This window comes from Podarcis filfolensis (genome assembly GCF_964270895.1).
Source record: "Podarcis filfolensis genome assembly, chromosome: 13".
Taxonomy (NCBI): Eukaryota; Metazoa; Chordata; class Lepidosauria; order Squamata; family Lacertidae; genus Podarcis; species Podarcis filfolensis.
The window spans coordinates 9,147,019-9,218,831 of NC_139615.1; the positions used below are offsets into that span (position 1 = coordinate 9,147,019).

The following is a 71,813-nucleotide window of genomic DNA, read 5'->3' on the forward strand; positions in this document are numbered from 1 at the left end:
AATGTGTTATGCATTCTCTGAGTATATGATGCTAGCAGTCCAGCAGCAGCAGCTCCACAGCATTCAAACCCTCCGTCTTTGTCCAGGCACTTGCCAAGGAAAACACATCTTAAGTTCCCCAAAGTGCTTCTCTGCCTCTCTCAGGTGGTTTAATTTACCTAGTGGGAATGGTTAGGACTGAAGTACTCTTTCCCATATATTTAAACTGTTCTTGTAAACCTGCACCAAAGAACTTCATTGTGCTCTACAGGAAGCAGAATGCAAAAAGATATATGCCTGAAGTATTTGTTCTTTTTCTCCTCATTTCTGTGCTCATCTGCGCATATACAGGCATCAGAGCAAGAGGCAGACAGTGTTATAGTTCGATAGCATATTTAGCTGCTATTAAGTATCATGCTCTATATTGCGTACATTGTTTTTCTCATTATTGTAAGTGCTTTGAAAATAGTGGATACTGTACAAATACTAGAATATGTGACAATGTTTTCCAGGAAACAAACAGAAAATGTTTACTCTGAGAACCAGTCAAGATGTGTAAAATTGTGAGTACCCTCTTTCTTTTTCAATCATATGATGATGTGTGGTTTATTTTTATACGTCAATGAAGTGCCATTTGTTATTGAACCAACAAGGTGGTTGCAGCACAGTGGGGTGGGTGACCCATATTTTCATTGATTGTACAAAGTTATTGGTCAACTGCAAAAGCTTTACTCAATTGATAGTCCTCTCATGCCACTTAAGGAACTGAGTGGCAATGTTCGAAAATCTTACAGCAGAAAACAAAAGGAATTAAGTATATGCTTTACTTCATCTCCATCGATTGCTGTAACTTTTATGTGTGAATGTTTTGAGGTTCTAAACAGCACCGTGTCTTCAGAGCCACAATCTCACACCTTCTTTAAAAATAATAATAATGAAGTATACACTTAATCCAGATCATTAAATGAATTTTTTTTTTTACAGAGCCATATAAGGTTTTCTGCCCAAATTGCAAAACTAAATCTGAAATGCAGTTTGCAATCTGGATTTGACCTTTTTTTTCTTGAGTCCAAATCTGACATTTTAAAAATTGATTTCAAAATCCCTAAAGTTCACTTTAAAGTGAAATCATATAGTTCAGTTATCTACATGTGTGGAGGTGTAAGGAATATATGGAGAATTATGAGTTTTGTTCTCCTTAGAAGGAAGGCTAAAGTGGTATAGCGAGACAGGGCTTATGATCATAGATTAATAAAATTGTAGTGTTGGAAGGAACCAGAAGGTTTATTAGTCCAGCACTCAGCAATGCAGGAACCCTGACTCTTTTCCAGAAAATGTAATTATTTCTTTGTGCTGTATATATGGATAGTTACAGAGGACAATTTTTCTTTGGAGACTAATAGCATGGGTGGATATTGCCATTGCATCTGCTTATGAGCATTTCTATTGGCCTTTAAGATCTGTGAATTGGGTATGTGCCAATAGATAGAATCTAGGGATAGGGAAGCAACCCAATTCAGTTCATGTTAAAATGCAAGCTTACTACACTTTCTGAAACAGTACGTGACCCAAAACACAGCCGTCCTTCATAATCTGTGCTTCTCCCAATTTAGCAATGCCATTCTCCAGTCAAGTAAAACATACAATAATGCATATAGTGGGGAGAAGTGAGCATGAAAATTTATATCTTTAAAAAGCATGCAAAATTGGTTTTGAAATGTGAAGAGGCTAGATAAATGAGAAACAGAGAGAACCAGAAATTGACAGATTCACCCATCCCTAATAGAATCACCTTCTAGATAGAGCATCTCTCTGACCCGGTTTTGTAACTCTTTCCTATGTTTTAATGCAGGTGATGATGGAAAACCAAACAGTTGTGGTCGAATTTATTTTACTGGGCTTCCCCAGCATCCAAAAGGTGCGAATTCTAGTGTTTGTGGGTGTCTTGGTGATCTACACCTTGACTGTCACTGGGAATATTGTCATCGTGGCCACTGTAGTCCATGACACCACTCTACATAAGCCAATGTACTTCTTCCTTGGAAACCTTTCATTCTTAGGAATCATCTATGTGACCGCGACCATACCCAAACTGCTGGCCAACTTACTTTCAATCAAGAAATCAATCAGCCTAGCTGGTTGCAAAGCTCAAGCATTCTCCCATTTTTTCCTGGGGGCCACCGAATTCTTCCTTCTCACCGCCATGGCGTATGATCGCTACATGGCTATTTGCCACCCTCTCCACTACCATGCCATCATGAGCAGTAAGGTTTGTGTTCAGCTGGCTTGTGGCTCTTGGCTTGGTGGCTTGATGACGGTCTTGGTGCAGACGATTCTAGTGTTCCGCCTGCCTTTCTGTGGCCCCAATATCATCAATCACTTCTACTGCGACGTTGGACCATTGCTGAAGCTGGCTTGCACCGACACTCGCCCCATAGAGTGGATCGTCTTCATCGTGGCCACCATTGTGGTCTTCTGCAATTCCCTGATGACGGTGGTTTCGTACATCTTCATCATCTCCACCGTGATGAGAATCCCGTCAGCCTCTGGGAGGCAGAAAGCTTTCTCCACTTGCATTGCTCACTTGATGGTTGTCATCATGCTGTATGGGGCAATCATCTTTATCTACGTCAGGCCAAGCGGACATGCCTCTTTGGGTTGGAACAAGCTGGTATCCCTCCTAAACACCCTAGTCACTCCACTGCTGAACCCTTTCATATATACACTCAGGAACAAGGAAGTGAAAGATGCCCTGAAAAAGGGATTCACCAGGAATAAAGTATTTGAGGACAACAAATGGTAAATGAAAGGAGGATTATGCACAATGTGGATGGGATTGGGTCTAGTGGAACTTTCCACTGGGAGATGTACAGAACTCAGAAATCACATCTGATCAACCCAGATACCTGTGCTATTTTCCCCAGGTATGGAGGTACCAGTTTATAATGGACAAGAAATGGATAATGAACATAATAATAATAATAATAATAATAATAATAATAATAATAATTTATTATTTATACCCTGCCCATCTGGCTGGGCCTCCCCAGCCACTCTGGGCGGCTTCCATAAAAACCAAAAATACAATAAAATATCACACGTTAAAAACTTCCCTGAACAGGGCTGCCTTAAGATGTCTTCTGAATGTCAGGTAGTTGTTTATCACTTTGACATCTGCTGGAAGGGCGTTCCACAGGGCGGGCGCCACTACCGAGAAGGCCCTCTGCCTGGTTCCCTGTAGCTTTGCTTCTCACAATGAGGGAACCGCCAGAAGGCCCTCGGCGCTGGACCTCAGCGTCCGGGCAGAATGATGGGGGTGGAGACGCTCCTTCAGGTATACTGGACCGAGGCCGTTTAGGGCTTTAAAGGTCAGCACCAACACTTTGAATTGTGCTCGGAAACGTACTGGGAGCCAATGTAGGTCTTTCAAGACCGGTGTTATATGGTCTCGGCGGCCGCCCCCAGTCACCAGGCTAGCTGCCGCATTCTGGATTAGTTGTAGTTTCCGAGTCACCTTCAAAGGTAGCCCCACGTAGAGTGCATTGCAGTAGTCCAAGCGGGAGATAACCAGAGCATGCACCACTCTGGCGAGACAGTCCGCAGGCAGATAGGGTCTCAGCCTACGTACCAGATGGAGCTGGTAAACAGCTGCCCTGGACACAGATTTGACCTGTGCCTCCATGGACAGCTGTGAGTCCAAAATGACTCCCAGGCTGCGCACCTGGTCCTTCAGGGGCACAGTTACCCCATTCAGGACCAGGGAATCCTCCACACCTGCCCGCCTCCTGTCCCCCAAAAACAGTACTTCTGTCTTGTCAGGATTCAACCTCAATCTGTTAGCCGCCATCCATCCTCCAACCGCTTCCAGACACTCACACAGGACCTTCACCGCCCTCACTGGTTCTGATTTAAAAGAGAGGTAGAGCTGGGTATCATCCGCATACTGATGAACACCCAGCCCAAACCTCCTGATGATCTCTCCCAGCGGCTGCATGTAAATGTTGAAAAGCATGGGGGAGAGGACAGAACCCTGAGGCACCCCACAAGTGAGAGCCCAGGGGTCTGAACACTCATCCCCCACCACCACTTTCTGAACACGGCCCAGGAGGAAGGAGCGGAACCACTGTATGACAGTGCCTCCAGCTCCCAGCCCCTGAAGACGGTCCAGAAGGATGTTATGGTCGATGGTATCAAACGCCGCTGAGAGATCCAGCAGAACTAAGAAACAGCTCTCACCTTTGTCCCTAGCCCGCCGGAGATCATCAACCAGTGCGACCAAGGCAGTTTCAGTCCCATGATGAGGCCTGAATCCCGACTGGAAGGGATCCAAATGGTCCGCTTCTTCCAGGCGTGCCTGGAGTTGTTCGGCAACCGCTCGCTCAATCACCTTGCCCAAGAATGGAAGATTTGAGACTGGGCGATAGTTGGCCATCGTGGCCGCATCTAAAGATGGTTTTTTAAGAAGCGGTTTAATAACCGCCTCTTTCAGCGGGTCTGGGAAGGCTCCCTCACGGAGGGAAGCATTCACCACCCCACGAAGCCCATCGCCCAGTCCTTCCCGGCTAGCTTTTATAAGCCAGGATGGGCAAGGATCCAGGAGACAGGTGGTTGGTTTCACTCGTCCAAGCAGCCTGTCCACATCTGAGGTTTAGGGAATATACTATTACTGGGGGGGGGGGGGAATACACATGTGCTATGCCTGAGAAATGGGACATTAGATCTTAGCACCTTCATATACATACCCACTGTGACTATGAACTCAGTTAGGTGGCATTGGGCAACTCATAGCTCAGCATGGTCCCTTTTCATGAAATGGGGACTTATAGAGATGTTTCGAAACTGGGTGAGAAATTAAAGATGTTGGGAGCTGACAAAATGTGGGCAGAATAAATTTGTGGCAGAAGCGTAAGGAATAGTTCGAATTTTCATGTACAGTTGGATATTTTTTTTAAAAAAAAGAAATCATCAAATTGTGTTGGATTGTCAAATTATTGTTGCATTCTTTGGAAGATGAATGGAAAGAATGGCCTACAAAGATCACATAAAGCATTTTTACTTCTTTATTGATAGATCATGTCACACACAAAGCATATATGACTGTGGGCAAATTCAACTTTGGCTTTCTTATTGTGAATGATTATTTACTTTTGTGCTATGGTTGTTTTCATGCATTTTTTACAACTTTTTTTTTAAAGTGAAATAAATAAAATAGAACATATTAGGTGGAATTCTTTTCCATAAAATGACATGAATAAGGGAAGATCTGTGTGACAGGAGATGCCTGGAAGTTGTCACCTCCTAAATCTTATCTAGAAGGAGAGGTATATATGCTTCCAGAGATGGATTGCTCTTTATCAAGGGAAAGACAACTGGAATGATCACCAACACCAGATGTAACATTAAGGACTATAACTTTAAGGAATTGTGCTTGAGCTAGATTCTCTCTCCTCCCTCCCCTTTCCTGTTTCCTTATGTGTCATGTCTTTTTAGTTTGTGAACCTAATGGAGGAACCATCTTAGAACTTACTCTGTAACCTGCTCTGAAAACATTTTTTAAAAACTAAAGGGTAGGGTGTAAATGCTGTAAATGAATAAAATAAAAAAATGAAAATCTTTTATAGAATGTTGCAGTTTTCCCCCTGCACTAAGGGTGTGCTTGTGTGAATGTGACAGTTGTAACATAGCCATAGGGTGGCCCTGGCAAGGCTTCAGTGTTCAGTCTAATGTGGTCATGGGATATTTGGGCAGGTTTGCCACAAGTCAATTCCAAAGTATTAAATGATGCTTCTCTAATTCATGATGTGTATATTGCAGCAAGAAAACTAGAAAATATGTGCATTTGTGTATTTCCTGATTAGTAGTAAAAGCCTACAAGATCAGATCAGAATTCACCAGGTGATTCCTAAAGCTAATAGCAATGAGGATGTCAGACAATTATATCAGAGGTGTTTGATGGTGCCGGCCTTAACTTACATTATAGGCCTTAACTTCACATTATGGGAACGTCTGAATGGGTTTTTAGTCCCCATTCTGTAAATAGAGCATATACGCAAAGATCAGCAAAAATTGGAAGCTAATGAGATTGCAAAGAAAGTCCTCTAATCCTCTAAAGTATTTTAGCTGCTTTGGGGTTTTTTCTTTTATGAAATAAATAAGGTAAAAAAATAAATCATCAAAAGAGTTAATTGTGTCTGGAGTACTTTGGATGAGTTTGTTTTCTTCTTCAAAAGAGTTGATCCTTCACAGATAACATGCCTTTGTTGATTAATTTCTGCATTAATTTTCTGCTTTGTGGAACAGAGAAAGTCTTCACTATATTTCCATCTTGAAGACTTATGCTATTGAAAAAGCTCTGAGAGCTAGAAATCTTCCACAAATTAGCCCCTTGATGATTATGAAAGCTCTTAAGGTTTTTAAATCTCTTGGGTTTGACAAAAATCTGAAATTGCCCTAAGATGCACTTGACAGTTCCAAAACCACTGAGAGTGGATGTTTGTGTCTGAATGGACAATTTGAAGAGAGAGAAGTGACTTAGACAAGAAAGCAACTCTTAAACTCAATATTTCGTAATTACTGACTAACTGGAGATAACTTATCCGTACTTCAAAAAAAAAAATAAAATCAAGATCCTTAGTTACTTTTAGGGTGGAGATTATTTGCATTGAAAGCTCTTGTCCCTCAAAGTTATCTGGATGTTTTGCTTCGGATTTAATTGATAGAGCCAACTACATCTAAGGCAACCTGGTATTACCTAATTATTTTATTTCTTAAAATTTATTTACCATTTGATTGTAAAACCAAAACCAAAAAATACTTCATATCTATTGTTTATGCCTCTGCTGTTCCAGCCTATTAGTATGTATTTATTTATCAATGCATTGATAACATGACTTTTAGCCATAATTTCTGAGGGGCTTCACAACCCTTTTTAAAAAAGCAGAAAAAAGCGATACAATATATAAATTAAATTCAAGTTAAATTAAGGAAGCATTTGAACATCCAGTTTTGAGCAGTATGGAAAATACCATTAAAAGGACACCTAGTTCCCATTAAATATTGGGGTGTGTGAGAGAAGTGTCTCCTTGAGTCACATGAGAGGGTCCAAAACAAATGCGAAAAAGGGGGTTTCGCTCCATTTAGAAATAGCAGCATTTAAAATATCTAACAAAGTGGAAGATGTTCATCTCTCTGCTTCCCTTTTTTCTCGATCCTTTTTCCATTTGTGAATCTATGGGACTCTAAGAAGCTTCTCTGAATCTTTTGTTAGCACCACTCATTTACTAGCAGTCATTATGACTTACTAGGTTTGAAGTTGATCACATCAATCAACAAGCCAAGGAGAGCCACGTCAGCTTAGTAGGATGTCAGTCAGTCCTACTAAGGTGAGTTGTTTTCTAAATAGTATTCAGTAAAAACTACCTGCTAACCAGAAGGTTGGTGGTTCGAGCCCATCCAGGAATGGCTGTGAGCAGGATTCCTGTATTACAGGGGCTTGGAGTAGATGACCACCAGAGTCCTTTCCGTCTCTATATTTCTATGATTCTATGAAAAGGCTAAACAGCCTTAGAAGACTAACAAAAAAAAAATTGTGCATGAGCATTCCTGGGGGCAACTACCTTTATCAGCTGTGTTCATCAAATGAAGGTCTTAAAATATATTTGCTAGAATAACATGTGGTTCTGATAATGCAGCAAGAGCTCAGCTTCAGTTTGTTGTTGTTTAAAAAGTATGTTCCATTGCAGAGGGCAAAGAATGGATCCAGAGACCAACAACCAGTCATCAGTGAAGGAATTTGTTTTCCTGTCTTTCCCAGCCCACCGTGAGGTTCAGATCTTCTCCTTTGTGGTCCTGCTTTTCACATACCTGCTCACCCTCATGGGAAACGTGGTCATCCTCTCCATTATATGGACTGACCTGCGACTCCACACTCCTATGTACTTCTTCCTCAGTAATTTGTCTTTTCTGGACATCCTATTCACTACCGTGATTGCCCCCAAAATGCTGTCCAGCCTCCTGGCTGAAAAGAAAACCATTTTGTTCACAGGCTGCATCACTCAGACATATTTTTATTTCTTCCTGGGAACGGTGGAGTTTATCCTCTTAGCAGTCATGTCCTTTGATCGGTACGTGGCCATATGTCATCCATTAAGGTACACCATCATTATGAATGAACATGTGTGCTTCCTTCTGGTTCTGGGCTGTTGGGTAGGGGCTTTCCTCTCAGTTCTTTGCCCTACAGTTGTTGTCTCCAGACTTCCATACTGCAGCCACAACATCAACCACTTCTTTTGCGACATTGCACCTCTGCTGGAAGTAGCCTGCGTGGACACTCACTTCATTGAGCTCCTTAACTTCTTTCTGTCTTCCTTGGTGGTCCTCAGCTCATTCGTGTTCACTGTGGTCTCTTACAGCTATATCATCTCCACCATCCTGAAAATCCCATCTGTCCAAGGGAGGCAAAAGGCCTTCTCCACCTGCGCCTCTCACATCACTGTGGTCACCATCACTTATGGGAGTTCCATCTTCATGTATGTCCGTCCAAATCAAAGCTACTCTCTAGCTTTTGATAAGGTTGCTGCCATCCTGACCACAGTGGTGACTCCTCTTTTGAACCCTTTCATATACAGCCTCAGGAATGAGAAGGTCAAAGAAGTTTTGAGGGAAGCCCTAAGCAGGACATTTTGCTCTAAGGAGGTGGTTTCCTGATTCAGGCTTGTGTGCCATTTCTTCCCAGGTAAGGAAGTTAAGGACTGGGAATACTCTTTTGGACTTTGGAGGTTAACACCTTTGGAGCATCAGTTTAAACACATTTACCTGGGAATATGTACAACTGATCTCAATTGAACTTATTTCACTGGACATGCATAGGACTGTACAGTTTGGGAGTTACAGTATACCATGAGATTTAAGATCATACAGGACTACCATACATTTAAAGCACATGACTTCCATTAAAGTGTTACACCTCACAGAGCTATAATTCCCAGAACCCTTAACAAACTGCAGTTCTCAGGATTTTGAGGAGAGATGCCATGTGCTTTAAATATGCTGTATACGCAGCATCCAGCATTTAGTAAGCTATCTGTTTGACTCACAATCAATATAATGCAAGGTTTTGCATCGTCAGCTCCACATCTCTAGAACACCCTTTTGCTACAGACACATCAAAATACTCCAGAAGCCCTCAAATTCTTGTTTGGCCTAGTTTTTAACAATTCAGATTAAGCAGGTTAGGGTAAAGAGCTGGTTTCCATCAAATATAGTATGTTATAGAACTGATTTGCCAGTACAGCTATTCCTAGGAAAAATAGCCAGGATGAGAGAGAGAAAGAGAGAGAGAGAGAGAGAGAGAGAGAGAGAGAGAGAGATTGGTCTCTTCATGTATGTGAGACCCAATGTTCATCCCTTGTCCTGAGTAAGCTGGATAGTGGCAGTCTTAAACATTGCCCTCATGCCAATGCTGAACATGGAAGTGAAAGAGGCTCTCAGGAGTGTGATATCGAAGAAGACAGAGTTCCTTAAAGAAGTTCTTGAAAAAAAGTGTTTAAAATTGCAAGTGTGATGTTTCCTACCTATTGCTACTAGTAGCACAAGAACGGGGGGCCTTCTCTGTAGTGGCCCCCCATCTATGGAATACTCTCCCCAGGGAAGTTCACCTGGAATCTTCATTATACACCTTTAGGTGCCAGGCAAATATGTTCCTTTTTTCACCAGCCTTTGGTTGATCCGACTGACAGACTATGCCCTTTTAAAATGTGTTTGTTTGGTTTTTTTGTCGAGGGGTTATTGGGTTGTTGTTTTCATATTGATTATATGTATATGGTGGTTTTTATGTTGATTTTGCTCTGTGAAGCACCCTGAGACCTTCTGAGTATAGAGCAGTATATAAGTTCAATTAAAAAATAGTACTACTACGAACACCAGCTCCCTCGGCCTGAAAACAAGATGAGCACCCCATCCCATAGTCGCCTTTGACTGAACTTAACTGTCCAGGGTTCCTTTACCTTTTAACTTACTTTGTGCTACTACTAACTTCTCCAGTGAAAGAGAAGGTGAGCTGTGGGTTACCTTTTTAGAAGAGGATTCTGAGAAATATTTTTTGGATAATGTATTTGGGGCACATATAATATTGAAGCTGCAATCCCAACCCCACTTACCTGGGAGCAAGCCTCACTACATTCCATGTGAATAACATCTGAGTAGGCATGGTTAGAGCTGCAGTGAATTTTCAAAATGGCAGTGTGTTGTTGTTGTTAATTGTTTATTAAGGTTAGTTTTTTACATCATGCACAAATGCCAAGCAGTTTCCTTTCATTTGTGGAATGATTTGCACCTTTGTGTACATGTCATTTAGTGAATACCATTTAATTCCTTCAAACTTGTGGCTTTGCTATTGGAATTGTCAGTTACTACTGCAAGCCACTGTGGCTGCTCTTTGTGTACTCTAAGACCCTCTGTATTCAGTATATACACATTAGAGGCTTAAAATGCAGCGAGGTCTCTTTCAAGCTGCATTTTCATGTACACATCCAAGATGGAGTGAAGATATCTTCACCCAACATGCATTGCCTGTTTGGTTTCCCTGTCTTTGCCACACACACACACACACACACACACACACTCCCATGCTGGAACTCCTATTCACGAAACTGCCTTCTGCACATAGATGCTCACCTATGCATGCACAACAGCTGTTTCAGATGAACAGACCTGACTTAAGTACAATGTGAACAAGAAGTAAGTGATAATGTGTACAAAACTAGGATTGCAAAAATAGGAAATTGATTGATTGATTTTTGCAAATGGGGAAGTTAAACCCCTTGTTGAATTCCTCCTATTTAAACGAATGAAATGTTTAGTTTTGCCCAAGTGTGGCCTTATGTTGTCCATATACACTTCTGAGAACAATGGTTTCCTTGGATCATTCTGTGTTTCCAGATCTTAGACAAGAAAAACCACACACACACAACTGATGCAGTCTTGTTCTGATGTTTATATAGCCGACCTCTGTAAGTTGTGCACTAGGGTGAATTTCATATGATCGAATATTTAACAGGCATACAGTCTTGCCGAAAAGAGGGAGGGAAAGGATCAGCTGAAAAAGGCAGTATTCATGATTTGTCTAATGGCCCTTATTAAACCATCAAACACTTGATAGGGATGTTGGAAGATGCATTATAATGAGTCAGACCACAGGTCTATTGAGATCAGTATTGTCTACACTGGCTGCAGCTCTCCAGGGTTTCAGACTGGGGTTATCAGTAGCAGTCAGTGTGGTGGGGCAGAGCCACATTTCTTTTAATTCCCCTAACAGACACTTTGTGTAAATCGGGTCCTCCCTTAAAAAGGGCACGTGTTGCAGTGAGGCCTGGCAACCAAACCCTGTGTTGTGGGTGGGTATGATTGGATAGCCACAACACCCGATTGGTAGGTCCTTTGATGCAGGGTTTGATCAGGCCAATGGGAGGCAGCCAAAACGGATCAAGGGACCTATATATATATATATATATATATATATATATATATACCTATGCACATGACCCAGAGCTTCGTCTTTCGGTGCGTGCATCAGAACACCCGCCCACCTCTCCCTATTTTCCATGACTGTGTGCTTGGCCTTGTTATGCCATCATCTGTCGTCTATTGTTGGGACAGGGGCACTGCAGGAATTTCCCCACTTGGCTGATTGGCTGGTGCCATTTGTGTTTCACCTGCCACGTAGCAAATCGTCACAGCTTGTAAGGTTGTGGAAAGGCTCTGGTTCAGGTGATAGGGATGGGGGAACGCTCCCACCATCCCTATGTGAACGGTATTTCATTAAAGGAATCCAGGGACTCAGTGGTTTGGTCAACCCTGTGAGGGGGTTGTGCCTGTGCCGGAGTCCAGGCGGACATCTGGGTGGTGGACATAGCCTGTTCCCGGCTTTCCGCCTATCCGGGTTTTCACCCTAGACTCACCTATGCTGGTGCCCTGGGTCAGCGCTATCTGCAATGGTGCAGAGAGCTAGTCGAACCAGAGCCTATGCAACCACTCACTTGCTGTAATCAATAAAGTTCTGGCCTAAATTCTGCCAAAAACCAAACCAAAAACTGAGTCTTGTCTGAATTTATTTAATGGGGAGGTTTAAAGGTCTGAACACGCAACATCTTGTCTGATGAAAATATGTTGAGATCTCAAACGCTTCTCACAGCTTGGTGACATTTTGCTTGTGTCTACTAAAGATAGTGACCAGCTGTGGACTCTCTCCGCCTCCACACACTCTTATGAACCAACATGACCAACTTCACATTTTGGGCATTCTGAATATTATGTCAAACTGTAGATGGTTGTTTGTTAAGCCAGCTGAGATTCCAAATATGGATATTTGCCCATCTGAAGAATACAGAAACGCACACATGCACACACAGTCCAACTTCACCAGGCTTCTGCCTGACATATTTTATCTAGAGAAAACTCTACATAACTCTAGTTTGATCTAGATTCATCAATATTGAGAATACTCATGAGACAACCCTTCCCTCTTGGACATCATTCTCATGAGAAATCATGCATATCCAACACAACCATGTGTTATATTATGTTGAGAAACTTGACGAAATAGCCTCTCATGAGAAATGCTTGGCACGTGGACAAATTGGTTGCTTGGAAGATCAAAGAAAATAAATGACCTGCTCAAAAGCCGTCCTTTCTAATGAAGATTCTCTATTCCTGTGGAACTGTAGTAAGGATAAGCATTGTGTTATCATAGCAATTTAATCAAGTTGAAGCATTCATGTAGAACACAACTTTGTCATGTGATGGTGAAAATAGGTGCAAGATGGGGTCTAAAAAAGCCAAGAGGCATTGCAGCGGGTGTTATTCTTACAGAGTTTCAGCCTGTTGAATGTGTTGAAGACTTTCCTTTATTTTGTATCTCTCAATTGCTTTCATCTCCAGAATCATGAGACATTCTTTCCCACAATTGGAGTAGACATGTAATAAATCTTTTAAAAATAAGTAGAGTAGTGGCATTTCTAATATATTGCATATACTGTCCTGGTTATTCATAAAGTGTTATGCACTACTAAAGACTTCCTTTTTTTAAAAAAATAAATTTTATTCAAAATTATAACAAAACATATTTTCCAAAAACATATCCTTATTTCCCCCCATTTTTCCTCCCCCCATAAAACCCATCCCCCACCCCACCCCCGACTTCCCTCAGTTCCAGTCTTTGGTTTCTCCAATAATGCTATTTTCTGCATGTTACAGAGTTGTATAGATCCTCCAACTGTTTAGCTTATTATTATCAGTAAAAAAATTGTGAATGTTTATTCAAAACCTGCCAAGGAGTCCAGTTCGCTTTGTTGCATCTTCAAATACTTTGTGAAAGGTTCCCATTCATCCTTAAAGTCACAGTTATCCTTATTTTGTAGTTTATGTGTCAGTTTTGCCAGTTCTGCATAGTCCATCAATTTTTCTTGCCATGATTCTTTAATCGGAGTTTCTTCAGTCTTCCATCCTTGTGCTACCAGAACTCTCGTGGCCGTTGTCGCATACATGAAGATGTTTTTCAACTTTTGTTTTTAACATTTGTTAAAAAACCCGAGGCATTTTTGTTGGGGATTGTAGGGAAAGACTTGCCAAGACTTCCAACACCATGAAAAAGGAGCTACCATGAGCTATCGTTGAATAACCAGGAAAAATGATAGAGGATTTCTTAGCTGATGGCGTAAAAGTGATGACAGAACTTTAAAACAAAATTCCATAAGGATCTATCTTCATTGATGGTAAGTTTATTTCCCTTCAGTGTTTCTGCCTATTATATTCAGGATGAATTGCTATTTTCTCCATAGTTTACTATTTTTGACTCTTCACGTGGCTTTCCATTTGTCTTCTTTTGCAGCCTAGGCCAATTTAATTCTGTCAATCTGGAAAAAATCATTATGTGTGTGTGTGTGTGTGAAGTTTTGGACATACTTTGAACCACCTCAGAGGATTATTGGAGTTGTTCTGCTGTGATGACCATATCAAATACCTCAACGGTAGATGAATTTATTCTACTAGGAATTCCTTTCTTCCATGAGCTACACAGTATCTTCTTTGTAGTAGGTTTATGTATGTACATTATAACTATCCTAGGAAATGGGTTCATCCCCATCATTGTAGTCATTGAACAAAAGCTTCAGACACCGATGTACAAATTCCTGAGCAATCTTGCTTTTCTGGAGATCTGCTACTCCACAACAGTTGTCCCTAAGTTACTACAAACACTAATAAAACCACAAACCACTATTTGTTTCTATTGCTGTATGACTCAGAATCTGTTCCATTTTATTTTTGGCGGTACAGAGCTTTTAATCCTCACAGTGATGTCCTTTGACCGCTATTTGGCTATATGCAAGCCTCTTCAGTACCCCATGATTATGACCAAGAATGTTTGTATTCAGATGTCCTTGGCTACCTGGTATGGATCATTCATCATTATGTTTCTTCAGTGTGCTATTATGTGGACGTTGCCTTACTGTAAGTCCAATATCATTGACCACTTCTACTGTGATTTTGGCCCATTGTTAAAACTAGCCTGTTCTGACACCAGCGTCAGTCAGTTACTGGGATTTATCAGTTCCATTGTGTTTGTCATCATGACCTTGATCTTCAACACAGTGTCCTACATCTTCATCATTTCCTCTATCCTTCGGATACCTTCAGTCAGGGGTCGCAAGAAGGCATTCTCCACCTGTACATCTCACCTGATTGTTGTTTCTATACTGTATGGAGCCTTGATCTTCATTTATGTCAGGTCCAATGTCCTTGCCCAATCTCGCCTGAGCAGAGTAGTAGCAGTTTTGAACACTGTCCTCATTCCAATGCTAAATCCTTTCATATATACAATAAGGAATGCAGACGTGAAAGCTGCTGTCAGAAGTGCTATCCATAAAAAGAGTGCGGCCCTCAAAAAATGATTTTTAAAATGTGCTTCAAAAAACTGGCTGGTAAAAGTTGTCTTGTGAGAATCCTGAAGTTTGAGACATTAGTATTTGACATGGATGATGAGTGCAATGCTAGCGACAAAGAAAATCTTAGCTTAGTGTTAAAGGCACACTGTAGGGTATGTTCAAAAATATAATGCACAATAATGGTAATATTATAATAGAATTTGCTGCAGTATAGATCTTTCACTAATGCCAGCCATATTACAGTTATTACTAACTATGATTGCCAATGGTTGTGCTATTGTGTCGTTGTTATTATTGGGTTGGAACCAAGGCTAGTTCTACTAAGAGGAGACCCATTAAGGTTAATGAACATGACTAACTTAGATTCATTAACTACAGTGGGTGTACTCTAAGCAGAACTAGCATTCTGCTTGGCTGTACTCCTGGATCCATTGCTGTTGCTTGAAACTCAGGTAGCCTCAGTGGCTCGGAGTGCCTTCCATCAGCTTCGGCTGGTGGCCCAGCCTAACTTCTGTTGTCTGCTCTGGAAGCCTCTAGGTTACATTACTGCTATACATTATATGCGCAACTGCCTCTGAAGACAGCTCAGAAACTTCAGCTGGTACAGAATTTAGCAGCCAGGTTGCTCACTAGGGCAAGAAGAAGGCTGCCCTAAACAAACAACCAAACACTTAAAACATCAATCAACATCTCCTTAGAATTTCAGTCCCACACCAATATTCTGATGTTTGGTTCATGTTACGAAATGAAGTCTTCAAGTAGTTTTAACACTGAGAGTTACTAATCTTCTATTGTTTCATGCTCTAAAGTGATGACATTCATTTTAAATCTGTTTTTATATTTTTGTATGATCTGAAAAATCTTTTAGACTTGAACTGTGCAGTGCAAATGTATGTAAACTGATTAAAGAATATGTGTGTTTGTGCGACCCAAATTATTCAGTTGTTGCTTGTTGTTGGATAGAATTGTGGGACAACATAATTTGTTTAAAGATCCTTATTAAATCACGAAAGCGACACTTTTATTTAGTCATGACCTATGGATTGTTTTTATAAAAAGAAACAACTGCTCTGAAAACTAAACCTTATTGCTACTAATTAACTCATGGGCTGGTGGGTGGAAATAGCATTGGTGGAAAACCTCCCCTTCTCTCTGGTCCCACCATGCCCCTAAAATGCCCCCTTTCATTAGGGTTGCCATATTTCAAAAAGTGAAAATCTGGACACAAATTCACTGCAGCGATTTCTGACCAAACACTGCTTCCACAAGTCTTCTATTTTATCCAGGTGGAAATATCCGTCAGTAATTATTTTTCTATTGTTTGTTCTTTCTTCATCTAAATCATCTCACTCAACAAACAGGTGTGTCAGGGAACTGACATCGGAGCGCAGAGCGGAGGTAGGTCTCTCCGATGATGCAGGAGAAGGGACCAGCAGGGAGAGGGAGAATACTTCCATTGGGGAAGGAAATAAGCGTGACACCAGGAAAGAAGGGGAGGAGGGAGGGTCTTCGGAGAGAGGGCTCCAAGACCCTTCCACAGGGTCCAGCGGGGAGAGCCCAGGACCTCCGCTGGCCACACCCACTCTGCGCAGGAGACTTCCGCGCAGAGAGGCAAGGAGGAGACTTGGCGTCAAACAGCTTTTATGTTGGAAGAAGTTTAGGGAACGCCCACTAACGGATTCTGCCAGTGACTGAGACAGTCGCCTTGTAAGGGCTGTCAAATCAGGGAAAGGTTTAGCTACCCCAACAGCTGGGAGCAGTTTGGAATTTACCCACAAGCAACCCCAATTCCCATTACAAGGTGCTTTCCAGATGTTTTGCACTACAACTTTCAACAGCCCCAGTCAGCATGGCTGATGATCAGGGATAATGGGAGACATAGCCAAGGGGACCAGATCTGGGAAAGCTATTCTAAAGTATTAGTTGGCTTTTATTAAGGAAGTCTTGAAATTCCCCAAATGGGTATTCGGCAGATGAGTAAGCCACCTTCCCATTTGCCTTTCTCATGTGAGTTTGCAAAGTTCAATCTGCAGAAAACTTTCTACCTGTTAATGAATCTTGTTAATAGCCATTGGAGAACCCTGCATTATTGGAAGTTTGCCATGTCCCTTGAGAAACATGAAGACTTCTATGTTCCAAGACATATTTAATAAAATGTATTTTAAGTCCCATGTTCAGAGATTTGGACAAGCGCTTCTTGTTAAAAGGTGGACAAATGGAACAATCAATTTCTTGGAAGACAAAAGCTAAGCTGTCAAGAAGGACATCTTGTTACAAACTGTACAAACGATAACATTCAAACATTTTAGGAAAAACCTGCATTTGAATCATTTATCCCCATCCAAAACGTCTCTAAAAACAGAGAATGGAAGATGTACAGCAAAAACACTTAGGGGTGAGTGGAATCGCTATTATTTAAGTGGGGCTAATTTTACAAAATGTCAGTGTGGAAGCCCATTTGACATTTGCTGAAGGTTGCTTTTTAGTGTTTTGGTTATCAATTCTTTTTCCTTTTATTTATTCGTTAATGGCTGGTTGCATTGTATTTTTCCTTCTTTTGCAGCACATTTCTTCTCCAAATTCAAGATCATGAGGAACTTCCCATTATTAAAACAAGTGGGTAATTATCCACCTAACAGTAAGTAGCGATATTTTCAGTGTATGCAAATCATGTGAATATTTCACTAACACGAAAAGTGTCAGAGAACTTCATAACTTTTGGTGTAAATTTAATATCATGGCCTTATCCCCAAATACCCCCTTAATTGCTGAAAATGTCTTTTTAACTTCCCTTGCGTCCATGTTTTTAGCAAGTAACCTGGACTCAGGTTACTCTCCACCACCCAGCATTACCAATAGCCAGGGATGACAGAAGTTGTCACTTTAGTTGGTCTACAGACCATAAACATCAAATATGGTTGTAAAGCATTCACCACCACTGTTTTAAGGTTTTGTAAATTATGTAAGTGGGTATTTATTATTTGTGTATTTATTAAATTTATATCCTGAATTTTCAAAGCAAACCATAAGGTATCCATAAGCAACATATTTGCTTTAAATGTTCTTAATTATTTGGTTAACAGTCTTTCTCTTTCTTTCTTTCTTTCTTTCTTTCTTTCTTTCTTTCTTTCTTTCTTTCTTTCTTCCTTCCTTCCTTCCTTCCTTCCTTCCTTCCTTCCTTCCTTCCTTCCTTTCTCTTCTATTTTTCCCTAGTCAAAAAGTCTGCTGTCTAAATATGAAAACAATAACATCTTGAGCTGCTGCATCTTTGAAAGTCCAATAAATCTACAATTTTGCTTGATATATACTGTTGGTACTTCCAAGGAAGCCTTCCTTCATGAGTTCATTTGTTCATTCTTTCCCTTCTTTCTAATACTCCTTTTGAGATTTAATTAAAATGAATCACATTGCATCAATTTTAGAAGTTCTACTGCTATTTTGAGCATCCTCAGTTTAAATGACTTTTAACTGGTGGTACATAGTTAGGTTATTTTTTTTTATAATAATAATAAACTTCCACTACAGAAATGCCATTCCCACCCACCCACCACCCAACATCCCTAGGCAGTCTAATTCTATATAAGCTTGTTGCTTGCATCCATCTATCACTGTGTTAGCAGCACCGAAGTGACCTCCATGGAGTGCACGTTTAGGCAGTGTGTATGGAGGTCCTGGACTGCCCAGATGACAAGACCCCCTTCTCAGCCTCACTGATATGGTCCAAAGGAAAGCAGAGTGATATGTTTGGCACCAGATGCCTGCACAAGTTGCCAGAAGATGATGTACAAGGTGCCATCCAACCATTTTAGGGATTCCACTCTGGGTTTGTGTGGTGTTTTCTCCTTAGTATTTTCTTCTCCTGAAGATATCCTGCAAGGCAATGGGGGTTTAGGATCAGAGTTGTCCTTCTCCTAGATGGGAATCCAGGGTCCTTCTTATACATGGACATTTGGGATGTCCTCCAAGACACATCTGAGGATTATTTGATGATAATTTCCAGTGATGAATACATCAACAGTGACTGAATTTATCCTTCTGGGGTTTCCTTTACTACCTGATCTTCACAGAATCTTCTTCGTTGTGGGTTTATTCATGTATATTGTAGCCATCATTGGGAATGGCTGCATCCCCATCATTGTGGCCTTCATACCAAGGCTTCAGACACCAATGTACATCTTCTTGAGCAACCTTGCCTTTCTGGAGATGTGCTACACCACTACAGTTGTACCTAAGTTGCTGCAGGCCCTTTTAGAAACACGGACCACTATTTGCTTCTATTGTTGCATGGCCCAGAACTTCTTCCACTTCACGCTGGGAACTACGGAGCTTTTTATCATCACAGCCATGTCATTTGACCGCTATTTAGCCATATGCAAGCCACTTCGGTACCCAATGATTATGACCAACAATGTTTGTATTCAAATGTCCCTGGCCACCTGGTATGGGGGATTTATTATTATGATTTTTCAGCTACCCATCTTGTGGACGTTGCCGTTCTGCAGTTCTAATGTCATTGACCACTTCTACTGTGATTTTGGCCCCATGCTAAGCATAGCTTGTGCTGATACCACCCCCAGTCAGTTGCTGGAACTGTTGAGCTCCATCCTATTTATTCTCTCAACCTTCTCTTTAAACATTCTTTCTTATGTCTTTATTATCTCAACCATACTTCGCATACCCTCTGCATTAGGGCGCAAGAAGGCATTCTCCACCTGTGTGTCTCATCTGATTGTGGTGTCTATTTTGTACGGTGCTCTCATCTTTGTGTATGTGAGGCCCAGCGTCCTGCACCCATCCCCAGGAACTAGGGTTGTAGCAGTCTTGAACACTATCCTCACCCCAATGTTGAATCCTTTCATATATACCATAAGGAACACAGAAGTGAAAGAGGCTGTCAGGAGTGCAATCCATAAAAAGAGGTGGATCCTGAAAGAAGGCATTTAAAATGCATTCCAAAGGGAAGAATTGGTGAAGTTCAGATTACTGATGGAATTATGCATATGGGTTCCTCCTCATTCCTATTTCTCTCATTAATCTCAATGAGAAGTGAGGTTCAAATCAAATACCTTTTTTGGCATCACAGTATAAAACATTTAAAATCACTGGGATAATTAAAAGGACAAGGGGGAAGCTGTCAAAGATCATAAGAAACATATAAAAAAAATTAAAAAATTGTCCAATAGCACCTCAGAGACCAAGTTTGTTCTTGGTATAAGCTTTCGTGTGCATGCAAACTTCTTCAGGTATCTATATTGGCTGTGTCAGACCAACATGGCTACCTACCTGAATCGAAGATCATAAGGTCACACTGTGATCGTGTGCACTTATATATTCTGCTTCACCCTGTCTGTTCCCTGAAAGGATGGTTTGTTAGGAACCCTTTCAGGTAAAATTGTGGCTAAAAAGGAAGCTACTAAAGCAGAGGTGTCTTTGTCCCGATCTGCCAGGAAAAACCTCGTTTGGCTTCTTCTTGGAGTTATAGGCCGGAGCGCCAACATTTTGCTCAGCATCAGTTGGCGAGGTCTACTGTGTAGAGAGCAATCTAAGAGAATATGTTCTGCTGAATCAGGTACTGCTTGGTTGCAGGCACACAGACAGGCTTGATATGGAGAATGTGAGAATCTGCCTTTGGTCACTGCAGAAGGGAAAGCAAGTGAGGTTTTTCCTCCCTCCTAGCTCTGCTAAAAATACAAACAAATCCTGAAAAGTATATGCGTTGTTACAAATATTTTTATATGAATGACATTATGTATACTGTATATTACACACGCACACACTATAAAAACAGCACCAAAATTATATACAACAATGTCTATAGCTATATGAAAAAATTAGGCATTAATATGTTTATTCAGTTATGAATAATAAATATAGCACAGCATATTATTTGTATTATGTGTGCAACGTACTGATTTTTGTGTATAAATTGCCATATAATTAGCTTTAAGGGGTGGGTGGGTGGGTGTTTAAAAAAGACAATGCAGAAGTATTTTGGGTGCAAGTGGACACTTGATATTAAGAAATGGTCCAAGACAAGCAAAGCTTGATAGAGTCGGAGCCACCGAATGCCTTGAGTAAATTCATTTTGAATAGATTTGCCTCCACTCTTATGCAAATTGAGAAAGAAACAGACTAGCGGCTTATACACACCTCCTTTTGCTTTGCCACCTCTCCCCTGGGGAAACCCTATTTTTTTAGTGCTAAATTGGAATAAACAACAATAGGGTTTTCTGCAGATTGCAGACAGCACTAAAGAACAGATTTTTCCAGGGGAGAGCAATTGGGACAAAGGCAAAACTGTTCAGACCCATGCCTAGAAAGAGGCAAACTGCTTGGACAAGGCACACAACAAAAAGAAGAGTAGATAAGCCCTAACATTAGAACTATTGTGGGAGAGGGAGGGAATAGGGACACTAGAAACAGAACCCCACGGAAAGGAGGAAGGTGCCTTACACTAAGTTAGGCCATTAGCTCACAACTGTCTCCACTAACAGTGGCTCTCCAGGGTCATCCTCCCAGCCCCAACTGGGTTAACCTAGAGTTTTGTGGGGAATCATTCCGAAAACTGGTGATGTGTAGGAGATACCCCAGGGTAAAGGAGTAATAATAGGCTGCCAATGGGCATCACAGCTGAGAACTTCCTTGATTGAAAGGCAGGTTCAGTTGAGTGGAGGGGGGGTACCAGATGTATAGAGGGAAGAGAGATAACCTTTATAAAAAATATTAATCATGCAAGAGAGCAAGAATTCATAGAATAGAATCACAGGTACTCTGATGCTGAAGAAAGGAGCATGAAACTTTAACCAAGTGAATTAAAGCTGGAGTTGGAATAATAATAATAATAATAATAATAATAATAATAATAATAATAATAAATTATTTATACCCCGCCCATCTGGCTGGGTTTCCCCAGCCACTCTGGGCGGCTTCCAACAAAATATTAAAATACAATATTCTATTAAACATTAAAAGCTTCCCTCATTGCGAAGTACTGGAAGACGCAAGAGCTACCCACACTGGAAGAATGGCAGATGAAGGTGATAGACTACATGGGACTGGCGGAAATGACGAGCAGAATCCGAAACCAGGGAAGAGAAGCAGCGCAAGAAGAATGGAAAAAATTTAAAGACTATTTAAAGAAATATTACAAAATTAATGAAAGTTAGAATGATGATGGACTGGAAAGTAAATGGTTACTATTAGCTATGGTTAAGACAAGGAGAATAAGGAAGACTAGTCTAAATTTAAATTAAAATAAGGAAAGATTTGCTGAGCAATCGATAAGAATTTGGAATACAGAAAAGGGAGGCATGAGGAAGTCGGGGAAGAAAGGTATAAGAAATTAGGATATGAGATGGTACATGTTTTTTGTTTTGTTTTTGTCTTTGTATGTTTATGTATGTTGTGTTTATATGGAAAAAATAAAAATATTATAAAAAAAAAAACATTAAAAGCTTCCCTAAACAGGGCTGCCTTCAGATATCTTCTAAAAGAGAGGAAAAAGCAACAGATGCACACACACACACACACACACACACACACACAACACACACACACAATAGAGCATATGCGTGGCAGGAGAACATAAAAGAAAAATTTGTACAAACCTAAGGGGGGGGGAATATAAGAAAACAGAGCGAATAAAAAATGGCTCCTTCCATTTGCAGAAGGGCTCTGCAGAATAATAATCCAAAACATCTGAAGGACATCCATTTGGGGATCACTGCCCTAGAGGAAGGGTTGTTTACCTTTAAAGAAGTCATTCTCACTGGAATTAATGTATAACTATACCAAGATTTCTGTGGGGAGAAGGGAATGGAGGTGAATGGAAGGGCAGAAATATCACACTATAGCGATATTAATGCCTATGGCCTTAAGCAATCAATAGGTTCTTGGGGGTATAATATCCCATGAGAAATTCTTGGAAAGTGAACAAATAGGGCATTTGGAATATTGAATACAATAGCGATCCCTCCAGAAGTCATGTTTATCAAGAGGATTCTGCATCCAGCTAAGAGACAGAGCAGAATAGACACCAGATTTCTTTTGTAGTTGAATGAGATTGAACAAGCATTTGACCTTTGGGATACTGTGGAAACATATGGAATGCAAGATGCAGACCATAGAACCATTTGTGGATTAAGGCAAAGCATCTTAACTGTGTTGTCATTTTCACTACAGAATTTTAGCAAAAGGTAAGACTATGTCCTTTACAAGCAGGTTGCTGGCTGCCAGGCATGCTGTCTGTCTTTTTTTAATGCCGTCCCTTTCTGTTCAGCTTTCTAGCAGGTGCTTTCCTTTCACATTGCTTTCTCCTTATTTATTTGCCTCTCCTACTTCTTGCTCCCATTTCCATTTTTTCCATTTCCCCCCTTTCTTCCCCTTTTCCATCTTCTCCCCTCTTTCTACCTCCTCCCCCCCCCCCGTTTTGTTATGATCTTCTCATTTCCTTCCTTCCATTCTGATCAACAGCCTCAAATTCTTGTGGGTTTTGCCTCCAACCAAGCTGATATAGGCAGATTGCAAGGTGTATGTGAGAGAGGAAGAGAGAGAGTAGGATATGCAGAATAATAATATGTAAATGTTCTCTTAAGTCCCACATAGTTCAATGAGGTTTACTCTAAACCAAAATTACAGTAGAAGGAAGGAAGGGAAGGAGGGCGGGGAGATAGATAAAGCGGTGAATTGAATTAGCAATCTGAAAGATGCAACAATACAGTACTGGGTTGGGGGCGACATTCAGGCTTTGCACTTCCACTGGCACTGTTTCCATCAAACACTTCCTACCTCCCTAATATTACTTTTAAAGCAGTCATGAACAAATCTGATTGATTTAAATACTTTATTGTAGGCTGGGGCATATTTTGGCCATTCCTAAATTTGATTATATGTTAACTGAAAAGCTCCAGTTGATACAACAACATTTATCTTTCACTGTAGAAAAGCGAGAACATCCTGATGAATAGAAGTTCACTCCAAAATATCTGAATACGTATTTGTTTGTTTTTTCCTACACCCCCAATTTCCATGACAGTTGTTCTGAAGAAGGCTTCTTTGTGGATTTTAAAAATATTGGATATCTTCAGAGCCATACTAGTGGATTATTTGGGCTGTGTGCATTTGTGTGTTTGCTAACATGGAGGTGATGAATGCATCGACAGTGACTGAATTTATTCTGCTGGGGATCCCTTTTCTGCACGAATTACATGGAGTGTTTTTTGTAATTGGTTTATTCATGTACATCATAGCCATTGTAGGCAATGGGTTCATCCTCATCATTGTAACCATTGAGCCAAGACTTCAAACCCCAATGTACATTTTCCTGTGCAATCTTGCATTTCTGGAAATCTGCTACACAACAACCGTTGTACCAAAAATGCTGCAAACGCTTTTGCAGAAAAAGACTGCTATTAGTTTTGCTTGCTGTATGGCCCAGGGATTTTTCCACTTCATCCTGGGCAGCACAGAGCTTTTCATCCTCACAGCTATGGCTTTTGACCGCTATTTGGCCATATGCAGGCCACTTCAGTACCCAATGATTATGACAAAGCATGTTTGCATTCAGATGTCTTTTGCCACCTGGTATGTAGCATTCATAATTATGTTTCCTCAGTCCATCATTGTGTGGAGGCTGCCTTTCTGTGGGTCCAACATTGTTGACCATTTCTACTGTGATATCGGTCCCATCTTAAGCCTAGCCTGTACAGATACCCACTTGATTGAATCTCTGGGACTGTTGAGCTCCATCCTGATTGTCATCATGACCTTGATCCTCACTGCAGTGTCTTACGTCTTCATCATCTCCACCATCCTCCGCATACCTTCAGCCACAGGGCGTAAGAAGGCATTCTCCACTTGCACGTCTCACCTGATTGTAGTGTCCATGTTGTATGGAGCTCTTGTCTTCATGTACGTGAGACCCAATGTTCATTCCTCATCTCGTCTAACAAGGGCAGTGGCAGTACTGAACACTACCCTCACTCCAATGCTGAACCCTTTCATATACACAATCAGGAACACAGAGGTCAAAGAGGCAGTCCGGAGCGCAATACACAAGAGAAGAGGATTTCTCAAGTACGACTTTTAAAAATATACATTCCAAACTATGTACATTTATGGTGTGGTGGTTGCAGATTTATGCTTGCTTTTAAATTTTGTGTCTATATAAAGCCTATTATTAATAAATCAACAAAATACAAGGTTGGTAGGCAACTTTCCTGATGTGAGATTTCAAACACCGAGACACATTTATGCAGAGCCATCATTTCAGGTTTCAGGTTTTGGGTGGATTGGGGCAAAGCAATTTCTATGTCCACTTACAAAATTCTCAACAAGGCACTCTGAGCATATATTCAAGATTTGATTGTAACCTCCACCCCCCAAAAAAACTCACCTACCATTTAATATCTGCTGTAGTTACTCTTTTGCACCTTATAATAAGATTGGAGAGTTAAAGTAGCAATACTCATTAGGTAGTCACTCTTCTTTAAAGCAAAGTTCTGTTTTTGACTCATTGATCTTGTGCAAAAATAAGACAATCCAATAGTACAATGCTACATATGTCAACTCAAAACTAAGAACCATTGTTTCCAGTTTAACTTATTCTGATGCAAGTGTGTCTTAGGGGGAGTGAAGCAGACCAAGACCCTTGAGCCAAACTGGGTAGCCTCCAAATTAGCCCAAGCTGAATTGAGCTATTCTACCAATCTTCAAAATGGCTTCTGAATGGAGTCTTCTGATTAGCACAGAATAGATAGTCATGTTCTCCAGTGGCCTCCTTATCCCTCCCATTTATGCTTAAAAAATGATTCCACCATACGTTTTTCCCAAGTGAAAGTCACCAGCTGCCCTCAGTAACATCTGTCATTATTTTCAGCAGTGTGATTTTAGATAACAGAAGGAAGAATATCCTGACTAATGGAAGGAGCATTCACACCTAATTTGAGACCCAGCTGAGACAAATTGGAGGACTTACAGTGGTGTATCTCAGGCTGAGCTGAGGAACTTCAATCTGTGTAGCCATGGCGGAGCTCAAACTCAACCAGAGACCAACCTCTGCTTATCCCAGTGAATCTTAGGGTGTAGTCCTATGGCACAATCTACCAAGATAAGCATCTTAGGATGCAGTGGCTCTCTGGCTCAGAAAGTTTATTCCCAGATCAGCTGCACTCAACCAGCGTTCAGCTCCCAACCTTAGCTCAGCCCAAGATAAGCCATCACAACCTGTTCCTCCTGGCTCAGCCACACCTTTTACCTGTCTGTAACCTGATGGTGTGGGAAAGTGCTTGTGGTCTGAGGAAGAAGGACACTTTCTGGACCCAGGAGGTTCCCTAGTGCTGCTTTGATGGACGACCAACTACCTCCCAAATAATGAACATTTGCATGTCTCACTAGGCTGATTTAAAAAAGAAACAACAAAAATCGACAGCACACTGCAAGCTTATTTCCCATGGAGATGATTTCTGTAGAGCTTCCTCATACCCTGTCAGACCACTTTCCCGTTGAGCTCAGTATTGCTTATTACCAGCAGCTATCCAGGGTTTCAAGCAAGGGTAGCCTTAACATAGCCTTATCAGCCATATCATAAATGCTGATTTATGTATGCTTGTATCTGATTCTACTATGAAGTAGCTAATCATGCTTTGTCAATGGTTGCTGAAAAAGACTGCATATGGAAATTGGAATCAACATTCCCTCTGGCACTCGTGGACCCCATAATACCCAGAGACATCTTCCTTGTAACTCACCGATGCCTCTTGCCCCTCCTGTTATTTCCATTGCTGTTGATGCCTTTTTCTTTGTTGAGTGGGTATCCAATTATATTTTTTTTGGCGGGGGAGTTCCTGATTTTTTGTATGTTTAGGTATGGATGTGGGGACTTTATAGGTGTGTGTTTTTTTCTGTTGTGGGGGGAACGATATTCCTGGGATCACTATTTTCTATTCTGTGAAAGGGATATTTTGTAGCACCCAAGACAGTTTCTTAGTTTTCCCAGTATGTCCCTGGGCCCCAAAAAGTTTGGGAATCCCTGCATATATTTATGTGCTACAAATCTCAAATGGGGAGGGATGTCAGGGCAAGTCTAGGGCTGAACACGCTTAAGATTCTTCCTTCAATCAGAAGCATGGCATTGCCAATGCAAAAAAAAAACAACCCATCACAAATAATAAAACAACAACTTGCTTCTGCCCAAAGAATAGAGGATTGGCCATACTCCTTTGTGCCCCATTAGGTTGCAGTGAACCATTGTTGATTAGTAATTCATTATATTCCCTATTGTGGCTGAAGCCAAGCAGGCATTCATTTTGAATTTCTTTGGCAGTCTTCACAACATTGGTTGTGAGCCCTTTTGCTAGCCATGAGGGCGTTTGTCATTCATAAAACTGAATGGAACCATTTCCTTTTTGTAGTCTGCATGTCTGCTCCTGATGACACTGTGTGCAACCCTGGAAAACCTACACATTGACCTGGGTCGGAACTTACACTCACTTGGTGTTTTAATTATTATTAAAAAACCAACCCGTTGAGCAGTAGCTAATTGTGCTTTATCTTGTAACATTATAATCCCCTGGGTTAAGTAAAACACAGATTCAGCTTTAATTAGCTGAAGTAATAACTATATTGCTTGATCGGTTACTTAAAACATTGCGAATCACTTGATGGGTTCTTCTTCTGAGGTACTACACGAGTTTTCTTTGCCTTGGACATCTGAAAGATTCTTAAAGAAGAGGAAATGCTAAGTACACAAAGGGATGTGAGTATTCTCTCCTGTTTTGTGGGTGATCCACATTAATTGTTGTCATTATATTAACTGAAATGCATTATATGGGCTATGGGGCAGATTTAGGATGTTCTTCCTTTTAAACTTTATGTCTGACAGCTTGAGGGGGCTGAATATTCAGATAAATTTGGATTAAGTTTTAATTGTTTTTTGATATTTAGCATTTCTTTAATTGCATGTTTTCTTGTTTGCTACCCTGGGCTAATACTAATATTAATACTAATACTACTTGTAATAAGCCATGCAACCATACTGGTGCATCTAAAACCTTTTTCCAGGATCCAACCCAATAAAACTTCAGATATTTTCTAGTTCAGGGAATGTCATTTACCTTCACAAGATGACATGAAAAACTATCAGCTAGGATAGTTCATACAGTAGATTGCAAATGACTCCACCTAGCAAAAGGTTTCAGGCAAGTCATCTCCAAATATTGTCATATTTATTGGACTTCAATTTTCCCAAAATGTTTCGTTCAATGTTTCCCAAAAGATACAGCTCCCACACCCTCCCACCTCAATATACATAACTTCTCCATATTCCCAACAAGGTTTTCAACTCAAAGAGTCCAAAATGCAGGTTATCTTTCACTCTACTCACCATGGGCATTTTAAAATGGCAGGTAGGGTAGAATTCAACACACTGCACTATTACAAATGTTCAGTCTGTGCAAGCATATAAGTTTGCCAGATAAAATGACTCCTGCTCCTCTTGTATGCTGTTCTGGGGGGTGTCCGAACTGTTCCCAGAGTCAGTTTCAGACTGAGGCATAGTGGGGAGGACTCATGAGGAGAGGGGAGGGGAAAACAACCTATTGTGCTGGGCTCCCACTCACAAAATTCATTGGATGAATCCCACCATTAATGTTTTGATGTCACACTGCACATTCACTTCTTTTGAATATGACTACCCTGGAACAAACTTGGATTACTATTTAGTTGTTTTTTTCTTAATTATTTACATGTGTTTTTATCTTGTAACTTATTCTGTCAACCTTCTGAGATCTTGTGATGAAAGGTGCTATATAAATTTAATAAATAACAAGAATAAATATGGATTGCTCCTGCTAAAATCTACTGAGCTTAATCATGTCAATGAACCCTGTGTCCATCTTCTTGCTCTCCCTCTGCATTCTTGTAGGAGTGCTTTTGTTAGTTTTAAAAGTTGCCTAATCCTTTTGCTCGTTCATTTGTTCATTCACATGTTTTTCTTCCTAAGACATGAGTCAAATATGGCAAATGACACATCAGTGCGTGAGTTCATTCTTCTGGGCTTCCCAACTCTTCGGCGGTGGCACCTGTCACTGTTTGTACTCATCCTTGTCATATACATTCTCACCTTGGCAGGGAACGGCCTCATCATCATCATCGTGAGAGTCAGCAAGCAGCTCCAGACCCCAATGTATTTCTTCCTGAGCAATCTTTCTTTCCTTGAGATCTGGTACACAACCACTGTCATCCCTAAAATGATGGAGACCTTCTTGATAGCCAGGACCACTATCTGCCTCCATTGTTGTGTGGTACAGTCCTTCTTCCACTTCTTCCTTGGCATCACTGAATTTCTCATCCTCTCCATCATGTCCTTTGATAGATACATTGCCATATGCAAACCTTTACATTACACCACAATTATGACCAAAAACCTCTGCTTACTGTTGACACTGGGTTCCTGGTCACTGGGATTTGTAGTTATCTTCAGTCAGGCAGCTTTGATACTGAAATTGCCATTTTGTGCTGGCAACACCATTGACCATTACTACTGCGACGTTGGCCCCATTTTGAAATTGGCCTGTGCAGACACCAGCCTCATTGAATTCCTTGGTTTGTTGGGGACAGCCAGCATAATCCCAAGTTCCTTTCTCTTCACTGTGGTCTCCTACATCTACATCATCTCAACCATTTTGAGGATTCCTTCCAGCAAGGGACGACAGAAAGCCTTCTCCACTTGCGCTTCCCATCTCACGGTGGTCACCATATTTTATGGAGCTGTTCTCTTCATGTACTTGAGGCCCACGGCACACTCCTCCGTCCACAGCAACAAAGTGGTCTCTGTTCTCAACACGGTATTAACCCCATTGCTGAACCCTTTCATATACACCATACGGAATAAAGAGGTGAAATCTGCCTTGTGGAAAGCTATAACAAAGTGAAGTGCCGCAGGGAGTAGCTGGTGGCAGTATTGTGATATATTTTCCAGCTGTGGTACTGTATTTCCAGAATGATTTTAGTAGTAACATGTTTTACTTCTGTTTGCATGGTGTTTTCAGTGGGGATTGGACAGCTTTGCCTGCCCCCTTGTTATGGTCACAAGCACAAGATAAGATTGTGTCTGCCTTCCTTGAAATGGGACTGACTTTGAAATGACTGTTCTACTCAACCATCCCTTTCAAGAGAAGAGATGAGGGAAAAATTGAACTCCAGGACACTCTGTATGGACTCTTTGCTTGAGATGACTGGCCTGAATCACGTGAATCATCTAGTAACCACACAATATACTTATGAGGGGTGGGGTGGTTGGTTATTGGGGAAATATGTGTATATTCTTGGTAAGAGAGTAGTCTCAGTACAGTGATACCTTGGTTCTCAAACGCCTTGGTTCTCAAACAACTTGGAACCCCAACACTGCAAACCTGGAAGTAAGTGTTCCGGTTTGTGAACTTTTTTTGGAAGCTGAACATGCTCCATTTTGAGTGTCACACTTCCGTTGTGAGTGTTACGCTGAGGTCTGTCTGTTTTTGCTATTTATTTTGTGTTTTTGTTTTTGCGGCTTTTTTGTTTTGTTTTTGTGACTGTGCGGAACCCAGTTCAGCTACAGTTTGGTTGATTGTGTGACTGCAGGACATTGTTTATCACTTTCATTTTATGGATTAATGGTCTCACTAGATAGTAAAATTCATGTTAAATTGCTTTTTTGGGAGTTGTTTTTTAAAGTCTGGAATGGATTGAGTTTGAGAACCAAGGTACCACTGTATTGCCGCTTCAGTCATGGACTGCTCTCCCTAGGAACACTGGCTCCACACTTGCATTAGTGCAGATTACATGACATCTGTTGAAATTCCCTTCCCAAAAGAACTATCAAAGACGGAGAAGACTTGTCCCCTTTTCGCCTTGCTGCCCACCCCACCCCACTCTTACTGCATTCATGTTCACAGACTTGTACGTGGGCACCAGGAATTGCAACTGAACGAAAATTTGTTCTAAAAACAGAAAAACTGTGTATGTTTCCATATTAAGCTGGTTTGCTAAATCACATGCATGATGACTTACTATTTGCAGCTTCATCCCTTTTGTTTATGCACAAGAGGGTGATGCAAGCAGGATTTGTATATAGAGTAATGGAAATATTTTACTTATGTCATAAAATTTTCATGCTGTTTGATATTGTACTTTTTATAAGTGGGTGTTTGTTGTAAGGGCAGAGTTCACTTAAATAAATGAATATATTACCCCGGGCTCATAATCAAACCTCTCAACTTGGGGAGACCTAAAATAAATAGCAATAACCTTGCAATCTGCACTGAATTAAATTATAGGGAACTATCCTATGCAGAAAAAGTTGGTGAAAAGCAAACTGGTGTAAATTAAGCTGGTGTATAGTTGCCTCAAATCCCAAACCTGTTCAGCCTCAGGGGTGCTGCTGCTGCTCCACCCGACAAAGGTAGAACAAGCCTTTAAAATAAGGTTCAATGCCAGGTTGCCAGGTCACATGATCAAGCTAAACAGGTTTATCAACATCTTTATCAATGACTTGGATGATGGACTCAAGGGCATCCTGATCAAATTTGCAGATGACACCAAACTGGGAGGGGTGGCTAACACCCCAGAGGACAGGATCACACTTCAAAACGACCTTGACAGATTAGAGAACTGGGCCAAAACAAACAAGATGAACTTTAACAGGGAGAAATGTAAAGTATTGCACTTGGGCAAAAAAAATGAGAGGCACAAATACAAGATGGGTGACACCTGGCTTGAGAGCAGTACATGTGAAAAGGATCTAGGAGTCTTGGTTGACCACAAACTTGACATGAGCCAACAGTGTGATGTGGCAGCTAAAAAAGCCAATGCAATTCTGGGCTGCATCAATAGGAGTATAGCATCTAGATCAAGGGAAATAATAGTGCCACTGTATTCTGCTCTGGTCAGACCTCACCTGGAGTACTGTGTCCAGTTCTGGGCACCACAGTTCAAGAAGGACACTGACAAACTGGAACGTGTCCAGAGGAGGGCAACCAAAATGGTCAAAGGCCTGGAAACGATGCCTTATGAGGAACGGCTAAGGGAGCTGGGCATGTTTAGCCTGGAGAAGAGGAGGTTAAGGGGTGATATGATAGCCATGTTCAAATATATAAAAGGATGTCACATAGAGGAGGGAGAAAGGTTGTTTTCTGCTGCTCCAGAGAAGCGGACACGGAGCAATGGATCCAAACTACAAGAAAGAAGATTCCACCTAAACATTAGGAAGAACTTCCTGACAGTAAGAGCTGTTCGACAGTGGAATTTGCTGCCAAGGAGTGTGGTGGAGTCTCCTTCTTTGGAGGTCTTTAAGCAGAGGCTTGACAACCATATGTCAGGAGTGCTCTGATGGTGTTTCCTGCTTGGCAGGGGGTTGGACTCGATGGCCCTTGTGGTCTATTCCAACTCTATGATTCTATGATTCTAGGTTGGGATCCAGCCTAAGCCACCTACCACCCCTTTGGTCCTGTCTCTGCTACACCCCCCAGAAACCCCTTTTGCAGAATTTATAAGTAGTCAGGATGACAAGTTGTACCTGTGTATCTTCAACTGAACCTTCAACTGAACCTGGGTTGGGTACTTAAGACCAGCTCAAGCCAGCTGAGTCAAGAAGCAGCCAGCTAAGATGGAGATCTGCTGCAACCAAACCAGTTCTTACTATAGGACCCCCGCCCCCAATGTCTTGTAAACAATTATGCACTAAGATGGAAATGTTTGCAATTCCTCTCCCTCTCTTTCTCCTCCTGGCAGCAATGAAGCAATACTTAATTGCAATTATATTGTGCCATTAAATCTCCTGGGCAAGTAAAATGGGTATTAGGCTCTAATTGCTTGAATTAATTGTATTGGTCTATCATTGGAAATGGATGGTTGGGTTCTTCTTCAGAGGTCTCACACAAGATTATTTTCGTTTGATAGGTCATGCAATATAGTCATTAATATGGAATTCTCTTCTTAAAAATGGAATTCTGTGACATTTGTCTTCCCTGCAAATGATGATAAATATTGTTTTGAAACGAAAGAAATCATTAGGGTATGGCCACAGCTATGAGTAAATTCCCACAGGCATTACAACTTCCCACAAAGATTGTATGGTGACCTGAAACTTGTGAATGCACAGTAAAGCATCATGTGCATAGCGTTTTGGTCTGGAGCATTTATTTCTGGGTGTCTATCAATGAACTGTCACACACTATGTTGGCCATGTTACATTGGCCAAATGTCACTTGCCAGAAAACATTTATCCTTTCATTTATCTTTTCCCCAAAGATATCTTAGGGACATCTACATGTCCACACCATAAAAGATGGCAGGTACCTCAAGAATGCGCTCCACAGGGAGCTGGCTTCAGGCACCAGGCCCACTGGCAGACCAACTCTATGTTACAAAGATCTCTGCAAAAGTGACATGAAGGCTGACAACATCTACCCTGCCATGTGGGATCTCTTGCAGACAACCACTGTGCCTGGAGTCAGACAATCAGTGTCAGGAGCCCAGGAGCCCAGCTTGATAACACAGTAAGCGTAGGTAATTAAAAGGAGGATTTATTGCAAAAACAAACAGATAGTTCTGGACAGCTCTAACAAAGCCGCTGGCATTATCACTCAACATGACCCTTCTGAAGAATTCTTCCGGTTCCTACAGAATATGTTGAACTGTCACCCCTTACATCTCTTGTTTTGCTTCCTGTCTAGCAGCCTTGCCATTCGCCGACTCTTTGGACTTCTTTGATCCGCTTCATCCTCCTCCTAGTGGAACAGGCTCATTCCTGGCAGTCAGGTTGGGCATCCATAGCAGTGACCAGAGGAGGAATGACTGCTGGGAGAAGTGCAGAGAGAAGAAAACCTGCTGCAGCACAACATGACACTTTCATCTGTCCCAGCTGCAATAAAACATGTCTCTCCCATATCACTCTCTACAGCCACAGCAGGCGCTGTAACCTTCCAGCAACTTGGCCTCACCCCTAAAGGCTCACTCCTCCATTGTCTCTTGAAGCAGACAGATGCCAGCTACAAACTATTATGGAAATAATCTTACAGGTGTTAAGTTAGTCGCTCATGGAATTACCCTGAAGTTTCATCTCATCTTTTTTTAAAAAGAAAACTTACTCAACATTAATTAGTTTTTTTAATTGGCTTGAAGAGATGTGGGAAGTCTCCTTCTCTTGTGAGACAAGAAGATACAAAATGTGGGACGGGAGAGAATATGCTCACACAGTCTTAAGGAACAGAATTGAGATCTTGGCCGTTCCTTGTGGATATTGCTTCCTGACTACATGTGAAGGTGCACGCGGGTCTTGGGGGAATGTGTCTTTATAGACTGTGGATATATGAATATCTTTGACTTGATTCTCAGTAAAGCGGCACCTGGGTTGTGCCTTTTCAGATTGCACTTTTGTCAGAAGGGTGGTGCTGTGGTCTAAACCACTGAGCCTCTTGGGCTTGCCAATCTGAATGTCAGTGGTTCGAATCCCTGCGACGGAGTGAGTTCCCGTTGCTCTGCCCCAGCTCCTGCCAACCTAGCAGTTCAAAAGCACACTAGTGCAAATAGATAAATAGGTTCCACTGTGGTGGGAAGGTAAACGGCATTTCTGTGCACTCTGGCTTCCATCATTGGCTTCCGTCAAGGTGTTCCATTGTGCGAGTAGCAGTTTAGTTATGCTGGTCTCATGAACTGGAATACTGGCTCCCTCGGCCTGAAAGCAAGATGAGCACCACAACCCCATAGTCACCTTTGACTGGACTTAACCGTCTTGGGGTCCTTTACCTTTACTCTTTCTTTCTTTTTACCTTTGTCTGTATGCTTCTGAGGTGTTTTGTGAATGAATAGTCCTGCGTTTAATAATTTCATTCGAATGTCATGGGGATAATTCTCTCAGCTCACCTTCACTTTAAGTGAATTATCTGCATGCAGCTGACTGATGGATCAATGTGATGGATCGCTGATGGAAAAGTGCTTGGGATTGGACTTTAGACTTACTGCATGTAAAGAGATGCTCCACCACTGAGGTACAGTGGTACCTCAGGTTACATACGCTTCAGGTTACATATGCTTCAGGTTACAGACTCCGCTAACCCAGAAATAGTACCTCGGGTTAAGAACTTTGCTTCCTGCGCGGCGGCAGCAGGAGACCCCATTAGCTAAAGTGGTGCTTCAGGTTAAGAACAGTTTCCGGTTAAGAACAAACCTCCAGAATGAATTAAGTACTTAACCCGAGGTACCACTGTATAGCCACTTCCTGGTGAAATGTGATAGGTCATTCTGGACTTTCCAGTTCATGCAAAATAGTCCTTTCATTTGCAAAGATGAGGAGACAGTTCCTTTTTCAAGGGAAGTCTCTTACAAAATTTGATTTTCTTTTCTATTGTCTATTGTTATTGTTCACAGTAGGGCTTGAAGGATTTTTCAATTTCGGCACTGAGGGTAGGGATGGATTCCTCCTCTCTCATTCCCCCCCCATCTGAAATTCAGTTCTTAACACTTCTGCAGAAATTTGTGGGTTAAAACTGCCATGAAGAGTTGTCACTTTTCATCCCAGTTTCACCTATTCATTGCATTCTTGCATGAGTTCTCACTAACATGCTCATATTTTAAAAGTAGTCCCTAATATAACACACTTTTGTTCCTAATGTTGGATGGTATGAGCTGTTAAAGATGTTTCGATTACTGCTCTCTCTCCACCCCCAAACAGAAATTTAATTCCTGGAATTTAGAGTTCCTTAGGAAGAGGGATTGTGAGTTCAACCACTCTAAGCGCTATAGCTTTGTGAGGGGAATTGGGGTCTTCTAACAACTCCCAGAACTCTTAAAAAACCCAGAAACCTACAATTCAAAGGATTGGTTTTGCTTCTTTAACTGTGTAGTGCAAATGAGATCTGGGTTTCATTAATGAATTACCTCATTCAGGACGTGGGAGACCCCCACCCCCGCCGACTCCCTGTCCCCCCAAAACAGTACTTCTGTCTTGTCAGGATTTAACCTGAATCTGTCAACTGTCATCCATCCTCCAATAAGATTTAGAACAATATTTGCTTGCATTTTTCCACTTTTCCTTTTCCTTTCCTTTTTTGCCTTTTTTGTTAATTTTTATAAGCTCTTCTTTTTCCTTTATTAATAGATTTAAAATAAGTGGATTAATGATACCTGTTTATATGATCATGATTATTTAACAATATTTTAGTTTTCTGATTAGATTGGGACTGCTATAATGCTGTGATCAGATGACACTATTATACCAATGTGATTTAATGATGACACTGAAGCATAATTTTGAAGTAATAATAATAATAATAATAATAATAATAATAATAATAATAATAATAAAATGGTCGCTTTAATGTCAACTGAATTCCGTTTGTTAATTATATATTGCAGGACAAAGTATTTACTATTACTTGAAAAATCTGGAAGTTTTACAAATCCAGTCGATATGCTTATGTTCAGACAATACTGTGAATTTTGCAGAATTTTCTTTCTGGGGAAAATATAAAATACATCCCCCTTAACCAGGGTCGTTTGCCCTTTTTATATCAACTATTCTCATGAATAGTTAAATATAATACTGTTCCCATATATTATTGCTATGCTTTCAGGAAAGAAGGAAGGAGCGGTGGAGATGGCTAATGCAACATTTGTCACTGAGTTTATTCTTCTAGGATTTCCAGAAATTCAAGAAATGAACATGGCATTTTACACCATTCTCCTACTGATGTATCTTCTCTCCTTAACGGGACACAGCTTAATCATCTTAGTTGTTTTCATGGAGTCCATGCTCCATACTCCAATGTACTTCTTCCTCGTCAACTTCTCCACAGCTGAGATCTGCTCCACCACAGCAGAGATCCCGAAGATGCTGGTCAATGCCTTCTCGGGCAAAACCAACATTTCCTTTGCATGTTGCATGTTACAAGGTTTTGTTGTCTTCACAATGGGGTCTGTTGAATTCATCACTCTTACCCTCATGTCTTTTGACCGCTATGTAGCCATTTGCAAACCTTTGCTCTATAAAACCATTATGACCAACAACCTCTGCCTCTTCCTGACTTTGTTGGCTTGGGTTAGTGGATTTGTTATCATTTTCCCTCAGTCAGCTGTAGTGTGGACTTTCCCATATTGTGGACAAAATGTCATTGATCATTATTTCTGTGATGTTGGGCCTGTTTTGAAACTGGCCTGTGCTGATACAACTTTGATGGAGCTGATAGGTCTCATTTATGGTGCTATTTTCATGTGGGGTTCCTTGGGTATCTCATTAATTTCTTATACATACATCATAGTCACCATCATTCGGATGTCTTCTGCCACAGGACGATCCAAGGCATTCTTCACATGTGCCTCTCATCTAACTGTTGTTATCATCTTCTACACGGCAGATATGTTTATGTACCTGAGGCCTACAACCCAAGGTGACACCCGAGTCAACAAAGTGGTATCTCTTGTGCGCACAAGTCTCATTCCCATGTTGAACCCTTTCATCTACACAATCCGGAACAAAGACTTCAAAGCAGCCCTAAGGAAATCTCTGAGAAGGAAAATGGTGTTATAGCAATTCCCAGAATACTTTTGTGGAGATGGACCTCATGCCCTGAATGTCTGAGTTCTGCTCCACTGCCCAGTAGGGGAATTAAGATAAAGAAGTGGAACCCAGTTAGTCTTGCCACTGCCTTATGGTTATCACAAATATAACACTATATCCTGCTTCCAGGATAAGCTGGCCCTTTTTCATGTACCAAATTATGATGTTTTCATACATTTTGCTATTATTTCAGGACAAAGGGAGATGGGAAATGCTACAATCATCACCAAGTTTATTCTTCTGGGATTTAATGAATTTCATGGACTGAATATGGTGCAGGGTGCAGAGTTAAATTATTACATGACTTTTCCGGCAACTTTTTGTATTGAAGTGAAGGATCAAACTCACAAATTTGAATCTCCTAACATTCTTGAAACAGTCTTTGTGCAGGCCATGACAAATGAAAGAAGGAAGTCTGCTGACTTACTACTACTACTGCTACTACTACTACTAATAATAATAATTTGTAGCCCATCCATCTGACTGGGTTGCCCCAGCCATTCTGGGTAGCTTCCAGCATATATAAAATCATAGTGAATGATTTATAGCAAAAATAAATAAATAAATAAATAAATAAATAAATATCAATATATCATGTTCTGATCTTGTCCTGTATTGAAAGAATATCTACTTTTTCTTCTTCTTCACCTCCTGCTTTTTCTCATTTCCCTCTTCTAGGCATATTCCCAAGACATCTGGGCTCTGTGTCAAAAAATAATTTTTATATATAAATTATTAGATGTTCAGCTACAAGTCTTTGGGCTTAAAGCCAGGGGAATTGGGGCAATACACCAACATCAATATTATTCCCTATTTCATACACAGTAGAACAATACTGAATTTTTTTTTCTTGTGTGTGGACCGTCTTTCTTTTTTAGCTTACTTGGCTGACTGCAACAAACCCTAACATGTGTAATTAGTGAACTGTAATTTCATCAATATGAAGAGAGTTATCACAAACCTATCTCATTCAGGAAGTCATTTGTTACTGTTGTTGTTTTGTCTCTTTTCTCTTATTTTATTATTTTTGATGGGTTCTTTTTTTTACAAAAAATGATATTTTATGTTTATGAATGTAAGAGATATATTCAAAAATACACATAATATTCAAATATAGAAAAGTTGACTGTTGGATTTTTGCCGAATTGTTTAAGTCAAACAATGAAGAGATAGTGGAAGAATATTGATAAAAGGGTTAAAATAATTAAAAATAAATTAAAATATGAAAATGTTAAAATGCTGCTAAAATGTGTACAAGTGAATCAATTAATGTTGTTGAATAGTTTAATCTTGTTCTTCGGAAAAGGTGCCTTGATAGTAATTAGCCGCTTAATCGGCATGGGATATCTCTGAAGTCTCCCAAGGCTTTTCCTTATTTTGGAAGCCTTAGGGTTTGAGCACGTTCCAAGGAAGAAAATAATAATAAAAAAAGCTTACAAAATCAAATGCACCAGAACTTTTGGGTCTTTCATAGCCAATGCTGTTTCTGGAACACGTGGAATACTACTAAGAAGGTATGTGAGAGTACTTCCTATATTGCAATGAAAAGGTGGGTACAGTTGTAGAATCGTAGACCCATATAGAATCATAGAATCTTAGATTTGGAAAGGACTAGTCCAATGCTCTGCAATGCAGGAACCTCAGCTAAAGTATCCCTGACAGATGGCCATCCAACCTCTGCTTAAAAAACTCCAGTGAAGGGGAGCTCATCACCTGCTGATGCAGTCTGTTCCACTGCTGAACAGCTCTCACCATCAGAAGGTTCTTCCTGATTATTTTCTGTTTAGTTTTCATGTTAAAGTCTGCAACATGTAGGGCAATACACCTAAAGCCATGGACATGATGAGTGATATAGGATAGATAGATAGATAGATAGATAGATAGATAGATGATAGATAGACAGACAGACAGATAGATAGATAGATAGATAGATAGATAGGCGATAGATAGATAGATAGATGATAGATGATAGATAGATAGATAGATAGATAGATAGATAGATAGATAGATGATATAGATGGATGATAGATAGATAGATAGATATAGATGATAGATAGATAGATGATGATAGATAGATGGTAGATAGATAGATAGATAGATAGATAGATAGATAGATAGATGATAGATAGATAGATAGATAGATAGATGATAGATAGATAGATAGATGATAGATAGATGATATAGATGGATGATAGATAGATAGATAGATGATAGATAGATATAGATAGATGATGATGATGATGATAGATAGATAGATAGATAGATAGATAGATAGATATAGATAGATGATAGATAGATAGATAGATAGATAGATAGATAGATAGATGATAGATAGATGATAGATGATAGATAGATGATAAATAGATAGATGATAAATAGATAGATGGATGATAGAGTGGTACCTCTGGTTGCAAACGCCTCTGGTAGCACACGCTCTGGGTTAAGAGCTCCACGAACCTGGAAGGAGCTGCTCCTGGTTGCGAACTTTGCCCCGGGTTGCGAGCGGAAATCGCAGCAGGAGGTGCCATTAGCGAAAGTGCGCTTCATGTTATGAGTGGTTTCCGGTTATGAACGGAGCTCCGAAATGGATTTTGTTCGCAGCCAGAGGTACCACTGTAGATAAAAATATAATTTAAGCTGTTTCCCCCCAATACATTTATAGGAATTGACAGTGCTTTTTTTCTGGGGGTACGAATACCCCTAAACAGTTTGTGACTCTAAGTTTGGCCTCATTGAGCAGCAGTATTTTAATATGAGTAGGAAAATGAGAGTACCCCTAAACATTTTTTTTTAAAAAAGCACTGGCAATTGATCATTCCAAAGCAATGTATGCCAACTCCCCTTACATCCCTCCCCACAATAAGCTCCTACTTACTCTTCATGCAATTACTAAGCTTGCTCTTCACCTTCTCAACCCCATTTTTGAAGCCACTTCTGTCTGCTATTCCACAGTCCCACTTTGCACTCCTGTTTTTACCTTCACACCCAGGTCAATGTCTCCACGTCCTCCTCCTCCTCGTATTCTCCAACAACCCTTGCATGAAACCATCCAATGGTATCCTCCTGCATCTTCCTCCTCCTAACTACTATTTACCTTTCACACTATGTTGAAGACACCATTCCCTCTTTTTCTGTAGACCTTTTCTTGTCCCTTCTTTCATGTTCACCCCATTCTCATGCCTTCTACTCCCCACTTTAAAAAATGCTTTGCACCCCCTTTTCCACCTTCACCCCCTTTCCCTAACTCCTCTTTCTCCCTTTGCACACAAGACTACCCCACATTTCTATACCTCATTGTCTCTCCTATTTTGCAGTCCACTTTGTGCACGCAACACATGATGGTATATGCTATTGTATCTTTAAGGTGCGTATAACCTTAAGAACAAGCCTGTCTGTTCATTTGTTCTGGGTGCTGTACACATATGGGTGAAATATCTGTTCTTATTACATTTAATCTTGAAATGCTGCTACTTATTGCTGCTGTCAGCCAGTGTGGTGTAATGGTTAAGAGCGGTGGACTCATAATCTGGTGAACTGGGTTCGCTTCCCTGCTCCGCCACATGCAGCTGCTGGGTGACCTTGGGCCAGTCACACTTCTTTGAAGTCTCTCAGCCTCACTCACCTCACAGAGTGTTTGTTGTGGGGGAGGAAGGGAAAGGAGATTGTTAGCTGCTTTGAGACTCCGCTTTGAGACCCTTCTTCTTCTTCTTCTTCTTCTTCTTCTTCTTCTTCTTCTTCTTCTTCTGTCCCTGTTATGACTACTACTGTTGAAATTTATTACCTGCCCTTCACCCAAGGTCCCAGGCTGGGTTACAACAATTAGACACAATATGAATATTAAAACAGAATATTAAAAACATTTAAAATAAATTAAAATTACAGAAATACGATGGGTCCTAAAAATATGAATCTCAAGAATCAAAAATCAGGGTAAATAGGTGCATCTTCAGCATTAGCAGAAATCTGTATAATGAAGATGCCAGGCAGTCCTTCTAGGTCACCATCTCCTGAGAATCCAAGGGTGGTTGACTGACCAAGAGGCTAACCTCCACCACTCTTAGCACCCAACACAGTCGGCATGGAAGGAGGCAGTCTCTGAGATATTTGTGAAGACCACACATAGCACCAAGAGTGAAATATGTTGTGCGGAGTTATTTTGGATTCTTTGGGGATTATGCATCCTTTGATTCTCTCACATAAGGCATCTGAAGATTAGAAGAGGGAAATTTTGTCTATCTGATACATGGCAGTTTGAGTAAAGCAGGGGTTGAGCAATACTGAGCAGAAAATTGCCATTTTAAACAGCAGAGGTTAGGATAGAAAAGGAATGGAGGAATACTGAGGAGATGATTTAACAGGGGTAACTAGCAGGGGTGAGTATAACAACACAAAAAATAACATAACAAAGACTTGACAAACCCTCCTTCTTGCTGTATGCGAAGCTTGCTTTAAACTGTCACTCATCTTGCCCCTGTGTCACCCACTTCTTGCTTTACTCAAACTTTTGCCATTGTATAAAATGCACACTTTTTTGCCTTTCAGCCCCCCCCCCCCACTTTATCACTGTTCACAAACTTCTGCCCCTTCTATTCCTCAGCTCCCTCATGAGAAAGAGACAAGGATGCGGAGCACTCAAACATTACATAGTACTTTTCTCAAACCTCTGCCATACTTTAAAACCACAATTTTCCTCTCTGTTGTCTCCATTCCTGCATGACTCAAACTTCTGCCATTGTTTTAAACAAGCTGAACAATATAACACAACACGATGGCCAATAACAATGGCACTAAACACTATTTATAGACTAATACAAATGTTAAGAAATTACAACCAAAGTCTCTAAATCTTCTTCACCAGTCGCGATAGAATAATTCAAAAGTTCAATATATATATATAATCTGTCACCAAATATCGCCGGAACAGAGTTGTAATTTCTGAACATTTGTATTAGTCTATAGTGTTTAGTGCCATTGTTATTGGTCATTGTGTTGTGTTATTTTGTTCAGCTTGTCTATATTGCAACACAGGGGTCTGCTTACAGATTATTGTTTTAAACAAGCACATTTCGCCTCACAACATCCATGTTTTCTTGCTCCCAAGTCATAGCACAGAGGACATGCTGTGATGAGGCACTAAAAATCCTCCAATGGTGATTGTGATATATATTCATATTTATATTCATATTTCTGATCTTCCACTGGGGAAAGAAACCATTTTGTTTGCTTGCATTATTTCAGGAAGGAAGAAACGACATGGTCAATGTCACATTTGTCACTGAGTTTATTCTCCGGGGATTTCCTGAACTTCATGGACTAAAGATGCCATTGTTTACCATACTTCTAGTGATGTATCTTCTCGCACTAACAGGAAATAGCTTAATAATTGTGATTGTTTGCATGGAACCCATGCTGCATACTCCAATGTACTTCTTTCTCGTCAACTTCTCCATGGCCGAGATCTGCAGCACAACAACAGTAGTACCGAAGATGTTGGTCAATGCCTTCTCAGGCAAAACCACAATCTGCTTTGCATGCTGCATGGCACAAGGATTCGTGGTTTTTACAGCTGGCGCTGTTGAATTCATCACTCTCACAGTCATGTCTTTTGATCGCTACATTGCCATTCGCAAACCTTTGCTCTATAAAACCATCATGACCAACAGACTCTGCCTGAACTTGACCCGGATGAGTTGGGTTGTAGGGTTTGTGATCATCTTTTCTCAGTCTGTAGTAGTGTGGACTTTCCCGTTCTGTGGAAACAATGTCATAGACCACTTCTTTTGTGATGTTGGACCAGTTCTGAAACTGGCCTGTGCCGACACCAGTTTAATGGAGCTGATAGGTCTCATATATGGTGCAGCCATCATGTGGGGTTCCTTTGGCCTTTCACTGATCTCTTATACATGCATTATAGCCACTATTATTCAAATCCCTTCAGCCACTGGACGATCAAAAGCATTTGTCACTTGTGCCTCCCATCTTATAGTCATCACCATGTTCTACCTGGTGCTCATGGTCATGTACTTAAGGCCTTCAACCCATGGTAACACACAAGTCAACAAAGCAGTATCTATTGTGCACACTAGTTTCATTCCCTTGTTAAACCCTTTCATTTACACAATCCGAAACAAAGATTTCAAAGCAGCCCTGCGGAAAAATGCGAAAAGGAGGGTTCTTTTTTAGCTCTTCCAGCATTGTGTTTTGAATTCAATGATTAATAAAAAATAGACCATAACGTGTGGACGTCCTCCTATGCCTTGAAAATACCAAGGGTTATTTAGTTACTTATCTCCTTGACATCTGGAGGGAGAGCGTTCCACAGAGTGGGTGCCACTGCTGAGAAGGCCCTCTACCTGGTTTCCAGTAGCTTCACTTCTCACAGTGAGGGAACCAGCAGAAGGCTCCCGGTGCATAGCATATGCTATACTAAGATGGGTTTTTGCTCTGTTCCAACTATAAGTCTCTTAAGTTCTTGAAAATTAGTTTGGTTGAGAGCAGGGGTGGATTTAGGGCTGTCCAAGAGGTGCACACTGGAATCAAGGGGGCACCATCCCAGAACCAGGGAAGAGAGGCATTAGGCTATGGAAAGCAGGTGAGAGGCTCTGACAAGGTCCTAGAGCCCTCAAGCCTTCTTCCCAAACCTTAGTTAGCACTTTTCCAGCTTTGGGAAAGAAGTGGGAGTTAATGCAAGGACTGTGCGTGGGGCGCCAAATTTTGGCCTCACAACAGGACACCATAGTACCCAACTCCACCACTATTGAGAGACTCAGGTCTCCAGGGCAGAATAAGTTTTCTGTTATTAATGATAGAGAGAGGAGCTTGTGGGATTATGGAGCAGTTTTTTTATATATTGTGGATGCCATTCCCTTGCCATGTCTTGTAAAAGAATTAAAGTTTTCTATCCCCTTCTCCCCCATTCTATCCCCCCTTTCTCTCTCTCCCCACTTTTCTTCCCACCCCCAATCTTATACTGTATACACCATTAAAGTCTCACTTTGAATATACCGGTAATTGATCTGTAAACAGGCTTTAGGACCAGAAAACAGAGACAATGTACATACTTTTTTAACTCAAGAAAATCTTTAATAAAAACATTTTTTTAAAAAAATGCCAGGGTAACAGAAGTACATATTGAGTACCTTGGGGTTCATATGACAAAAAATGTATAATAAAGGTGCAAGACAACCATTTGTAGGGAGGGAGTTCCACAGTTTAAGGGATGCCACAGAGACCACAGAGACTTGTCTCTGTTGGGCCTGTATCACTGCATGCTTCTTATTAATTTGTTTTCTTATTAATTAATTCTTATTAATTAATGCTTGATGTCTTCTTCCATTTGGAATTTGAGTGCATACTTTGAAGAATTTGCATAATCAACAACAATTATCATGGAATTTCCAAGTTTACTGCACCTCCCATGAGAAAAACAACAACTCGTTAGTACTGTACATTTACATTTTCCACTGGCAACTTTTGGCTCAGCTTGAGTTTCAGCAAAATCGGATTGCAGAGGATAGTTTTAATAAGAGACATTCTAATGCGATAGACAAATGAACCGGACTCCAGGAGAAGGCATTTATTGTCATTATCTCCGAGTTCTTTTCATTGAGACAGTTCTTCTGCGCTCCTCCATAGCAATTAACAACAAACCTTTTTCATGGAGAAATCCTTTCATCCATCGCCACTCAAGTTTCAGATATTGTTGGGGGATATTTCTTAAGGTACGTGATGGCAGAGAGCTACCTTTGGAGGACAGGTCTACTGATGACCACTAGCCATAACGGCTGTGTACTACCTGCAGTGTCGGAGGCAAAATGCCACTGAGTCACAGCTGCTGCTACCGAGCTCGTGTATTTCTTGTGGGCTTCCCAAGGCCATCTGGGATGGCCATCGTGAGAGCTGAATGCTGGACTAGAAGGGCTTTGGCCTAATCAGTAGCCAGGTTCTTATGAAATTTATAATCAGAAAATAAAGTTGGAGTTGGCCTTGCTTGAAATGATGGTGCAAATATTACATAAACATAAAGCTGTGCATTACATTTAAAAAATATAGGTAGCCATATGACCTTTGGGTTCTACCACATTTGTATCCTACCTTTTCTTCAAGGTTCTTGGGGGCTTCTGATGGGCTCTCTACCACCAATTCCTTATCTCTTCTTTTTTTTTCAAAAAAAAATTGGTTTTCACAAATTCAAAACACACAAACAAACAAACATACATCCTGTTTAAGTCTTGGTAAGATTATTAAGTGACTTCCTCAAATCCCCTTGGTTGAAATTCATTATATCTCATTTTAACATTTTCCAAAATCGATTTTCTCAAAAATTAACATGGTCACTTAATAGCTTTCATTTTTTCTAGTATGACTTTAAACATCTTAAATCTTATCCTTACATATTTAAATCCTAAGCCTATCTATTTATTTGCAAGCTTTTCCAATTAAGTTATCTTAACATACTGTATTTTTCGCTCCATAGGACATTCTTTTTCCCTCCTAAAAAGTAAGGGGAAATGTCTGTGTGTCTTATGGAGCGAATGTGTAGTCCCTGGAGCCAAATCGCTGTTGCCCTGCACTCCTGGGGTGCTCTTTGGGGGTGGGGGGAGGAGCCACCGTACTCTGCCGGCAGCCTCTGCTTTCCCCTGAAGCCCCGACAAGGTTTGCAGGCAGCGGGAAGGCTGTGCACTCCTGGGGTGCTCTTTGGATGTGGGGGGAGGAGCCATGGTGCTCTGCTGGCAGCCTCTGCTCCTGGGGTGCTCTTTGGGGGTGGGGGGGAGGAGCCAAACTGTTCTGCCTACAGCCTTTGCTTTCCATTATACATTACCCATTGCATCATTTCATAGGAAATATCAAGCAATATACTTAGCTATCCCCAGTTATGATGATTAGGATGCACAAATGATTTAAACTGATTGGATCATGTTATAATAATTTGCAAAACAAAAAAGATATAAGAAATCTGTAAATATTTAAAACAGAAAGGAGAAGGATTTCTTCCATCTCTGACCGGCTTGCTATTACATATTCATATTCATCTAAAGGAACATTGTAATTTTATATAGCCATGCACTATCACTATGGGGATGGGAGTGGCACTGTGAACTAAACCACTGAACCTCTTGGGCTTGTCGATCACAAGGTCATCAGTTTGAATCCATGTGATGGGGTGAGTTCCCGTTGCTTTGTCCCAGCTCCTGCCAGCCTAGCAGTTTGAAAGCACACCATCACAAGTAGATAAATGAGTACCTCTGTGGCAGAAAGGGAAATGGTGTTTCTGTGCACTCTGGCACTCATCACAGTGTCCTGTTGCTCCAGAAGCAGTTTAGTCATGCTGGCCACATGACCCAGAAAGCTATCTGTGGACAAACGCCAGCTCCCTCATCCTGAAAGTGGAGATGAGAGCCTCACACATAGTCGAATTTGACTGGACTTAACTATCCAGAGGTCCTTCACCTTTCCAATGGGTTGAATTGTCCTCATTTTGCTCCTCATTTCCATCTGCCTCAAACTCATGAAACTTTCTGTATTCCTGCAAACATTTTAAAACAGAAGAAGCCATGAGATGTGGAAATCACACTGTGGTGAAATAATTCTTCTTAGTAGGTTTTCTTGGCATCCAGAAAGTGAAGGTTCTTGTGTTCCTGACCATGGTGGTGACCTATTCATTAATATTAGTTGGGAACTTCATGATCATATTCCTAGTGTGGAAAGATTACCGTCTTCACACCCCCATGTACTGGCTCCTTTGTAACCTTTCCTTCTCAGGAGTCTGCTTCACCTCTGCCATTGTCCCAAAAATGCTGATGAACATGATCACAGATACTAAAGTAATCTCCTTCATGGGCTGCATGATCCAAATGTACTTCTATTTCTTCTTGGGAACTTGTGATTACATTCTAGTGGCTGTGATGGCCTTCGATCAATACGTGGCCATCTGCGACCCATTGCGTTATCCCATCATCATGAGTGGCTGGTTCACATTCCAGCTTGCTGTTGGGACTTGGCTGGAACCTTTCTGTCTGTTCTTTCATCAACCATTGTCTTCTTCCAGCTCCCATTCCGTGGTCCAAAAGTCATTGACCACTGCTTCTGTGATATCCCAGTGTTGAGGTTAGCCTATAGGGACACAACTGCACTTGAGTGGCTGAGCTATGTGTCAACTGCCATGGTAGTGTTGAGTCCATTGCTGTTAACTTCGGTGTCCTACCTGTGCATCATCACCACCATAGTGCACATCCCATCCACCACTGGAAGGCAGAAGGCTTTTTCCACCTGTACGGCTCATATCACATTGGTGTCTGTCTTCTACGGATGCTCCATTTTCATGTACTTGCTGCCGGAGAAAACCCATACATCAGGTCTTTACAAAACTGTGGCTATTCTTCATACTGTGGTGACTCCTTTTTTTAATCCATTCATATATACACTCTGAAATGAGAAGGTGAAGGAGGTAATGAAAGACACTGCAAAGCTTATATGTCTACTTGGAAAAGAAAAGTAGAGATGGGGCAAGAGTTGGTCTGCCTTTCACTGCACATCAACCTGTCGCTCCCCCAAATTGTTTGAGGATCAGAATGAAACTCCTAGTTGGGTTCTGCATTTCACCAGATGCACAAAAAGTACAGACAGAAGTATTTCCTCCCCACACATGTTTATTTTACTGGTGAATGCATTGAAAACTGTGTATTTTACATTGGAAGTGCACAAAATGCGTACAAAATGCACACAATGGAACAGGATCCAACAGGATGCAACAGAACAGAATGGAAGAGAACAGAGCTGCAATTGTGTGCCAGTGAGACTGAAATAGGGTGGAATTAGCTGCTCAGCCCAGCTCTAAAGGGAAGTAGTAAATATATGCCTACAATCATTTTTGTTGTACAGATCGGCAGGCACTGGCACCATGGAGTTTGTTTCCTCCTGTGGCCTGCTTGTTCCAAATTCTCCTGTTCCAAATATTCTTGGTTGAATGGTTTGACATGATGGCTTCCTAGTCCATTATCAGCCCAACCAGTCTTGAATGCCTGTGGATAAAATTCATGGGTACATGGAGGCAACCAATGTACAGGGACATTGTGCATGGAAAGTTCAAGGGAGGGATGGTTGGCATATCAGCTCCTATCTTCCCAGGGGGTTAACTGCTCCAATGGACAATTATACAGCAATTGCTATACAGTATACATTAAGCTACTCCAAGAGGCTAAAAGCTGTAGAGCAGGGGGATAAAGAGAATTCTCAGGCAACATTATAATATGTGGATTTTTATTTTTATTTTTGTAAAAGAATCAGAATAGTTAGGATAGTAAATGTGGCTAAGGAAGTAATAATTTTAAAAGACCCAGGGGACAACAATTTATGTGGTGGATAGATGGTCTAAAACTAACAGCAGGGCTTATGTGAGTGCAGACAGCAAACAGAGAACGCTGCAGAGAACCTGAAGAGGTGTATATCCAAGGATGGAGGTGAGGTGCAGAGGAAGAAGAAGAAGATCCATTCATTTCAACAGGTCTGCTGTGAGTAGAGCTAGCATTGGTGACGACCTTCCCGGTTGATGAGGACCTTCTGGCAAACTTTTATTTCATGAGGCAGACAATGTTTTGTTTAGATTTAGTTTAAACTCTGTGTTTTCCTTGTTCAGGGGTGGGTAAGGGCAGCTGATTATTTTCCAGAGCCTCAAGAAAGGCTACATTCCCAAAATCACAAAAAATGTCCCCCCACCAAGGATATCTATCACTTCGGTTGTGGATCTATTTGAGAACCATGGTTGTTGTTGTATGTTGACTCGTTTTGAAAATGATTTATGATTTTTAAGTGCTGACCCCATCTTCTGTCACCACCACTCAGTTCTTTTATATTGTTATATTGAATTGCAATGGTATGCACTGTGGTACGTTATTGTAAAACAGCCTGAGTGGTGTTGGTTGGTTTTTGTTTTTGTTTTGCTTCTTTTTATATATTAGGATGGCAGGAAACATATGTATCAGCTAAATAGTTAGACTAACAAACTTCCTCTTTCTGACTCCCATAGGAATAAGTAAAACTACTTTCTCTTAAATCTTTGCTCATTGAAACAAGGAATGGAAACCAATCAAAAAGATGCACTGAGCAATATGTTTGGGCTCCTCTAGAGGATATTGTACAATGACAAGCCTGACCTACATTAGTGTGGCTGATCTGGCACAATAGTAGACACAAGCATCTGAAATGGTCAGGGCACTCATCGCTAGCTTTGCTGTTGAACCACTGGTGGAAGGTGTCACACGTCCTTTAAATTCATTGGCAATGTCTGCAGTATATCCAGTTCGGAAGCCTGCTATGATGACAAGGCCTTTCCCAGGGGGTTGACGGAACCAATACATGTGGTGATCATCAATATTGTATCCAGATACTACACAGTCCAGCATTACAGAGCCCCCAGGGGATGCCATTACTGACCTGGGTTGTGTCAAAGTGACAGATCCAGAAGATTCTACAAATGAAGCACAACACAGGAGATGGTGAAATAAAACACTGAACATTGACATACAGGTATGAGATAATGGGAATAATGCCAATTAGAGAACTAAGTTTTAATAAAGGTTTTGCCACTGCTACTCACCAGCCAAGAAGAGCCACAGGGCAGAGCAAATGCAACCGAAGAAATTCATCACACCAGAGCAATCCTTGCCTTGGGTTCAGCAGCCTGGTGTCATCTATTGGCCCTGGGTATACTAGGCATCAGCATCAATGTGTTTTTATATATTCCAGAGGAAACAAAGCTAGTTTGCATTTCAAAAGTGCTCCTTCATTTATTCCCTGACATCATCTCTGTACAGCTACACATATTCTTCCAATAACAGCAGCTGATAACCAGTTTCTTTTCTAGGGTGTTAATCATAGATAAATAAGATACTGTAAATAGTGCTGTGACAGAATGGTAAGGGCAAGCTATCAAAATAAGAACCTGTTGCCTTAGGCCCATGGCCCATGTAGTCCAGTATTTTGTTATCACAGTGACCAACCAGTTGTCTATGGGAATCCTGCAAGCAAGACTGAGCACAATAGCACTCTCCCCCGATGATGAACATGATAACAGATACTAAAGTGATTTCTGTCATTGGCTGCATCATTCAAATATACTTCTATTTCTTCTTGGGAACTTGTGGTTACATTCTAGAGACTGTAATGGCCTTCAGTCAGTATGTACCCATCTATAACATATTGAGTTAATCCATCATCATAAGTGCTTGGTTGACATTGCAGCTTGCAGTTAGAACTTGGCTTGGAGCTCTTCCATCTGTTCTTCCATCAGTAATGATCCTTTCTCAACTCCCATTCTGTGGTCCAAATGTAACGGACCACTACTTCTGTGATATCATCCTAGTGCTGAATCTAGCCTGTAAAGACACCACTTTCCTTGAGCTTCATGTCAACTGCAGTTACAGTACTGGGTTCTCTCCTGATAACTTTGGTTTTCACCTGTACATCATCACAACCATATTGCACATTCCATCAGCCACTAGTGTGTGTGTGTGTGTGTGTGTGGAGAGAGGCGGGGGGCAATGCTGTGTACCTTTGGGAAAGCAGGGCAGCTCTGCAAAATCCCTTAGCCAATGGAAAACCCCTTCCTTGCGGACTGTTTTTATGGCTCCTTAAAGTGCAATCCTATGGCAAGATTCGCCAGGACAAGCATCACTGGATACAGCTGATCTCCCACTCAGATGGCTGGTTCTTTGTTCATCTTGGCTCAGGCAGCATTAAGTCCCCAACCCTAGTTCAGCTGAAGATACACAAGCATTTGCGTAAAAAATCCCTGCGTCCAGTCACGCTTCCCTGCGTGGCTCTGCTTGGGAGCTGACCTGGCAGGAGAGCAGAGTAGCAGCGGTCCTGTGTCCGTGTGAGATGAGGGATAAAACAAGTCCAGAGACAGTTCGGTTCTTATCTCTAGAAGCGTTTATTTACAAAGCAGTAAATCCATCTCATTCCATCGGAACTTGGAGGCATTCTCTGCCGTGCTCCAAAAGCACACACGCAGCCTCTGAGCTGAGCTGCGTCTCAGTCAGAATCGAAAGCAAGTCTGAAAGCAGACACACTCTGTGACTCACTTCTCTGCGACAAGCTCCTCCCAGATTCAGGACACCACGGAGTTTTAACCCTGTCAGTCCCAAACTCCACACCCCCTCTTGTCCTGCATCTGGGGACAATAGCCGACAATGCTTTCCCCATACACAGACCCTCACAGAACTCCTCGTGCTTCTGGAAGGTTAATGGTTTTGTGAAACCATCAGCGAGGTTCTTGGTTGAGGGACAGTATTTCAGAGCAACTAGCCCCTCATGAACGCTCTGACATACATTCCGGAACCGTATGTCCAAATGTTTGGTCCTCGCCTTGAATTGCCCTGTCTCAGCCAATTTGAGGCATGGTTGATTGTTTTCATGCACCACAACGGGCAGACAATTCTCTCCACAGATTTCTTCGACCAAACACACATAGAACTCCAGTTCTCTGCAAACCTCTGATAGCGCACTGAACTCAGCTTCAGTAGATGAAAGCGCTATGAGACTTTGCTTCCGGGACCTCCACCCAATCACTGAGTCCCCAAACTTCACCACTAGGCCTGACACTGATTTGCGATCCTCAAGGTTAGCCCAATCCGAATCCACCCAGGCGGTCAGCTTGACATCACCCTCAGCTGACATCTTGAGGCAAAAGTCTTTGGTATCTTGCAGGTAACGTAGCACCCGCTTAATACCATTCCAGGCCTGCACACTAGGACTTGAAGCTTCTCTACTGAGCAGATTGACAGCAAACGCTATGTCTGGTCTGCTCCACTGTGACAGATACAACAGACTACCCAGAGCTGACTGAAAGAGTTCAGTATTTTCGAACACCACGCATTCTACTTGCTGACACTCCTTCACATATCCAGCTTCCATGGGTGATCCGGCACCTGCACAATCAGACATCCTGAACTTCTCAAGCAACTGTTCAATCTTACCTTTCTGTCGAAGCAAAAAGCTTCCATCACTTGCTCTTGTGATCTCTACGCCTAGATAGGACTTGACATCTCCAAGTTGCTTTAGCTTGAACCGCTTTCCAAGCTCCTTAGCAAACTTCTCTACCTGTTCACCTGTCTTTGCCATGAGCAAGATGCCATCAACAAACACCTGGGCCACTTGCTGTTGCAAGCCTGAATCTCTAATGTAAAGACAACTGTCTGCAAGAGATCTCTTAAAACCTAGCTCTTCTAAGGTTTCATGTAGACACATATTCCAATTCCTGGCAGATTGACGTAATCCATAGATGGATTTGTGCAACCGCCACACGACGCCTGGCTCACTGACTTCGAACCCTGGAGGAGGAAGCATGTACAACTCCTCCTGGAGATCCGAGTTCAGGTAGGCGACATCTACATCAAAATGGTTCACCTTCCAACCTCTCTGTGCTGCTATCGCCAAAAGCGTTCTCAAAGTCTCCGCCCTCGAGGTCGGCGAATATACCTCTGTGAAGTGGACACCCCTTCTCTGTGTGAATCCACGGGCCACTAATCTCGCTTTATACTGTGGTTCTCCTGCTTCTGTGGGTTTAAGTCGGTAAACCCATCTGCAGCTCACAGCTTGCTGGTTAGCCGGCAGCTGTGTGAGTGAGAACACTCCAAGAGACTCCATTGAGTTCATCTCCTTCTGCATCGCCTCATGCCATTTGCTGGCTTCTTCCCGAGGCAAGTTCTGAACATCCTCAAAGGATTCAGGTTCACATCTAGCCACACCAACCCAGACACTCGTGGCTTCATACCTTTCAGGTGGCTTCCCTTTGGTTGATCTTGCTGACCTCCTCAGCGTGAATTCTGGAACTGCGCCTGAATCACCTGGATCAACCCTACCACCCTCTGTGTCAGAAACATCCCCCTCTGACCTGCTGCGCCGTTTAGGGCGAACAGCTGGTCCTGCTGGCGAGGATGGTTCACTCCTTAGCTCAGACTTGACAGAGACCTTGGGAGGGGTCCTGGGACTCCCTTTTGGAGAGATACGGAGCCTCTCCCTTGGAGATCCCGGCTCTGGACTCTGTGGCTGTGGACTGTGCACCTCAGCAACAGGTTCAGCCTCGTCCTCCTCCTCCTCATCATCTGAGTCTAACAGAACATCTGGATTCCCGTGAAGACGCTTCCACCCACTCTGCTCGCAAAACTCAGCACTGCCGCTAATAAGCAGCTTGGACTGGTTGCCAGTAGGGTATGCGAAACGCCACGCCTTTGAACCCGGCTCATAGCCTACAAAGATCATCTTCCTGGACCTTGGCTCACCCTTTCTGCGCATGGCCTTTGGAATGAGAACCCAAGCCTCACAGCCAAACACATGCAAGAAATCCACTTTCGGTTTCTTCCCATGCAGCAGAAAGTATGGTGTGTCTCCCACACTTGAATTGAACACCCTGTTCTGAACAAAGCATGCCGTCTTATAACTCTCGGCCCAAAAGCGCTGTGGCAAACCCGAGTCTGCCAACATAGCATTCGCTGACTCCTGTAGTGTGCGAAATTTTTCTCTCTGCAACCCCATTCTGTTGCGGACTGTAGGGGGCAGTCAGTCGATGACTGATACCCTTCTGCCTGAAAAACGATTGCAGCGCAGAACCTGTGAACTCCCCCCCCCCGATCAGATTGAAAGGAAATCACCCTGGTAGAGAACCGTAGCTCTACCGCTGTGATCCAATCCCTGATCAATGCAGCTGCCTCTGACTTCTGTCGCAGCGCAAAAGCCCAAGAATGTCTCGAAAAATCGTCAATCAGAAGCAAAACCCATTTAGACCCAGCTAAAGAAGGTGTCGGCATGGGGCCTGACAAATCTGCATGCACAAGTTCAAAGGGTTTGCTGGTTCTCCTCTCTGACCTGGGGTATGTGCATGTTGTGACCTTCGATTGCTTACAGGCTTGACAATCTAGGTATCTGTCACATGCCTTGAACCTACACCCAATGGTGTTGCCTGTGGCCTTCCTCACATATGACCACCCAACGTGCCCAAACCTCCTGTGCCATAAGTGTATACAATCATGGTGTGGTGGGACATTAGCACACTGCCCTTGGGCGTCTTCAATGGACTCTCCACTAGCCCCATTTTCCACCAGCCCCATTTTCCCACCAGTCCCATTTTCAATGGGCATCTCCACGAGAAAGAGCCTGTCTTTTCTCGCGACACTGTAGATCTTCTTCCCATCCCTGTAGAAGGAACACAAATTGTTAGAGAACAGAACATCGAACCCAGCAGCCATCAGAGCTGGCACACTTAAAAGAGAGTGGGCAAGCTCGGGGACCACATAAGCTTGTACCCAATGATCTATAAAAGAACAATATAGAAACCCAGATTCAGTCAGTGGTCTTTGAGACCCATCTGCTAAGGTGACATAACGTCCAGTTTTAAGAGCCTTGCAGTTCCGCAGGAGCTCTCTAGATTTCACGAGGCAGTGAGAAGCACCTGAGTCGATAAGAAGAGATAAAGAGTGTCTCTGGCTGTTTTCCAAAGATGCCATGGCGCTGCTCACGTTCCCATCCCATGGCCACAGCCTCCCCCCGACTGAGGCTTTTGCCTTTTCTCAGAGACACCATCGCAGCTGTGAGGTGATAAGACGCCTTGTTTTTCTTTTCCTCCTGGCCTGCTGCTTTCCCACGTCTTTCCTGGGAACTGGCCTTGGGAACCTGCTTTGATGACATTCTGCGCCAGCCGGTGTCCTTGGCAGCCTGGGCCTCTAGCAGATGCTGCCCAGCGCTGTTGGACGTCGTCTCAAAGCACAAACAACTTTCGAAGCCTTTTGCTTTCTCAGAGCTCTTGGAATGGCCTGCCTGGCCTGCCCCCCCTCCTTCTTGGGGTGCAGCCTGTGCCCTCTTCCACAGCTCTCAGCTGCTCTCCAGCACACAGACGTGTCGAAGCAGAGAAACAGCTTCCCGGAACAGCCCCCTCTGGTCTGGCTCCCACTTCGGCCTGAGGCTTGCTCCCTTGGCCCTCGGCTTCCTCCCGGCCCTTGGCTCCTGCTGAGCTTTCGCACAGACTCCTCAGCACCTGCCAGGCAGCCTGAGCCGTTTTAACGCCCTCCAGGTGGGGCAACAGCAAAGCGTCCACACTTGCTTTCAAGATGCAGAGCTCTCTCTGCTCTCTCTCACTCAGCAGAGCAGCAGCATGCATGGGTGGGGCCGGCTCCTTCTGGACTGGACTCCAGAGCCCTGTGGCCACAAACCACCCCCTTGCTCTTCTTGACCAGGCCTCCCAGTTGGCCCCATTCAGTCTCTCACCGGGGTAGCTGTCATGGCCTTGCTGTTCCTGAGCAGCAGCCATCTTCCTCCCCCCCGGGGCTTCAGCGTACTCACAAGTTTGCCAGCAAGCTGGACCTCTAAAGCAGCCGCCCGTCTTGGCCTTTGGCTCCTCTCTCGAGCATCTCCCACTGCCCTTTCCTGGCAGGAGACCACAGCAACACGACGCTGGCAGCCTTCTCCCTTCTCACACTTATCAGGAAACGCGAAACTTCCATAACCTTTGCGTAAAAAATCCCTGCGTCCAGTCACGCTTCCCTGCGTGGCTCTGCTTGGGAGCTGACCTGGCAGGAGAGCAGAGTAGCAGCGGTCCTGTGTCCGTGTGAGATGAGGGATAAAACAAGTCCAGAGACAGTTCGGTTCTTATCTCTAGAAGCGTTTATTTACAAAGCAGTAAATCCATCTCATTCCATCGGAACTTGGAGGCATTCTCTGCCGTGCTCCAAAAGCACACACGCAGCCTCTGAGCTGAGCTGCGTCTCAGTCAGAATCGAAAGCAAGTCTGAAAGCAGACACACTCTGTGACTCACTTCTCTGCGACAAGCTCCTCCCAGATTCAGGACACCACGGAGTTTTAACCCTGTCAGTTCCAAACTCCACAAAGCATACCTTGTTGAAGATACACCAGCTTTCCAGGGGCATGGTAGTATCAGAATTCTTTTTTGGTGGGGGGGAGTTAGGCTGCACCTTAAGCCAGTTCAACTCAGCCATATGACTTGGCAACTTGGCATAGAACACTATTTCAAATGCTTGTTTTTCCTTTGCCAGCCTTAAGAGGAAAGCGGCAATAACCCCACTGTGAACAGGGTTTGGATCTGGTGTACCTTTATGCCAGCTTATTGTGCATTAGGTTGCTGCCTTAGTCAGTTACAGAGGAAGATCGTTTTGCTTTGTTTCCTGGTCATATCTGAATGGCCATTGTGCGAACAGAATCCTTGACTAGGTGGGTTTTGGGTCTGAGCCAGTTGGACTCTTCTTATATTCTGAGTTTAGTCTGGAGGCTTCACAGTCAGATGAACTGAAACACAGTTATGTCTTAGCTTGGGAAACTTTGCAGGGAAATGTTTCCACTCCTCGCTGTCACCTGAAACTGTATTTTCGTAGTACCATACAGCCCACAGTTGTCATTCTCATTTCTCTTACCAATAGAAAAAGAAAACCACTTTCTTCTTGTTGTTCAAAGGTGATTTTCCTGCAAGCTCATCTTAAACTTTTTGCCTTCCATGGAGCCACAGTGCCACCAACAGTCATGTGACAAAACAGAGCCTCTCCCATCAACAGCAACAACAATAAAAAACAGAGTCTGCAACTAATTTGTGAAACCCAGCAGTAACAGCTGGAGTGCTGGTGGGTGAAAATATGGCTCAACAAGTTATATAGAAACTTTCTGTGGTTTTCACAACGGAAACTACAAAATAAGACAGCTGCCTCTAATTAGTACTGCTTTGCTGCCCCCAAGAGAATTGTCGTCCAGTGTTAGATTAGATCTTGCCTCAAGTGGTCCTCCTCCAATGTGATTCAGCTTAGCTCATTTTCTTATTCTAATTGTAGACTGTGGTGGATATGAGCATAATGGATTGCCCTTCTGTTCATGTATGTTTTCTGCCCCTAAGTAGTTGACCATCAAAGTGATCATTTTCTAGGTGGCATCTGCATTATACATTGAAACCACCCTAGTATCGACTTTAAAAGTCAAGGAGGATCCTGAAAACTATAGTTTGTTCAGTGTGATAGTCTCCCAAAGCTGTAAATCCCAGCATGCTCAAAAAAAGTACAGTTCTCTGGATTCTCCATGGAACTTTAGCAGTGATGGAGAATTCTGGGAAGCTTCACTTCTCAGCACCCTATTGGACTACAACTTTCAAGGTCTCTGGCCATGGAGCCTAGGACTGGTGGAAGTTGGAGTCCAACACATTTGCAGGGCCACAAGTTCCACAAACTTGATTCAAGCCACAGCTAATTAGAAACAGGACCTTCAGGACCTTCAGAAAATAGGACAACTCCACAAAATTCCTTAACTACTTGGAAAACCCTTTCTTTGTGGCTCATTAGTGAATTATATCAGTTCTAAAGATGCTGGTTCATGTTTTTGCTGTGTGTCCAGGGAAGAGAAAACTTCCTCTGTTTGCTTAAGGGCTTCGTAGAGGCAACTGTCTGGCTATTTTGAGAACATAATGCTGGACTACGTGGGCTGTTGTTCTGATTTAATAGGATACTTCTAGTATTCTTTGTTTAGTCTGGAAGCTTCACAGCTCAGAATAACTGAAACCCGGGTGTGGAGAAATGGTTTTAGCATGGGGAGCTTTGCAAAGGAGACAGTTAAATGTATCCATTCCTCACTACCCCCTGAAACCATACTGGGAGTGGCTGCTGAGAACGTATAACACCAGTCCTGAAAGACATACATTGGCTCCCAGTATGTTTCTGAGCAGAATTCAAAGTGTTGGTGCTGACCTTTAAAGCTGTAAACGGCCTCAACCCGGTATACCTGAAGGAGCATCTCCAACCCCATCATTCAGCCCGGACACTGAGGTCCAGCACTGAGGGCCTTCTGGCTGTTCCCTCCCTGCGAGAAGTGAGGTTACGGGGAACCAGGCAGAGGGCCTTCTTGGCACTGGCGCCTGCCTTGTGGAACGCCCTCCCATCAGATGTCAAGGAAATAAACAACTATCTGACTTTTAGAAGACACCTGAAGGCAGACCTGTTTAGGGACATTTTTAATGTTTGATGTTTTATTGTGCTTTTAATATTCTGTTGGGAGCTGCCCAGAGTGGCTGGGGAAACCCAGCCAGATGGGTGGGGGATAAATTAATGATGATGATGATGATGATGATGATGATGATGATGATGATACTTTTGTAAGAGTAGGCATCCTAAAATCAGCATCCCCCCCTTACCCTTCCTCTTAGCAATAAAAAAGGAAACCACTTTCTACTCATTGTTTGCCGAAAGCCACTTTTCTGCAAACCTCACCTTAACTTTTTTTGCCTTCCATGGAGCCACAGCACCACCCACAGCGCTGCAAGCAAACAGCAGCCTCTGCCCCACCAAAGATAAAAAACAGAGCCTGCAATTCATTTACAAAACCCCAAAGTAACATCTGTGGTGGTGGTGAAGGAAAGTATGGCTCAACAAGTTATATGAAACTTTCTGTGGTTTTCACACACAAGAACTAGAAAACAATATGGCTACCTCTAATTTCTAGGCCTTTGCTGCCCCCAAGAGGCTGGTCTAATTTTAAGATTAGATATTTGCCCATGTGGCTTCCAGTGCAATCCTTTTTCTTATTCTAATTATTGACTGGTGATTCTGAGAGCAATTGATTGCCCCCATGTATGATCTCTGCTGCTCTCAAGTGGTTGGCCACCAGTGTGATCCTCCTGGGTTCATTTTCTCAATTGAGGTCACCTCCATACCATACATTTGGGGCTTGTCCACACTTCTGCTTCCCCTGTGCCCACAAATCACAGATGTGAGTGGTTTTCTACTTGTCCCGTGCTATCTAAGCATGAGTCGGAGAGGTTTTGCCTTTGCCCCACTGCTTTCCTCCAGAAAACCTGCTCTTTAGCACTAAATAAGAACAAACAGCCATCCATCGAAAATCCAATTGCCATACATTCTGATTCAGTGCTAAAGACTGGGTTTCCCTGGGGAAACCTAACAGGGTTAATGTAGGTGCAGATGAGTACTTAAAGCACTGTTATACCACTTTAACAGTCATGTGTAATTCTGGGAACCGCAGGCTGTTAATGGTGCTAATTTCCCAGAGCTGCAATTTCCAGCATCCATTTTGGCTGCCGCAAGAGCACTGCTCTGAAAGAAACACATTTTGGGAGGCTGCACTCTTGCATGAGTCACCTGGCTCCCACAAGAGAGAAACCCTGAAAGAAGCACATTTGGGGGGGGGGGTGCGTGCCATCTCATGCGAGTCATATGATTCACTCGGGAGCACGGCCCCAAAAGATGTAAATCCTGATTTTCTTCTGCGGCATGTTGGAAGCTATGCCTTAACAAAGTACAGCTCCCAGGATTTCCTGTGACTGTCAAAGTGCTTTAAATGTATGCTATGAATGTGACGCTATTGACTATGGTGGATGTGATAGCAAGCAAAGGAATGAATTGTTCTGACAATCTTCAGCAAGGCTGGCGTCTGCACCTGGTATGTGAACAGCACCCAAGATCATGGAACTCTGTTCCTAAGAAGATTTGGTGAACACTCTCTTCAGTGTTTGGAGGGTGTTTCAACACCTTTTTTCTTATTATATTCCAATGTGCTATTAAATTGTTTACTGCCCTCTTGTGGCAATGCATTTTTTTAACCAGCACAACTATTCACTTTTTTTTATCGCTGCGGTGAATTTTAAAAATTGACCTTAGTTTGCATTTCTCATTATATTATTATTATTATTATTATTATTATTATTATTATTATTATTATTTCCTCTGTGACAGCCCCAAATCTGTGGGATACCCTCCCCACAAAAGTGAATCTGGCACCTTGATTATGTATTGCTTGTTGTATGCTGAAATTGCATCCAATTTACTTTTGCCTTTGATGCCTGAATTATATATTTTAGTTCCAACTTGACAGTAACTTGCTTTAACTAATTTTAATATTGTATTTTTAAATTGTTGTAGCTCACCCTGGGACATGTTGAAGGGTGGTTACGAAATACAGCAGCAGCAGCAGCAGCAGGAAGAAGAAGAAGAAGAAGAAGAAGAAGAAGAAGAAGAAGAAGAGGAAGAGGAAGAAGAAGAAGAAGAGGAAGAAGATATTGTTTATAGCATAATGCTTGCGTCTAATTTAAGGTTTGTGTTTTGTTTGGGTCTGGCCACTAGGTGTCGTGACAACACTTGTGAAGTGCAACAGGCATCTTGTAGAAAAGTGTATGAAATTTCTTTCCAGCTTCTGCAGTACAAAATGTAATTGTGAGGCGGTACAAGCAATTGTTACAGCTTAGGTAATCCAGGCACCACTTTAAGCTCTCCTCAAATAATAATGAGAAGTATGGTTTGTTACTCCACTGCCCTCCCCAGAATTACAGTTCTCAGAGTGGATTAACAGGAGCGATATTTGCCAGATACTTGGTGGCAGTGGGGAGCAGGGTCGTTAAACAAGTTCTGTTTTCATTAGTTAACCTGGCAAAAGACTTGCTTGGCTATTTTAAAAGGCACTTTCTTTGCATTCAATATATGGTAGAGCACTAAGCAATTGTTCTCCCATTCAAACCAAGCCATCATGAGAAATGGCAGTCTATGGACCACATGATGCTTTAATAGAGTTCACATTTGTGTTCCACTTTCCACTGACACCAGAGTGGCACAGAAAAAGGGTTGGGTCACCTCACTTTATGCTGACTGTGAGATAGACCAGGATCAATCAGGCACTGCCCCAAGGTCGCTTAGTGAATGTCACAGATGATCAGGGTTGTGGATTCCAGTCTTCAAGCCTAAGTCCACCATGCTAACCACTATACCATCAATTGTCAGCTCACTATAAGATCAGCAAAGCTGCCTGCATTTTTGGATTCTCCATGGGGATGTGTGGCTATGAGTGACTGTGATTATAAGCTCCCGTATTTCAGGATTGAGTACTACTCATAGGAGCATATGAAGCTGCTTTATACTGGGGTCACAACAGTGGTCCAATCCAAATTGTCCACACTGGTTAGCATCAGTCCTTCAGGTTTGCACTGTTAGTATCACTTTCGCCATGCATTTCCACTGCAGGAGTCAGAGAAACATTAGCAATATAGTCCTTCCTTGAAAAACTTTGATCCCTCTTCTGACTCAGGGAATCGTAGAACTGTACATAGTCATCTAGTCCAGCCCCCTGCAATGCAGGAATCAGTAAACTGCAGTCTATATATTTCTTTTTTTAAAAAAAATAAAACAAACATTACAAACATAACATACAAAAAAAGCAAAAAACAAACTAATTGTACATTAGATATTTCTAGATAGTTATTACAGCATATACAATTGAATTGTCAAGAATCCAAAATAAATGTGTACTATATAAAAGAAGTAAAAAGAGAGAGAGAAAAGGAGGGGGGAGAGAAAATTGAACAACAAAACCGAAAAATTAACAAAACTAAAATGACCTATTAAACAAAAAGCAAGATTTAATTCATTCAAACCAGTACCAGGGTATTCTACTGGTATTCTACTCACAAAGCCCCTTGTACTGGATTGAGTCCCTTTTTTAATTTGTTGGTTTGTTGACTTCTGTCTACTCTTTGCAGTTTCAATTAATCCATTTGTATCTTTGATCTGTATTTAATTATTTGTCTCCATCTTGGGATACCTCTATCTGAGAAATTAATCTAAACACAGCCAAGTGTTATTGTCACAATGGACATATTTGAACACAATATGCACATTTATAGAATATGCACTTTAGACATTTGGGCACCTTTTTTAAAAAAATAAGCCAAGAAATTTGGAGAAGTGAGATGTTCTTCTGACCCACCTGTTAGTCTGAGAGGTGCAAATTTGGGCAGTTTGGTTAAAAATGTGGACCACATGGAAACCTTCTCTATCCCTAGCACTAGATTGCTCAGTAAGTATTCCCAATACAGTCCAGATCTCACAGTATAAGTGGATTCTGCACCTGCTTTCCTAAGGCTTTCCGTAAAGCCTCCTTGACTTCATTGTTCCTGATGGTGTATATGAAAGGATTTAGCACTGGAGTGATCACAGTGTTCAGCACAGAGATGGCTTTGTTGAGGCTGAAAGATGAGTGTTTGGCAGAAGGTCTTAAGTAGATAAAAAGGACTGCCCCGTACAGGATGCTGACCACAGTCAGGTGGGAGGCACAGGTGGAGAAGGCCCTCCGTTGTCCGCTGGCTGATGGGATGCGCAGAATCGTGGAGATGATGAAGATGTAAGATACCACCGTTAGCATCAGGGAGCCCAGGATCACAGCCACAGCAATCAGGAAGCCAAGGGCTTCAATAAGATGCGTGTCTCCACCGGCGATCTTCAACATGGGCCCAATGTCGCAATAGAAATGGTTGACAACATTGGAGCCACAGAAGGGAAGCCTTACGACCAGCACTGTCTGCAAAAGGATGGTGCAGAAGCCCCCTAGCCATGTAACCAGCGAAAGTTGAAGGCAGACATTGGAGGTCATGATGGTGGTGTACCTGAGCGGCTGACAGATGGCTAAGTACCTGTCAAAGGACATGACCGTGAGGATGTAAAACTCCGTGATGCCAAAGAGGAAGTGGAAGTAGGACTGGGCCATGCAACAATAGAAGCAGATGGTGGTCTTTGCCGACAGGAGGTTGGTCAACATCATGGGAACAACGGCAGTGGTGTACCACATCTCCAGGAAAGAGAGGTTGCTAAGGAAGAAGTACATGGGCTTCTGGAGCCGACGGTCCACTCTCACCATGACAATAATGAGACCATTCCCTGCAACTGACAAAATGTACAGCAGGAGGACCACGAGGAACAGGGTGATGTTCATTCCCCAAATATGTGGGAATCCAAGCAAGATGAACTCTGACACTCTTGTGCAATTGGTCAAATCCATAACTGGGCTCACCAAGATTGATAAGAGAGAGGTGGTGGAAACTTTAAAAAATATTATTTGGATATTCAATTCATCCTGCACCAAATTAGAGAGCAGAATACATTTTCTCTCCTTATTTCATTGAACTTCCCATATCCCCATGTTATTTTAAACATGCTAAAGCATGTCTATCTCACTCCTCAGCAAAATAAAACATAAAAAGAGGCTCCCACAGGTTCATGCAAGATCAGGCGGAAGATAGTCTATTTCTTCACACAATCTAAAATTCATGACACACAAAGAAATGGGGATAAGGAGCGAGGAGTGAAAAATCAAGGTCAGAGACCTGTTTTTAAAGTTACCAGGGTAGAAATAGGTTCAGTAGCCTGATGGGAATGCCTGCTGCCAGGTGACAGTATTTCAGCAGAGGCAATAAGTTACACCTTGTTCTTATCCCTCCCTCTGTAGGCTGATGGAATTTGTTGGAAGGAAATACTGGCATTAGTAATGGAGAATGAATTTGATTCAGTTTGCATTTCTAGAACTTAACTGAATCCAAACTTGGATCCAAGATTTTTGGCTTTGTTCTCAAGCCACATTTGTGGAAATTCCTCCTGAGGGAGATACATCTGTGCTGGCTTTGGAATGGGCTATGAAACCCTATTCTAGACTTCTTCTTTCAGTCGAGATGCAATGCTGCATGCTTTTAATTACTTTCATTGCTGTTTTTCTTTTAACACATTGACTTTAACTTGCTCCTTCCTATTGATCTTACATTTATTTTATATAAGTGTGGTTCTGGCCCTCCTGTACAGTCGTACCTTGTTTTGTGACCGGCTGCTAGCCAAAAAGGACGCAGGGCAAAGTGTCACATCTGCACACGTGCGCAGAGCACGATTTAGCGCTTCTCCGCATGCACGAGCGGAAAACCCAGAAGTAACCCGTTCTGGTACTTCCGGGTTTGCTGTGGACATTCACCAGAATGGAAGCTAGACGAGGCAGATGTTCATGGAGGTATTACTGTACAATGTTTTAACTTAACCTAACTGCTCATTTAAAATCACTGTATATATTGGAATTATATTTTTACTAACCTCCATTTTTCTTATGGACTGCCTTGTGGAAGCTTTGGCCTTGAAAAGGCAGCCATGGAATATTTAAAATAAATGAACAATGTAGCTCTTGAAAACATTTTTAATTTATAATCTTCCCAGGAGCAGGAGGACAGTATAGATTTGGACCAGTGGTTTGCAGAGAGGCATAGTTCAGAAGGCAGAAGCTGGGAAATACTGGATGGAGAAGAAGCACTGGAAGAGAGAGAGAGATTAACTGTCTGGAAAGCATCCATCTGCTCAGCCCAAGGTCATGAAGAGCAGTTAAGGTGGCTGCACAGAAGCACAGTGGTTACGAGCTCAGGTTGCAAGACGCAGTAGTGATGTGGGTGACTAGGGAGGAAGTGGGTGGAACCCTTAGTTGGGAGGACCTTCATTCCTAGGAAATGGATTCTTTGTTCTCTCGCTGTGGTCATTAAAGTTTCTAACTGGTGAGGAGACTCCTTTTCCTTTGTTCTGCTTATCTACTGTCAAAGGGGGGAGGTGAGGAAGCCAATTCCCTGAAGCCTGACACTTGCTGGGGATCACAGGTGGGGAGAGTGCTGCTGTTGGACTCAGATCAAGCTCGTGGGCTTCCTATAAGGGGCATCTGGTGGGTCACTATGAGAAGAGGATGCTGGACTCTATGGGCCTTTGGTGAGATCCAGCTGGGCACACATACAAGTTTCTACAGATATTAACCACTATAGCTATGTTGTACCTCTAATATTCCTCTGAATACAAAGTGGCAAGAGTTCTCATAACGGGTGGCAGAGTGAGACAAGATGCCCCCAGTAAAACACACAAAAATTACATCTACTTTCTGCTTCGATCAACACAATTTTGAAAATAAACCACAGATGAAGTCAGTGAGGAAGTGAGAAGAGAGGGAGAGGTTTGTTGTTGTTGTTTTTAGCAGAATACAATTTCTTTTAGCAGAATAAACATTTCAAATACAGTGGTACCACGGGTTAAGTACTTAATTCGTTCTGGAGGTCCACTCTTAACCTGAAACTGTTCTTAACCTGAAGCACCACTTTAGCTAATGGGGCCTCCTGCTGCTGCCGCGCCGCCAGAGCACAATTTCTGTTCTCATCCTGATGCAAAGTCCTTAACCCGAGGTACTATTTATGGGTTAGCGGAGTCTGTAACCTGAAGTGTATGTAACCTGAAGCGTATGTAACCTGAGGTACAGTTTTCAGGTCTAGGTTTGGAGAATCTGAGAAATGACACAAAGCAAGGCAGGAAATGAATGCCTGACTGAAAACTAATGAGTATTTGCTTTAAGACTACAAAGCATATTTTCTAAAAAGGGATGGGTGGGGGATTATATACTCACATTATAGGTATTGGATCCATCACAAACGTGCCAATAGTGCATGTTCAGGCCAACAATCAGATAGCCAATCATACATTTTTGCCAATCATATTCCAAATGTATCATCCTACTGAAATGAAATCCTATGGATTTTCTTCTTCAGAAGTCTTGGAGTTTTATCCAGCTGCAATTCTATCCTGTCCTTTCCCTTAGTGTCAGCTACATAGCTATATCTGTTCTGATCGATCTCCTGTCTCTATCTACCAGCCCTGCTGAAGATTGCCTTGAGATTATTGCTCCTCAGACCTGCAAAGCACGTGTTGAAACATCAAGATGCAGAATGCTGTGTCTGCAATTTGGTGTATGTGTATGTGTTTAAATTTATCTGCACTGTTTAAAAACTTCCCCACAAATTATACGGTGCAAATCAGGAGCTATCTATGGATCTTCTGCGTAATGTTTTTGGATTCGCTCTCTAATGATAAGCCCTGTAATGTCCCATAAGGGAAATCAACATTCTGCATTACAAATAGTTTTGAATTCACCTAACTAAAAAATAATTTGCTTTTGAATTAAGCACTTATTTCTTAACTAGCTGTTGCACTCAGGTCCTGCTTCTGGTCTTCCCCATGGCTTCTGATTGGCTACTGTAAGAACCAGGTGCTGGACTAGATGGGCCACTGGTCTGATCGAGCAAGATTCTCATCTGTTCTTAGGACTTCATCATCATCCTTAAAGAATGTGAAAGGCACATCCTTAAAGAATGTGAAAGGCACAGCAGGCTTAATTCTATATTCCAGATTATTACAACATCTAAAGCCAATTTAATGGTTCCTTGCCTATTAACGTGATAAATGTTAAAGCCACTGACTGCTCAATCTGTAATGGACTGAATTAGGTATATTGGGAAGGTAGACTTTTCAGATGAAATCAATGTATTACAAGTGAGATCTGCAGTAGGATATTGCAGAATTCAAAGTTCCAGTCAGCCAGCCATGCTCTTTTCTGAAATACACCATTCCATGATCCCCCGAAATGTTTTCTCTCCCTCCTACACACGCACACAATGGACACTCAGAATTCTGTGGCCACTGAATATGATGAGCCCTCATTGCATTATGCTGAGGTTCCCTTGCTTACATTTTTTCTAAAGCATATTTCTGCAAACCTTGTGCATGTAGACAGCACTAATGATACTGTGTTTCACCAGACACGCATGGATAGTCCAATGGAACCACGTGTCACTGTCCTGTAAACTCTGGCTGCCAATGAGCTGGTGGGCCCAATTCAAGCTGTTGGTGCTATCATATAAAGCCATTAAAAAGGCTTGGGGCCCAAGTACAGAAAAAGAGAACCTTCTACAATATCAATTATCTCAGGCCCTGAGATCATCCAGTGAGGCCTTGTTGGTGGTGCAACAACTAGGGGAGCCTGGCTGGTGATAGGGTCCATGATAGGGTCTGCTCAGTGGTGGTTCCCCATTTGTGGAATGCCCTCTTTAGAGAGGTGTAGCCATCTCCATCAATATTCACTTTAGGAGGAATTTGAAAACACTTCCGTTTACCCCCTGTTCCTTAGATCACTGGTTAAGGGTATGTTTTTAACTGTTTCTGGTTTAGGGTGTTTTTTAAAAACAAAACAAAATAAATAAAAATAAAATATTGAATTCTTGCATTGTGAAAAACAAAGATTGTGGTGAAAAGTGAAAAACATGAATTGCAAAAAAAAAAACAACTGCAGGTGTCAATGCAATAAAAAAAAATGTTTCCCAGTGATATCAACACATAAGCCAGGTTGATTCAACATCACCTGTTCCTAACATCACCTTTGGGTGTTGCTTATGGAAAATCACAGTGCAACATATCCTCAGAGACAAAATCCCAGACGTTTTGCAGAAGATGAGGACAGAGCTTCATGATTTGTGAAAAAGGCTTCATATGGTGTAGATGAAATATTCATTTCATGTATGGCTCAGAAGTAGGTTTAGAACATCAGTGAAATACCTTTACAATGAAACTTGGATAGTTATATTTGAAATGTGGATAGCCTTGAAGGAAACATTTCTCCATCTTCCCCCTTGGTTCTCTAGCTAAACAAGAGAAGGAAAATCAGCACACTTCCACTGTACATCTTTTTATGGAAACAGGTATCATGGAAATCCAGCTTTTTATGGGAATACATTGATCATTGCAGAGGAGGTGAAAATAATTATTTTTCAGGTTTTTTGATGTTTTGAGTAACATTGAATTTATTCTTTTCCTGTACTGGGAACGGTATTCTCCCCCTACCCCCACCCCCCTCACAAATTTGTACTGTTTAAAGTTAGGTTCAAGCATATATTCAAATGAGTTTATTAAATGCATTGTTTCTGGAAATTAGAAATATCAAACTGAGGGTTCTACAATATATTTGGAAATGAGAATAAGACTGGAGAGATGTAGATGTAATGCGTGAGATCTAATATATGGAGAATGGACAAAATTTTTCTCCTCCTTCCTATGACCATCCTTACACTCTTTTTCTCCCACCCCACCATCCCGTGCTTTAAAACTAGAAATGCAGGAGAAATCTAATTCATTTCTCACTTAACCAACATAATTATCTTCTGATGCAATGCACAAACCCAAACATAGTCATCCCTTGAAATTTGTACCTCTCTGAATTTTTCAATGCACTTTTTCAGCCAAGTAATGTGTACAAAATTGCACAGACTACGAAGGAAGGAATAGTAGAAATTTGATTCAATTCACATTTAAAGGCAAGCCTTTCTAATTAGCATTCTCCAAAGCAATACATGGCTCAAGCATAGCTATCCTTCTAAATCAGGCGTCGGCAACCTAAGGCCCATGGGCAGCAAGCAGCCCACGGGGGGCGTTTAACCCGCCCATGAACTGCCCTGAACCGAGCCACCCACTCAGCGAGTCCTTTCACGCTGCTCTAAACTGGCATAGCGTGGCGTGGGGACTCGCTTCCACAGCACCGGAATTCACATCTGTGCATGTGCAGATGCCAGAAATCACATCTGCGCAGTTGCAGACGTCAAAAATCACATCTGCATAGGCATCCAGAAATCGCAGACACACACTCTCAAGCATGCACGCAATCTGGCCCATAGAGGGATCTCCGCTGGAGTGATCCGGCCCAGGCAAGGTAAACCCTGCCGACCCCTGTTATAAATCCACACTTCCAATGCAGATTATTATAATTTTTTTATCATCATCATCATCATTATTTCAATTTATATACCTCCCTATACCAGCAGGCCTCAGGGTATTTCACAGAATAAAATCAGAATATAAAACCACATAATCGGCTTGTCGGTGCTAGCATGCCTGGAGCTGATGCTAAGTCTGCTTTCTGCTGCCGTACCATCTGTGAGTGGTCATTGTGGTCAGTGTGGGATGCTTATGGGCTGCACAACTGTTGTTACTGCACAACTGTAACAACAGTTACAAGGTCAAGCTTTTACAAGATCAAGCATGTAGCCCTCGAGCTGTGTGATAGACCACTCTGAGCTAGATGACCCTATTGTCTGACTCACCAGAAGGCAGCTTCCTATTTTCCTCATTAGCTCTTTTTCTCTCCTGTCTACTTGCAGACTCAAAGGATGGACTTAACAAATTGCTCAAGAGTGACAGAATTCATCCTTCTGGGATTCCCCCATTTTCAGGGCATGGATATCCTTTTGTTTGTGGTGATCCTCCTGCTCTACCTTCTGTGCCTTACAGGGAATGGTCTCATCATTGTCATTGTGACTGTGGACCATCGGCTCCAGAAGCCAATGCACTTCTTCCTTAGCAACTTCTCTATTATTGAGATTGGACACACTACTGCGTTTATGCCGAAGATGCTAGTCAACTTCCTGTCGGCAAAGAACACGATCTGCTTCCACTGTTGCATGGCACAGTCATTCTTCTACTTCCTCTTTGGTGTCACAGAGTTTTTCATTCTTTCTATCATGTCCTTTGATAGATACTTAGCCATCTGCCATCCATTGAGGTACCCCACCCTCTTGACCTCTCAGGTTTGCCTTAAGCTTGCACGGGCTGCCTGGCTTGCAGGCTTTTTCTCAGTTATTTTCCAGGTGTTGAAGGCTGTGAGGCTTCCTTTCTGTAGCTCCAACATTGTACATCATTTTTTCTGTGATGTTGGAGCTTTGCTAAAGATTGCAGGGGGGGGGGGACACAAAAATCATTGAAGCCCTTGGCTTTGCTGTGTCTGTGGCTGTGATCCTGAGCTCTCTGCTTTTGACAGTTGTAATTTACATCTTCATAATCTCCACGATCCTCCGTATCACTTCATCCAGTGGACAGCAGAAGGCTTTCTCCACCTGTGCCTCCCATTTGACTGTGGTCAGCATCTTGTATGGGTCAGTCCTTTTCATCTACTTGAGACCTTCTGTCAAGGGCTCTTCTTTAGGTGTGGTCAAAGCTGTGTCTGTATTGAACATGATCGTCGTCCCAGTGCTGAACCCTTTCATATACACAATCAGGAATAATGAAGTCAAAGATGCTTTACGAAAAGCCTTAAGAAGGAAGACGTTTGCAGTTTCTAAGTCATTGTGACTGTGGACCATCGGCTCCAGAAGCCAATGCACTTCTTCCTTAGCAACTTCCCCAGTGCTGAACCCTTTCATATACACCATCAGGAACAATGAGGTCAAAGATGCTTCACAAAAAGCATTAGGAAGGAAGACTTTTGCACTTCATAAATTATGAGCATCTTTGACCACATAACAAGTAAGTCTGGAACCGCCAAAGAACAGTGTTTGTAAGTCCGCCCAGACTGGGTAGCAGCCTAAGAATAACACATTGACTTGGGTGTTCTGCAGAAGAGAAGGCCGTCCCTCAAATTACTGGTTGTGGTGGGATTAATATGCAATGAAATAAAATAATGTTGATGATTGGATGACATCTTTGCCTCCATTCTCACTGCTGTCTGGGTACATGTGTAGATCCATAGTACTTTAAACATATACATACTTTTATTTATGAGCTGCCCTTCCTGTATTCTGTGGTGTCTTTATTGCAGTTAATGATCTGATTCGAACATATATAACTCATTTTATTGAACTGAAATATGCACAAGCTTTATGCCCTTTCTCTCCATATTCTTAGTGTGCTGGATTAATCCAGGAAGTCTTCCATTAACCATAGACTCCAGTTATATATGAACCAACAGGCTAGGTTCACCAGGATCAGGGCAAACCAAGATTTAAACCAATTCTAAACCATAGTTTAAGATCCTAGTTTATTCCAAATCTTATAATGATAGTTTATTGGTTCAGATGGAACAGTTAACTATGGTTAATGGAAGACTTCCTGGGTTAATCTCAGCACACAAAGAGACGAGGAATGAAGAAGTAGCATGAGGATGAAGAATGAAATATTTCAGAGATACCTTGGATTAAATTGAGATTTGAACAGTGACACTAGGCCAACGAACTGTCAAAATTAGTTCACCCATAGTGAAAATTGGAATAGGATTTCGTAGACCTGAAGTTAAGAAAAAGAAGTTATAGGATTGCAAAGATTTGTGTAAGCTGAAGAAGTGCTTCATCAGTTGTGTGCATTTATTGAATTCTGCTTCCCTCTCTTGCTCTCTTGTCTACATACTCCGTACATAGTGTCTATGTATATACATTAAGAAAGAGAGAAATGCATGTGTTTGTTAAGTGGATGAAGCCATGACACTGGGAGGATAAATGAGTTAAACATGATGCTAAAATAATTAAAGAATGAGGGCCATGAAATGTCCCCATCCTATACCTAACATTCTCTCTCTGCTCTTCTCTCTCACACACCTGGCACAACTACAACTGTTTCAAACATTCATCATTAGTTCTGCTTCTCAGTTTCATATTTCTGCACTTAGAATGAAACTCAAAACCTAAAAGTCTTGGTACCTCCCAATACATCTGAAACTGTCACCTGCTCTTTCCTAGTGGCAAAATAGCAGTCTGATACCTTTGCTTTGGAGAATAAAATATGTTCCCTTATTAAATAATTGAGGATTTTTTTAAAAAATGACCATCATAAATGGCGACCAGCATTTACATCTCATGGGTATCCCTACCTGAAGCCCTTCCTTTAATAATTAG

At 42.0% G+C, this 71,813-nt stretch overlaps 8 protein-coding genes and 1 pseudogene across 9 annotated transcripts; 8 read left to right on the forward strand and 1 right to left on the reverse strand.

Moving 5' to 3' along the window:
• Positions 1-1,825: 1,825 nt before the first annotated feature.
• LOC310748688 (uncharacterized protein) lies at positions 1,826-8,685 on the forward strand (the record flags this gene model as incomplete). The annotated part of the gene is made up of 3 exons (XM_083584532.1): positions 1,826-2,778; positions 7,284-7,361; positions 7,722-8,685. The coding sequence occupies 3 exons, from the start codon at positions 1,826-1,828 to the stop codon at positions 8,683-8,685; spliced, it is 1,995 nt and encodes a 664-aa protein (XP_083440658.1).
• Positions 8,686-13,899: 5,214 nt separating this feature from the next.
• On the forward strand, positions 13,900-15,128 carry LOC310747145 (olfactory receptor 6X1-like). The gene has a single exon (XM_083581497.1). The coding sequence runs from the start codon at positions 13,980-13,982 to the stop codon at positions 14,922-14,924; it is 945 nt and encodes a 314-aa protein (XP_083437623.1). The 5' UTR covers positions 13,900-13,979; the 3' UTR covers positions 14,925-15,128.
• A 3,792-nt stretch (positions 15,129-18,920) lies between these two features.
• Positions 18,921-19,981, forward strand: LOC310747146 (olfactory receptor 6X1-like; the record flags this gene model as incomplete). Its single annotated transcript, XM_083581498.1, has 1 exon — positions 18,921-19,981. One exon carries the CDS (start codon positions 18,921-18,923, stop codon positions 19,860-19,862), a length of 942 nt encoding a protein of 313 aa, XP_083437624.1. The 3' UTR covers positions 19,863-19,981.
• Positions 19,982-24,054: 4,073 nt separating this feature from the next.
• Positions 24,055-25,005, forward strand: LOC310748689 (olfactory receptor 6X1-like; the record flags this gene model as incomplete). The annotated part of the gene is made up of 1 exon (XM_083584533.1): positions 24,055-25,005. The coding sequence occupies one exon, from the start codon at positions 24,055-24,057 to the stop codon at positions 25,003-25,005; it is 951 nt and encodes a 316-aa protein (XP_083440659.1).
• A 3,925-nt stretch (positions 25,006-28,930) lies between these two features.
• LOC310747160 (olfactory receptor 6X1-like) lies at positions 28,931-29,848 on the forward strand (the record flags this gene model as incomplete). The annotated part of the gene is made up of 1 exon (XM_083581514.1): positions 28,931-29,848. The coding sequence occupies one exon, from the start codon at positions 28,931-28,933 to the stop codon at positions 29,846-29,848; it is 918 nt and encodes a 305-aa protein (XP_083437640.1).
• A 6,701-nt stretch (positions 29,849-36,549) lies between these two features.
• Positions 36,550-37,479, forward strand: LOC310748690 (olfactory receptor 6X1-like; the record flags this gene model as incomplete). The annotated part of the gene is made up of 1 exon (XM_083584534.1): positions 36,550-37,479. The coding sequence occupies one exon, from the start codon at positions 36,550-36,552 to the stop codon at positions 37,477-37,479; it is 930 nt and encodes a 309-aa protein (XP_083440660.1).
• Positions 37,480-42,762: 5,283 nt separating this feature from the next.
• Positions 42,763-43,692, forward strand: LOC310748692 (olfactory receptor 6X1-like; the record flags this gene model as incomplete). The annotated part of the gene is made up of 1 exon (XM_083584537.1): positions 42,763-43,692. One exon carries the CDS (start codon positions 42,763-42,765, stop codon positions 43,690-43,692), a length of 930 nt encoding a protein of 309 aa, XP_083440663.1.
• An 18,682-nt stretch (positions 43,693-62,374) lies between these two features.
• LOC310748693 (olfactory receptor 6X1-like) lies at positions 62,375-63,259 on the reverse strand (the record flags this gene model as incomplete). The annotated part of the gene is made up of 1 exon (XM_083584538.1): positions 62,375-63,259. The coding sequence occupies one exon, from the start codon at positions 63,257-63,259 to the stop codon at positions 62,375-62,377; it is 885 nt and encodes a 294-aa protein (XP_083440664.1).
• Positions 63,260-69,299: 6,040 nt separating this feature from the next.
• On the forward strand, positions 69,300-70,278 carry LOC310748694 (olfactory receptor 6X1-like; annotated as a pseudogene). The gene has a single exon. The product of its transcript is annotated as an olfactory receptor 6X1-like (transcript).
• Positions 70,279-71,813: the final 1,535 nt, after the last annotated feature.

Excerpts from the sequence above, each read along its gene's own strand:
- LOC310747145 (XM_083581497.1), top strand. The coding sequence starts at position 13,980 with ATGACCATATCAAATACCTCAACGGTAGATGAATTTATTCTACTAGGA.